This window comes from Anabrus simplex, chromosome 2 (genome assembly GCF_040414725.1).
Source record: "Anabrus simplex isolate iqAnaSimp1 chromosome 2, ASM4041472v1, whole genome shotgun sequence".
In the NCBI taxonomy this organism is placed as follows: Eukaryota; Metazoa; Arthropoda; class Insecta; order Orthoptera; family Tettigoniidae; genus Anabrus; species Anabrus simplex.
The window spans coordinates 716,386,772-716,458,860 of NC_090266.1; the positions used below are offsets into that span (position 1 = coordinate 716,386,772).

The 72,089-nt window shown below is 39.0% G+C and overlaps 1 protein-coding gene across 1 annotated transcript; it reads left to right on the forward strand.

The window, feature by feature from the left end:
• The first annotated feature begins 3,347 nt into the window (after positions 1-3,347).
• On the forward strand, positions 3,348-40,984 carry LOC136864401 (peroxiredoxin 2). The gene is made up of 4 exons (XM_067141345.2): positions 3,348-3,443; positions 11,204-11,348; positions 29,817-30,187; positions 39,324-40,984. The coding sequence occupies exons 2-4, from the start codon at positions 11,215-11,217 to the stop codon at positions 39,407-39,409; spliced, it is 591 nt and encodes a 196-aa protein (XP_066997446.2). The 5' UTR covers positions 3,348-3,443; positions 11,204-11,214; the 3' UTR covers positions 39,410-40,984.
• The last annotated feature ends 31,105 nt before the right edge of the window (positions 40,985-72,089 follow it).

A 72,089-nucleotide genomic window follows, 5' to 3' on the forward strand; every position in this document is an offset into this window, starting at 1 on the left:
AATTAAGGAAAATACATATCCATATGAGTGTGGCTGGTTGTGTTCTAAGTTACCCCATTTGGAATGCCGTAATGCGTTGTCAAGCACTGAACAAAATATGAGTGACTTAATAAATGTACACATTTTGTTGAAGCAATGTGATGATGCAAATTTGCTTTACCCTAATATATTAGCACGAGTATTGCTAATAGGGAAGTTTTGAATAGTTTTGAGGCTAATTTTATAGATTTTATTTCTGTTAGTAGGTTTCACGTTCAGAGGAAAATTGTCCAGCTTTTAAATGTTAATTCATTGCATCATGTGTGTAAGGAATGTGCCGATATTTTTATTGGCAAGTGTCTTAATGTGATGATAAAATGTTTTTAAATGAGATAAAAGACAAATCTAACCGTAAAAGTTCAGGCAAGAATTCTAAAACTAAAAACGTAATGCATAAATGAAAGATAAAGTCCTTTCACAGCAGTCCATTTCGCATCTTGTTTATATGTCTAATATCAGTTTTTGAATAATAACCTTTTAAATAATTCTTCATTCATTTATCCAGAATTGCTTTAACAACCCCGAAGTTAATACCGTAGAATGGGGTGAATAGGAATGATTTTTTGAGATATTTTCATATGCCATCTCACTGATATAATTATATTAAACATTTTACACTGGAAGAGTTGCTACTGCTTTTGATCTTCATAATGAAGTATTTTTATAACAATTCTGCAGCACAGATTCAAATCTATTTAGATAAATATCAGCGTTCCTATTCACCCCGCTATCGGGGCATACTGCTTATAGAAGTGCCATCATCCTTAGAATGAATGTCTGTTCCCGGCATACTCTTACCCGGGACAACGTTAAGTTTTCACCGTTGAACAGGTGTTTTTGGCTGGTCATTGTAGCGCAGTTCATGAAGAACAGACAGGATTGAGCGTATATGTATACCTGTGTAAAATTCTATTCTACCTCTATAATAGGTGAAAAGGAACAACATACACGTGCCATAAGGTATGCTTAAGGAACAAAGATTGTTTAATGACTAATAGGTGTAGAAAATCGAAAATAACTAGCACTAATTTACAAACACTAAGATACAAATTTGAAGATGAGCAAAACTGTTTGAACGACTGGTAAGGAAAGTCTTCCAGTGTTAACATTACCATAAGTTGAAGTCAACAGAATGGAATTTTAACAGCCCTCTTCGTTCCGTTGTGGGGGGATTCACAACACCAATTATAGCTCCCAAATTCAGCGTGCAAATGTCATCCATGTCAGGCCATTTGAACAGCTTACCACTATCAATTTTCGTTGGGAGGTGTTTAGTGACCTTTGCATTTACTTCATCTGCAGAAACAATGTCAACAACTCTTCCAATAAACAAAGTCCGTTTGGAGGATGTTTGTTTAGCTATCACTTGAAGTGAAAAATCTGCAACAACCCAATCACTAGACTGAATGTCTTGTTTCCTGTAAACACCAGCGAGCTTTTCTCCATTTACGCAAACTTCATCAACATATTTGGTTCGTTTGTCATACCTGGATGGTTCCCTTCTGTTGGTATCAGTAATTAATGGTCCCTTGCATACCTTTCTTTCACTCCTTTTGGCACTGCACGTATCAATATCTTCTCCACTGCTTACAGAAGTGCCATCATCCTTAGAATGAATGTCTGTTCCCGGCATACTCTTACCCGGGACAACGTTAAGTTTTCACCGTTGAACAGGTGTTTTTGGCTGGTCATTGTAGCGCAGTTCATGAAGAACAGACAGGATTGAATCATCAACTACCTGACAGTCGGCATGGGTGTTATCATTGCCAGAGCTCGCAGTGTGGTCTGGCTCTTTAACTGCCAGCATTAGTGCTTGGAAGGCGTTCTAGCACTTTCTAACGATTCAGAGGAATAATGCCACATTTCTCAAAGCCAGATTGACTATTCTTCTCCTAGTTTTACTTTATAACACCCAAGAGTTTGTATAGAAGACGAGGGAATACTGCCTTTGCTGAGCGCCCTTCCTTTTTCTTCCATTCTAAAAGAATTTTCCGCCAGGATACCTTCAGTGGGTGGAAGAAGGCGACGTCAAGTGACTGTGTGAGATGAGTAGAATTTTTTGGAAGGAAAACAAACTCAATCTCATATTTCTCACACATCCTAATACTAATATAAATTAATATTCCCCATTAAACAGGTCGTTAAAGAAAATAACAGCATATTTAATTAAAGCGCACAATTGTTCCCATTCACCCCATAAGTTATAAAATTTTGAATTTCCTGATAATACACACAGCAAACAGTTAATAAGCAAATTTCAGAGAAAAAATAAATATGGGCTGTTATCTGGATACATGATATTGTATAATGAATACTAAATCAATTACCTAATATCAAAAATTTTAAAGTACCAGAAGAAGCTTTTCCATAAAGAAAAACAAGTGATAATTCCTCAGGAACAAATTTAGCAGACAAATCTAAGATCAATATAGGAATTATCGGGAAAACGAGTGAATGTTAACAGCAACATAAGTGCAGCAAAAAAATCGAAAAGATAAAATTTGTAATTGTTATATTTACTCTTTTATGCGTAAAAATAACAAATAGTAGGAAATCATTCCTATTCACCCCTGCATTCCTATTGACCCCGTTCTACGGTACCTCAATAACACTTTCCTTTCTAGACGTAATTTATTTATCCATTTTCGTATATGCATTTCCATTGATATTTGAATTTAGCGCTACTTTTCAGGTCAAGTCACTAGAAGCGCCACCGTCGAATTATCTCCCATTTTAACAAAGCTAAATCCGTAAGTGTCGCGTATTGTCTCTACTGTATTTGCAAATAGGTAATGAAAGGGAATAAACTGATCCCTTCTGTTATCGTGACCTCCATCCTCTGGAAAAATTCTGCGGGCGCCCATGGCCAGCACTATGAATTAAGTCACAACTTGTTTACTAAACGTCAGCACTAAACTCCGATGATTCACAATAAACTCGGTAAAGTGGATTCAGTTAAATTAAGAAATCCACAGTGACAAAAAGAATAAGTGGAATATTTTCATTCAAATTATTACAATTATCAACACTGTATCCATATTTTAAATGAATAAGCATCTGTTTTATTAATTAATTCAAAATATACGCAGATACTGATATTGGGCAGAGTTGAGAAGGAAAACGGAAACATTTAATAATGTAGTTTTGCTGCTGGGTGTATTTCTTTTAAAATATAATTCAACAAGGTTCACCATTCAAGCAGCACCAGTCATCTCGAAGTTGAATGCCTTGTTGCCAACCTGAAAATTGCTGCTATACTTTAACTTCTATGTGTTACTCTTTGGTTGTCGTGATTTATATAGTGTATCGTTAAGAGCTCGTTGGAACCATTTCTGTTGAGACTGTCGAGTAGCGGAGTTAGCTTGATATTGCAGTACATTTGCCAGCCGGTGTTTTGTCTCTCAGTAGGTATTTTTCTATTTTGTCAGTCTTGATTTGTTAATTTATGTATATAAAATAGTTGCATTCTTACTTTCGAAGAAAGCAAATTATTAATTCGGTATTGCGTGAAACTGTTTTATTTCTTTGTACCGGTAGTTCGTTACGTGATTTTTTTGACGTAACGAGTGTGAAGGTTAGTTTCATGTTGAGTGGTGTCTTTTCTTTTTTAGACGTACAGTATAACGATAAGTTTCCGGATAATAATTTCCTTACAGCAGCTGTAATATTCGTATTTGTCTCCGTCTTGTGCTTTGTATTCTCGGAAGCGGCAATTCGTTGAAAGGTACCATTACGTATTCTCTTCGAACACCGGTGAGATTCTTTACTATGGTGTGCTGTTATGTAATCGGTCGTTACGATCTCCCGTAATTTGTACTTCTTTGTTGAGTTGAACGGTAAGGACGCTATTCGACCTGCGAAATTTTTGAAAACTGGTTTATAATCTCGATTGCTACATCGCCCGTGTTGGAAATCTGTAACCAGTGAGAAATTCTCCTGGTCAGCAAATAGTTTTTTTTCCCAGTACAAAGAATGTTGGCGGCAACAAAAGGTTTTAGTGGCAAAACGCTATTGAGAACGTTACGTAACTTCGTGGAAAGGGAGCTTGTGCCATTGTCTTATTCGGCGATATGAGGTTTAAATTTAATGTTCACTTATTGCAATGACACTGGAGAATCTTTCCCACTTAGGGTAGGGAAATCTTTTTAAGGGCTGGGTTTTACGATGCCTCTTTAAAACCAGTTGCATAATATATGGAACAGGCTCACAGAAATTGCAGAATTAACTTCTCCGGTAGTTCTGGGAATTTGGACCTGGGTTCTAATCTGAGATAGTCGGCTGATATTCAAATCCCTTTCGGATTTTTCCGCCGTCCGGTTAACTGGGATTACTCCGAATCCTATGTTCACACGTCACTAATTAACTCAAATTAAAGTTGGTACTGTTGGCCACGCGTTAGTAACGCGCTGCGGCTTTGGAGCCAAGCTCGGCATTTGGGAGGCGAATGTGTTCGTTCCCCACCGTCGGCTGTCCTGAGAATGGTTTTGTGTGGTTTGAAGTTTTCACTTCCAGGCAAATGCAGATTCCTTCCACCTTACACAATTTCATTCATTTCATCCTCATTAACTCCTCAACTACAGTTTGTATCAGTTTGCCAGAAAACTATTTCATATTAGCTCATCCCTGACTCCAAATCAGGAAAGTGGGGGGGACTTGACTAAGTGGCAGGAATGCATGTTAAATATAAACCCCGTGCACTGCAAGATTTAAAATATAAGAAAATGGGAATTATGCGAATGATACGTTGAATTCCTTTCAGAGGAGAGATTTGTTCATTGCGATGTCCAGGAACACACCAGCCTGTCCCCAGAAGTACATTTACTTCTATTACCTTATAAAGAGCAGCACACAACATTCTCCATTGCTTAAGTAGCTAATAGCCAGCAGCTATTGGCCAACGTATAATGGGATGTGATGTCATTCCCAGCAATGATAATTTCATTCGGTTCCCAACCCCTGCCCAGCAAAAGTACATGAAACATGTAAAGGAGCATACTGTCCGCACGCAAGAGGAGAAAGATCATTTAGCAGCTGTAACTTATTTTTGCATAACCAAGCCAATCTGTCGTGAAAACAGTGGCCCCAAGGGGCCACACTCCCTTCAGCAGGTTTTCTCTATAACCACAGTGTATACTGTCTGCACGGCATTAAGGGAATTTTGTAGCCTGTGACCTGTCTGGGCACATCCAGGTTAATCTGTCATGAGAACAATGGCCCCTTTGTAGCCACACTTCCCTTCGAGAGGCTTTTATTTATGGCTGCGGGGCATACAATCTATAGTGAGGTCAGTGACCACCCTTCTCGAAGGGGCCACAGTACACTACCTTTGAGAGGACTTTTTTTTTAATGGCTGCAGCACATACTGTCCGCACGGCAAGGGAAAAGGTCATTTAGAGCTTATCTTAGTTCCTAAGTACACAGGTTGGCAGCCTTGTGCTCTGCCCTATCACGTCGTCCACAAGGAAGAAACAAATGAGTCATTCCGAGCGTAGATGTTTGAGATACCAGTAGTGACCCGTGGCACAAGTGTTGGGAGTGTGTAGTATATAGGTTAACGGCATGCGTTAAGTTGGAACGGCAAGCGGTCTCCAGTAAACGGCCTTTCATGGCAATACTTTTCCTGTGGTTGGCCCCCCTAGTGATAATGAGGCCTGCCTGTTGATTTCTTCCCTTCTTGGCAATTAAATATATTTGTAGATTTCAATTGTTCCAAGGAAGATGGTGTAACTTCCTGTAAAATGTATTTAGTTATTTTACACGAATATTCAAAAGTCAAAATGGAAATAAGAATGAAGTTTATAGTAGTAATCTAAAAGGCTGTATAAAAATCCAGTGCATAATCATTCAATTTATAATAAAATTTCACTTCAATGTATAATAATATCTAAATTTGTAGTTGGAAAACAATGTCCAATGAACTTAGCTATATTTTAAATTAAAATGCAGTATTTATCTTACCTCTGTTCACCATCTGCTTGTTGAATCACAAATTTCTTTGTTGCTTTCCATGTTGTTTCATGTAGTTCTCTTCTATCTTAATGGTGTCGAACACAAGCAGACCAGCTCTTGGAACTGATTGTTCCAGCTCTTCAAGCAGAAGTTGGCACACAATAGCACTCACAAATTTGAGTACTATTTCTCTGTTAGTCAGTTTTTTCCTCAGAATGTGGAAGTTAAACCCAGATTTTATCAAGAGCTGTTGTTTTTTTCATGAGGAAAGCCCCACACACTTTAAGTTCCTTTACGATTGGGGGCTTGCCTTTTGTAAATTTGTATGCCTCTTGTTTCGCCAAGTCTTGGCAATAATAATTTTTATTAAGAAATAAGTTTTTCTTTGTTTTAGGACCTTCCTGTATGATTTTCCGAATGGTTTCCCTGTCAAGTTTCAAAATTTTAGGAGTCTCGGAAATATGAAACTTGCCCAAGTTGTTCTTCACTATGTTCTCATACGCATTGCATACCATCCATTGACAGCTTACTTCAGATGTCAGTTGTCTGTCTTTTCTTTGCAGAATAACTACTACTCGGTTAAGTATCTCTTGCGGGTACGGAACCGCTGCTACTCACTGTTACCCGGTCGAGTAGCAGTGTTACTGGTGCTTGGCTGAGTGCATGCACTGGTAGATTGAATACTGTATTTTCTGTTGCGTTCATTTCCAAGGCCTCCACATTATTGCATGAAGCTAACTGAAGATATTAATGAGGTAAATATGATTTCCAAACAGCAAACAAGCATGAATTGTCTGAGCTGAAGGGAAGTTATTTATTTTTTATTTTTTTGCTAGGGGCTTTACGTCGCACCGACACAGATAGGTCTTATGGCGACGATGGGATAGGAAAGGCCTAGGAGTTGGAAGGAAGCGGCCGTGGCCTTAATTAAGGTACAGCCCCAGCATTTGCCTGGTGTGAAAATGGGAAACCACGGAAAACCATTTTCAGGGCTGCCGATAGTGGGATTCGAACCTACTATCTCCCGGATGCAAGCTCACAGCCGCACGGCCAACTCGCCCGGTATTGGCTTTTTTTTTTTTATGGGGTCCAGCATCTAGGTCATCAGCCCAAAAAGACATCTGTTGTAGTAAGAGGTGTATTGTTAACATAGCTGTGAGGATTTGTGTTGGGAACTGGAAACTTGTTTTACAGCCCACTACAGTCAAATCACCCTCTGCCAGGCAAGGGAGGAGCCTGGAGTTCAATCGCATGCTGCCACCATGACTAGTCGTTGGGGAACGTTGGCTGTCTCAACTTTAGTGTTGGTACTTGGCGCTGGAGTTCTTACAGGTGCTCTGCACTCTTCAGTATATTTACTAATGAGCAAAGAACAAGTTAAGGTCCTTCAATACTTTTTCTTTTAATTATCACCTGTTCCATCAATGAAGAGGAACTTGTGAACATTATACTTGTCCATGTAATACTATTTCTGCAGCCGGCTACACATGTAACTGCATACCTTAGCGACTTGCTTGGTCAAGGGTATTGTGCTTATACACAAGCTTGTTTACAGGTACATGGCAAGTCCTGCAAGGGTTGCTGCCCTTCCTGTATGCCGTGTGTCTGTAAACAAGAGTGCGGTTGCAGTTACATATTGCCCACACAAAACCCTCAGTGTCTATGAAAGGATCGGATTTCTGTAAACCTTGACTAGCAGGGGGTGCAAAAGAGAGTTTAGGTATCCAACATGTGTGGCTATCATGACTTTGTAACATACTTCACAAATGTGTTTATTTTACCATTGTGTGTGCTTATTTGTATCGTCAAACTGGGTCGTTTTACTTCTTTCCACATGTACAGTTTTCAGTATTTATGATTAGCTTACTGTTAGTTCGTAGTCGTTAGTTGAAGATAGGCTTGTGTGTTTTTCACCTGTGGATGTACTGTCACCTTCACATTGAGGGAAGTGGAAGACCTCATTTCCACAGCTGTTGATGCGACAGCCAAGGGATGGGAGAAAAATGGTTGGCCATGCCCAACAAACAGTCGCTCAAGCATGGGAATGAGATTGTAGACACTACAGAAGATGATCTAATATTGCTTGGTTATTCCACGAGCTCCAGTTCCAGTGAGACGAACAGCAGGGCAGTGATATGGATGTGGAAGGAATCTTACCCCTCCCCACTGGTCAGTATCTGCAGTGAGATGGGCAAGAAACTGTTGGTTTTAGTTTTTCTTAGCAATGTGTTGGTCATTGTCATTGAGATATGAACTGGTTATTTAGGTTGTTTTATCATTGTTTTGTGGTTCCCTGCATTGAATTATGTTTGCATCAAATATTCCTGTCTTCATTTTGTGATGTACATCAAATGTGTAACTTGTTGATCATAGGTAGCTTTTGAGGAAAGAGAATGTGAAATAATTGAAATTATAACGTGAGTTTTTATTTGCTCTTTCAACTTAAAAGTATTTCTTTCCTGTTATTGTGTGCTCAGGAAGTATTAAAATATAAATATAATAAATCTTATTTTATGTAGTTCAGCGCTATACCACTCAACTATCAGGGTCTTACTCTGGGGGGGAAAATTGCTATAGTATCCCTTGCGTCGGTATTGATTAGTGACAAGAACATGAGATCAGCGCATTTTTCGTTTGTCAGTAGGCAAAACTTCAACATTAGGTGGCCATATACACACATTCTTTCCTCTAAAATCACGGTGTGTTGAAATGGCACAGTTAGCACGCGTGAAAGAATGGCACGTGGATAAAGCAGTCTTCCCCATACAGTAAATTACTCACTGGGGAATTTAGCATGTGATACCACGGGGTGTTCAGTTCCAGAGGGAAAGATCGTGAGTATAGACGAAAACTGTCATTTGGCATGTCGTCTAGACTGGCACTTTGTCATGAACAAATTTTTTGTGACTAAGTCGTTCCTGACAACTGTAGTATTTTGTGCATGTAGTTGAAACAAAAGTGTTGACTAACAATATGTTTGGGAGAGAAATATGTATCGTTGCTGTGCTGTAATCAAAACTTTCGAGGGACTTTCAATCAGTCAGTACTGTTTGAAGGAGTGTCATGCATTCAAGTAAACAATAATAGATCAAAATACCATGGGTTTGGTACATACTGGTCTTCATTAGAAGAACCACGTTTCGTAAACATCTCTCGTATTTTACGCTTTTCCTGAAAAAGGCCTTCATAGATTGAATTTTCTTGGAAACAATGTCACAATCAACGTTCGGGTCAACTTACGGAAAAAAAACCGCAACCAGAGCATCATATGCTCTATATTTCTGTTTATATATTTCATTGATTTCACTTTCCACCAAGCCGGATGAAACTAAATCTCAGTACATTGTCATAATTGCCCTGTTGAGCATGACTGACAAAAAGACAGGAGAATAAAATCTAGCATCAGTCAGGGTAAATACGAGACATTTTTTTACAATTTTGTTCATAAATTACAAACAATAGTGACAATTATGCAAATAATAAGTTGTGACTCGTGTTACAAAAAATGCTGGAAACAGCAGATCACTATATATTCATTAACTTTTGAAAAATAAATATAAATTTGGGTCTTATTTTTAACCCAAAAAAGGGGGAATTCTGAGACAACCCAGGGAAAAAGTGAGACAGTATTGTAGCAGACTGGAGAGTTGATAGGGTAATTGAGACAGATTAGGGTCAAAGGATGACTGAAAAAAAATCTGGCTATAGTAGTTTGCAACACTTACCTCAGTTTTTATTATAGGAACAAAATGGCCATGTTTCAGTAACGCCAAATTTAGGCTTGAGATACATTTTAATACTTTTTCCTGACGAAAATTTTGTAGTATATAGATTGTTGACATACCATGTAATTAAATGGTACCTGAGCTTTGTCTGAATTATTCATTTTAATGATACTAAATAAATACATAGTGCCCATTGTAATCAGAGTGGTGAAAAATGAGACATTTCACTCGGTTAAAACTGGGTTAACAGAAACTGTAAGTTCTGTTTTTTTCTTAAAAACCTCAACTGTTCCTGGGAATGCAAATGTAATGCCTCTACCTTTCCCTGTTATTATTGGAACAGGCAATTTCACCAGTAATTTTGATTTTCCACAACAGATAAATCATTGTTGTTAATCTTGAACACAGTTTTGTTATTGTCCACACAATTGGGACACATAATTTGCACGCTTCCACCTTCCAGAACTTTCTGAACAGTAGCAACATATTTATATTGAAAAGAATGCTGCTTTCCACATCTTTCCAAAAGTAATAGTACAAAGCACCCGGATTTACTTCATCTGCCATGATCATTTCCACAGCATCTGTATTGAGTAGATCAACTGATCAACTTCATCAAGACTGTTGCTGCTACCTTGCCAGTCTTCATCTTTGCTTGAAGCCGAGTCAGAAGAATCAACTTTTGCTCTTAGTCCTAGATGGAGGTTTTACTACTGGAACTGTTTCCTTTTGAATATCAGTACCCTTTCTATTCTGCTTTTCCCTCACAAGCTGAGAATACTCCTCAGATGGTATCACCTTTGCTGTTGGGTCCATTCTTTTTCGCTTGTTCATGGTTTTATCAGTGTGTGTGATTTTTGAAAGTAGGATAAGTATTTAGGTACAGAAAAAGTGTACAAACTCTTATTTTCCCCCTAGAAGTATATGATCTCATATTTACCCCCTTTTTTTAAAAAAAATTCTTCTCAAATCAAAAACTTAAAATTGTTTTCAAGCTGAAAAAAGGTGGTTCTCCCTTACACTACCACATAAAACAAACACTCTCCTGGATTTTTGGATTGAGCCAGAGTAACAAAATACAAAGTGCACCTCATGAAATTTTTTGGTTAGAAAAAACACCACTTAGGAAAAACTTGTCTGCTGGTAGATATATAGCTTGGACACTTTTCAATTTTATTATAATGGATATGACTAATATATAACATGTTGTGCAAAGTGTTAAGATCATTAATCAGAGCAGAAAAATTTGCGAGTCTCATTTTTTTTCTTTTTTTGTCTGTCTCATAATTACACTGACATGTTATGACGTTAGTCTCTCAGACTACGTGATCGCGTAGTGCACAAGTCTGCCAACTTAGTAACTAGGTACAAACCAATTGGTCTGCATAGTTAATGCGGCTAGTAAAATTCTACCTGTCATTTAAACTCCTTTATTATGTTATTAGGTTTGTGTACCCGAGAGTAAAATTAAAATGCATCTGTATTTTCAGAATCTCTCATTATGTCGGTGCTTGCCATTCAGAAGCCTGCCCCAGATTTCAAGGGGACTGCTGTGATCAATGGCCAGTTTAAAGATATTTCCCTTTCTCAGTATAAAGGGAAATATGTCGTTCTGTTCTTCTATCCTTTGGATTTGTGAGTATGCATTTTATCTAAAAAGTTAGTTGTTTTCATTGTTATAATATTCCTTTTTACCATTCTTACTTGCAAGACACACCTTTTAAGGAAGATCTGAAAGCCTAGAGACTGTAGATATTTTAATCTTATAACCAGTTTCTGACCTGGCAAGGTACGGTTCCACAGAGGAAATAAAGATGGATGTTTTACAGGGCACCTATTTCTCCTTAGTCACCAGTACAGGTATTGCTGAAGAAACTAGTTTTCTTAGTTGCTGGAATTGGTATGTATTTGTGTCCTAAATTCATGTCACATAGACTTTCAGGTCTTTTGCAAGAGGTGTTCTGAAAACTTTGTCTATTTGTTATATGTGAAAAGCATGGTGAATTAAGCTACCAAATGTCCTGCTTTAGTTTATAGAGCTTGCTGTGTCTTTGTTGCTTGCCTCTAAAACGAAATTTATGCCTAGCAAGGTGGTTCACTTTGTGATTTTGTTGTGTATTGCTTTTGTCTATTAGAGTGCATTGTTATATTTTACTGGATGTGATGATAAATCTATTAAAGCATTAATGCTGAGGTTTACAACACTTGAATGTGTTCTGTAAATGGATTGGAACACTCTTGTACGGGGTCTGTAAATAAAGTAGTGGCAACGTAGTCCAGACACTCGCAGGAGATAGGTAAATAGGATATGGGAGTGGTCAGGTGGTGGTGGTGTCAGTATGTAGTGTGCATTTAACAGGCATCCAGTTGGGAGTGTTGTTGCTTTATGGCATTGAAGGGTTTTATTTTACCACTCCAAAGCATGTTTTCAGAAGGTTATCAGCGTTTATGTATTAAAATCGATGTTGCTCTTGGCTAAAATGCATCGGAATGTTATCGAGGTTTGCGTGACGGCGAGAATGCATTGACCGTATAGGAAGGTTTCACGATGGGTCAAGGCGTTTCGTGCAGGTCAGAATGAGACTGCAGATTTGCACCACACAGGTTGGCCGTCCATTCCTCAAAATCAGATCGACATTGTGAGTGGTCTTGTTTCCATAAACCATCGATGGTCTGTCCATGAATTATCGGTCTGTCATCAAATGGTGTGGCACATACTGACGAAATGTCTTAACATTAGGAAGATTGTGTCCCATTCGTTTCCACGTAAACTTGCTGATGTACAGAAAATGCTCCGGTATGCACTGACTGGCAACCACCTGGACAGATACTGCAACGGAGGACTCATTTATACAGCATATTGTCATTGATGAGAAGTGGGCATGAGCCTACGTGTTTGAATTAAAGCGTCAATCGAATCTGTGGAGTCGCCCAGTTTTGCCATATCCACAGAAATTTCGACAAGAACCCAGTCTGGTGTAGCCTATGCTGATAGTATACGACTAAGAGGGTGTTATTCTTATGCTGGCTGTGCCTGAGGGACAAACAGTCAACGGTGACTAGTATTGCAGATTTCAGAGCAACATCTGCGTCCGGATGTGTGGCGCAAACTTCAATGATTGAGAGACGATCGCCCTATCGTGTTGCATAACACACATCATGTTGAAAAGTGTCAAGCTTCTATTGCAACGGTGGCATTGGGAGCTCTTGGATCACCCTCCATACTCACCAGACAAGAGTCCTTGTGACCTCCACCACTTTCCAAAGTTGAAGCAACCCTTCAGAGGTCACGGATTTTCTGACGTGAAGACTGTACGCCGCGCAGTAGGACGCTCCGCTGCTGTCATCGAGAAACTCCTTGCCAACGGTCCTAAATGGCTTCACGACATTTGGTAAAAGGTAATAGACTTTCCAGGTAACTAAATTGAAGGATTGTTATTAAATTGTACTTGTTAGTTCATTAAATATTGCATTCTGTCAATATTACCACTTTATTTACAGCCCTCTTAGTATAATTCACTTATTAGTTTTCAAAGTAGGAACAGTTTCTGAAAGCAAATTTAACAAATTAATACATTAATTAATTAGTACACTGTAAGGTAAAAAATATTTTAAATATATATATATATATATTATATATATATAATTACTACTTTAAAAATAATATTAACGACTAAAATTTATTTTCCTATAAATATTCTTAACACCTTTACACAGACCTCCATACATCGTATAGACCTCTTTTTCACATGCTGCTGACCTAAATGCGTAGTATAGACCCCTGTAGGTCCAATTTCATTTTGTTATAGCTTGTAAAGTTTTAAATGTGTAGAGATTGAAATGGTAGGCTATATCTTTGAAGGTGATGACTCCTGCATTTCTTGTGTGTATGAATCTGCCCAAATCAAGTTTTTCTTTCTAAAGAGTTTGAAATAGTCTGATTTCATTCCACTTGAGACTAGACTTGCATACATCTGTTTAGAATGCAGCAGATTTTTATTGTATGACATTTCCTTATGTAGATTGATAGTATGATTCACTGATATGCATGTTATCTGGTGAGGATTCCTATACTTCTTTCAACGCCTTGAAACTTCTTAGGACTCGTTATAACTTGACTATCTGTCGCTTTGAAATATGTTGTGTGGCACAGAAGCGTGACACAGTGAAGTTTGAATGAAAGAGACGTGATTTAAGTTTTAATAAATCAGACAATAATAGCACTACACAAGACTGAACTGACTGAAGTGACAGTGGACACATAACATAAGAAATGGGAGCTCAATAGTACACACGATCAAATGACTGGTGACTAAACATGCCAAAGTACATGCTCTCTTTATCGTGAACTAATCGTCCCATTAACCTGGGAGTTTTGCTAAATGAATGTTTGAACTGTTGTTTCCATTCTTCCGCTAACGTTTCCAAGGCGACTATTGCCCTAGTTTTCATTACATTGTTAAACAACCCATGCAAATACGATAACGTTGCTTTCATTCCATATAAAATGTGGAAGGTCTCTTTTCCATTAGTACACTGTAAGGTAAATAACAAATTCAATGAATGTAAAGTACATTCTTCTGAGTCTGCTGTAAATGTTTGAAGATGATCTGAGCTAAACTGTTGTAAAAGTGGATTTAGAAGCCCCTGAATTTCCTCGGTGCTCGCACCTGAATTTGCCTACCTACCGATCTCCTGAATCATCATTTGTACCTGAAGATGGCTCCAAAATTGATATAAGGGGACTACTTGATTTGTGTAGGAAGAAGGTACAGAAGGTAGTTGTGTTTGTAGCATTTTGAAATCTGTTATTAAAATAAAAGGACTTTGCATTATGACTATTCCCTGCTGTAAATAAGCAAATTTTGCAATTTAAAAAAAAAAGGATTTTCTAGGTAAACCATCCTTTATAAATGGCTAAGTTAAAAACATTGTTTGCTTAAGTGACAGTAGACATTATGCACATTAAAAAAATTGCATAACATTCACTCTGTACTGTATGGTAGTAAAGGTAAATTGAATGTTAATCAAACATAATGGTAGATAAGAGAGGCTGTCGGAGACAGTTTCACCAACCTAGGAAGTCTAGAGGCAAAGATAACAGAAATTAATTAAAAGGAACCAAAAAGTTGTTACTTTCATTAGTCATGGTTATTTTTAGCAATGCACATTGTTTCTTTTGCCACATTGTTCAAAATTGACTATTTTATATCAGACGTCATCACGTACTTGCTCCGCTCGGGACGGGTGTTGGTCACGTGACGAGAGCAGCGGACAGGTGGGTTGCATACCGTGACCTACTGTACTTGCCGCTCGAAAATGTTACCATATGAACAACAGCTTTTATAATAATAATTTGCAGCCTGAATCATGAGACGAACAGGGCACAGATTATGAAGTACAACAGGACAAGAAAATTATTCATTGACAAAGGAAATGTACAGCAGTGTGCAATATTTCCTGAATAAAGACGTTTTCATGATTAACTAAAGCTTTGGGACACGTACATATACCGAAAGAAAATACAATTTATGTGATTTGTACATATTCTTTGCACTCATTAACATGAATTTCAATATTTGTATGGCATTTGACTGACAACGGGACCTTTGGGCTCGTTTGGATAGTAGTGTGTCAATGTTTGTTGGGTACTATCGTTTGCATACTGGCAAGTCTCAAAACACATTTAAAGTTTTCATCGGTGAGCCTACTTCTGTATCTATTTACAAATGTTCATTAATGAAAAGGTACGTTCACATAAGTTGATCCGAATATACTTACAATATGAGCATTAAATGTGTACTGGTACACTCTATGAAATCTCTCCCGTGGAAAACTAACATAAAATTCAAACTGTTTTGTGTTTGCAAACCTATCTTTCATTTGAGTATCTCATTGTAAGTCAGAGTTCTAGCTGCAGTTCTGGTCTAACAGTTTGCCCATCCACTGAGAAGGGAATACCGAACATCTGCAGATCCTTTTCTAACGCCTGGATATCGTGAAACCTACTCTCATAGCAATATTAAAACCTCTTTATATTCTTCTAATGTTTTTTAAAAATGTGATTCTGTATTTTATTACATATTTTGCTGTGTTATTTTCTTGAACTATTAAATACTCTTCTTCCCAAGAAGGTTTGAAACTTGTTGGCGTCAATGGCCTACGCTGAGTTGAAATCTCTTCAATAGTAAATGCAACATTAACAGACTAAGAGTTGAACGTCGTGTGGTGTGGGGGTGAAGACAGCACACTAGTGTTGCCTCCTATGAGTTCACGCATATCATGTCGCAATATAACCTGTCCAGAAAGATGTGCTGTATCTTTGCGCCACTGACCTGCAGTACGGACTACATCATGCACTTCCCCTACTTGGCTCGCTAAGCTGCTCTTCCCTCGAGCAGGGAGCAAACTGGCTCCGAAGGCATTTCACTCTCGATTGACGATGCCTGTTTTATATCATTCCATTAAAAATGGCTGTCTGGGGGGGGGGGGAAGAGGAAAATGACTCAAGGGGTAAAGGCACATTTTCAAATTGTTGGGCCTTGTACTGAATTAGAGAGATGTTATTTGAAAACTGAAACATTCGCTGTATTAAACATCACTGGTATATGGCATGTTAAGTGGACAAGGGTTTCATTCTGACTTGATCTAAAATTAATTCAGTGCTTAGTGTATTAATTTGAGGAGAGCTTTATTATTAGTGATTGAGGAATGGCTGCGAGTGTTTGTTAGACTGGAAACATTGTGAGGGAGAGGTCCTTTTACAAAAAACAAACTATTTGGCTCAGTACTTTGAAGTTGAGACATAGATATATTAAAGATTTTGGTGATTTAAGGAAAATGCTTGACAGGTTTTGGTATTCCACAAATTTCCTGGAGAACACGACTCGAAACCATTGATGTGTATAGAATTATTATTATTATTATTATTATTATTATTATTATTATTATTATTATTATTGCAATAAATGCAAAAGAATGTTCTTCAAATTTATAATTCGCCTATTTCACATAATCCAGTTGCCATTTCTGCAAATTACCCGAGCTGTTGGATGCAAAACTGGCAGTCTCAAACTTTTTCATGTTAATACTATTGTAAATAGTAGTGATGGGCAGTGCTCTTACTCAAGGCTTGTCACAGATCTTGAGTTTCTCAAGACTGATTTTCCTGTGCTGCAATCTGTGAGACATCTCAGTAACTGCAAGGGCAAGCATGTTGGTATATCTTCAGCAGTTATTGCGTGAAATAACTATCTCATGTGGAAACGTGTATGCCGATAAATTGTCAAAAGCCGGCTGACTGAGTTCTGAATAGTTATTCATCTTACATGAACCATGAACAACATTTAGAAGTGATGATTAAATATTACAAAATGTGCAATATACACTAGCAGTACCTCAGTATAAAAACTAAGCATCAAAAACACAAATTCTGTACCATGTAATTGTGTAAATGTTTCAGTAAAACATTCAAGATCATCCTTTTTGTTATTACTACGCTGATGTTTATACCCTATTTGGCTAGGTTATTTTGCGGTGTCAATGAACCCAAAAGTCACGTACTCTATATAAAGAACAGAGGCCAAACTGTCATGCTGAACCACAGTTGGTATAAAACACCAATCCCGAATATCATTAATGCTGTACCACCATGCCCGGCCTCTATTCATGACTTAATTTATTAGTAAGGCATCTATGATCCAAGAGTTCGAAGATTTAAATCACTGCTTTACGGGTAAATTTGAATAAGAGTATTTAGACCAATTTAGTTATCTTGGGGAATATTGTGTACAAAAGCATTATTTATTAGTTTACTATTATGGACTGTATTACAGGCTCTTTGCCTAATACTCAATCGTCATACCATGAAAAGAGCGGAGTGTGCAACAGTAAATGTTGTTAAAATCAGGTGTTTGGTTATATATTGTATTATTCAATAGAGTAGAATATATCACGTGTATTTACTAAATCATATTTTCCCTTAAATGTCATACCAAATTGGTAACTAGGTAGAAAGTAGTTCAATAAGGTACTGAACGCATACTCGCTTCATAACTCAAACGAATTAAGTCTATGGACTGGCTGTCATATTATCACACTTGGTTAATGATAAATATATAGCATTTAAACATAGCGTAACATGATGAGACAGCTGTATAATGCCTTACGTATATAACAGAATAGATAGAAGAGAGAAAGTAATCAGTTATGCAAACTGATCGAAATAAACCAGAGCTGAATTGTCTTTTGTGATTCTGGTGAATTTCGACAAACATTAACCCATTATCAACATACCAGTAACTGTAAATTTCAATTAAGTTCTATTGAAATGAATGCCGAACAGTTTGCCCAGTTCCTACAGGTACAGAAAAACATGATCACCTCTCTTGTTACCCAACTCCAGCAGCATACATTTGAACCACAAAGATTTGTTTAGAAATTACAAGCAAAGTTTTGAGAACTATTTTGAAATGAATGTTATCAAATAACGCGTAATCTGCCAGATTACTCCTGAACTCGATGGGTAGTAGTAACTTTTCTATGGTCTCCGCCCTTGCCGCCCCAAGGCAATCAACCGAACTGACCTAAGATGAGCTCGTAGCACTCTCGTAGATATGCATCTGTCCCTGAAGAAAAATGTTCGTGTGGCCCAGCATCAGTTTCTGTCCATATACCAAATCGACCAGCGATCTGTTTCTTAATTTGTAGCCACATTAAGAAGTGCATTGGTGGATTCTGAATTTATATCACCATGCGATTGCAAGGCATCGGTTGCAAACATTTTCCTCGGAGCTCAATTTATGTGTGGAATCAAGGAAAATGGCATACGGGCAGTTGCTACAGTCTAGTACATGTGAATTTAAGGAAGTTGTGGCTGAAGTGGTTTTGCTTAAAACATCAAAAATACTCACAGCTACTATCTCAGAAGATATCTTCCACTAACTCAACAATTGAAATCAACAAAGTTACTCATAATTTCCAGTAACCGCACTACTCCAGATCGCATGCCGTATCAAAACGATCAGAGTGAACCTAAATCAAGAAGTGCATCAAGGTCACAAACTATTCTGAACTAGGAATTAAGACTTGTCTGCAATGTGGGAAGGATAATCAGTGTGAAAGACTGACATTTCAAAATCAAACTTGAAGTGGTCAGGTTGTAAAGAGGAAGGTCATATTGTAAGTCTGCATTAGGACCCTAATAGACTAAAGAATAGATCAAGGAAAAAATTCGACCAATCAAATTCATGAGGACCCAGTTTCTAGACAGTGTGGGGTTCAGCACATAAGACATCCGACAAAATTCTAAGGCAAGCAGTGGCAACACGGACAGGTATTTTGCAAGCATAGGCATAGAGGGAAAATTGGTTAAGTTCGAGGTAGACTCTGGCTCCGCATGCTCCTACCTAGACTTCAGTTTGCAAAACTAAATTGAAATTTTCTGCTCTTACCATCTAACATTGAATTTTCTTCTTACCAACATTTTTCTTCCGGGTAGTAAAGTTAATGTCCATATCAAATTCAATGGCATTTCAACTAAAGAAGAATTGAATGTTGTACAAGACGAGTTTTCTGCTATCCTGGGAAAACTGGATTTGGAAACTTATATCAACTTGAAAGATATTGATCAACAGTCGATGTCACACTCAGCATCTCATACTAATTCCAGTATCGGTAACATTGATGTGCTGAGAGCCCAGTATCCTAATTTTTGAGGAGAAGATTGGTTGTTTTTCTGGTTTCATGGTTACACTTCAGTGACGAGGAGCAATCCAGTTTTCCACTGGGAGAGTGAGGTGCCTTATGCACTGAAGAGTCTTGTCAAGCAAGAACTTGATTCACTTCATGCTGCTGGGATTATCACCAAAGTAGAATGCTCAGATTGGGGTTCACCATTGGTTATTATTCCTAAGACAGATGGAGGAGAGCGCTTATGCGTTGATTATAAAATTGGTGTTAACCACTTGACGTACTTTGACGAATCTCTCCGTCCTGGCTCTCAATTGCACTTCGGTACAAAGACGGATTTCTCCGTCCGTGGTTAGTGTTTATTTCCGGACCCACGAACCTGCTACGCAGGCGTAGCAGGGGGAGAGGTGATACTCCCACGTGGCGCGTCCCAGGTGGCGGATAGGGGGGTCCTCACCGGCTTGCCGGCGGACTTGAGGGAAATAAAATACCTCTCGCGGACCAAACACACTACCCCCTGCGGGTGGGGGACGCACATGTAGAATACACCCGCGGTATCCCCTGCCTGTCGTAAGAGGCGACTAAAAGGGGCGACCAAGGGCTGACTGACTTAGAACCATGTAACTAATTTTGAATCTTACCATCACGCGGGGAACACCATAGGTTGCCTGTACTTGCGAGTAGTACCACTAAATTCGGTACGAAATAGGTTTGTGATTAGTAGAAGTTAAAGCCTGGCCTGGTGGATTCCAGTACCCGTGCGTCGTACCCATGTGTGCAACACCGCGGGTCTGGGAGTAGCCTGTGAGTTGTACCACTATATGAGCAGCACCGTGGGTCTGCGTTGCCTGTGATTAGTACCCACTATGTGAGGAACACCACGGGAATACCGGCGCCCGTGTTTAGTACACCTAGGTGGGGAACCTTCTCGGTTTGCGTTGACACTGAGTTGCGCCATTGTGTGAGACACACCATAGGTCTGCGTTACTTGTACGTATTGCAATACTTGTGAGTAGTACCATCTTTTGTGGAACACCGTGAGTCTTCGCTACTTCTGATTAATACCCCAACATGACACATACCATGGTTCTATTTTACTCGCGACATGTACCATTCTGTGGGGCCTTAGACGTGGATTTTGCACCCCCTTTAGACACCAAGCATCATTGTGCTTTATAAGTGGTTCCTTGGTCGGTAATAATGTAATTTTCGATCAGTATTGAGTCCGATCCACTGGTTTTTGTTTGTTTTGTGTTTCTTTGACTTCCTGTCCATCCATTCATTCTTCATTCCATATTTTATTTTAATTTTGGTCAGTGGACGCCTTTGCAATTTTTGTTCTTTCATTTCGTAACATTAGGGGCCGATGACCTTCGATGTTAGGCCCCTTAAAACAACAAGCATCATCTATTTCCGGACCCGCTCCAAGCCGGTTTCCTTTGTGAAAGGATTTGATATTAGTAAGGTAACCTCTGGACAGATGGAAGCGCTGTTTTATTCCATTGATGTACTCGATAAACACTTCTGTGCTGTTATTCCGTGGAAAGAATAACCTGTAACTTAGCAACCTCATCATAAGCGAAATCATGGCTGCCTCCAAGTTGAGTGACGAAGTGATTATAAGGGAATTTTTACAAGAGAGAGACTTTGATATAGAAATAAGCGATGAAGAATTTAGTGGAAGTGAAAGTAGTTCGTGTTACAGTGACGTGAGCGCTAGTAGGGGTGAACAAAGTACTGTTTTGCCGTCAAATTTGTCGCTGGATTTTGGGCCTACATCTGATGCCATACCAACGGCTTCTAATCATATTTTACACAATAGGGAATGGAACTGGGAGCACGTAAGTAATACTTCAGAGTGCAATTCATGCATCGCAACTGGTGAAATAGTGTTGTTCAAAGGTGCCTGGGACAATGCCTGAAAGAACTTAGTTATGAACGAATTTCTAACAGCACACTATTGGGAACATCTAACCAAAGAGACAAATGCTTATGCAAGTAAATGTCTTGTATCAGCTACCAGAGATATAAATAGGGTAATGACATATGAAGAACACTTGCTTCCTGTATCTGTGGATGAAATGAAGGCCAGATTACCTTCAAGTGGTAAAGTATGATGGCAAGTAGTAGTTCAGACCCAATCTTGTTGTTGACTACAATTGTGCAATGGGTGGTGCTGATTCCCATGACCAGAGACCCGCATCATTCCTTTCGATGAGGAAGTACGTAAAACGATACAAAAATATATACTTCTAGAGCCTAGATATGACACTTCTGATTTCAAACATCATTCATTGCCTCCTCAACCCTGACAAGAAGCTAGTAGGCTTTACCAGCTTCTAGATCAATTTGGCCTAACAGCTGTTGGCAAGTGTGACCTTGCCTAACTACCCAAAACGACGATGCCCAAGCCCTGGGTATACATCGCAGAGACTTCAGGGGAAACACTGGGAACACTTTCCAACCAAAATACCCCCAACAACGAAGAATGTTACCCCGTCATGGAGATCCCAAGTTTGTGACATGGGGTCTGATTAAGGAATCATCATTTGAATGCCACCGGTGTAAGATGACGCTGCACGTAGATGGCTGTTTTATGGTGTACCAGATGCATAAAGACTTTAAAAAGTACATCTTACAGTAGTTTGGATATTTCCTCTCATTAGGTTGTTGGAAAGCATGCTTTTTCAGTGTCACTGATATGTAAAGTAATGAAAATAAATGGTACACCAAGGCATAAATAAGTTCAATTAAATGGTATGTGATTGGGTTAATGAACGTCTTGCCAATTGCCATTATCCAATTCACAAAATTGACGACATTCTAAACAGTCCGCATAAATCCAGATTTTTCTGTCTTGATATTTTTAAAGCATATCTCCATATAAAGGTCGATGAGCAGTCGAGCAATATTCAGACCATTACAACTCGCCAGATGAACTCTCATTTGCCATCAATACAGACCATCTGAGTTCATGATCATGGATCAAATTCTTAGATGTTCCCAAGACCAAATTTTATTTTATTTTTATTTTATTGTAGTACATGGTACCACGAGAGGAATGCGCAGCAAATTTGGATGCCTCTCAGCTACGTAAATTTGACTTGCACCTCAATCAACACAAGAGGAAGAGGAAGTCGAATTTTTGGGGTATGTTGTAGAATATAACAGCATCCTAAAATCCCCAGGAAAGGTTGCTGCCATCACAAACATGCCTTGACTGAATTCAGTTGATGACCTTCGCTGATTTTAAGGGTGGTGACATACTATGAAAGATAAATTTCCCATGCGTCAACCAAGACTGCATCTCTTCAAAGACTTCTGAAAAGTAATGTCTAGTTCAAGTGGTCATCCGAATGCGAAGCAGCCTTTATACGACTGAAAAATGAATATCCAGTGACCCGGTACTGATGCCATTTAACCCAGATTTACCAGTGCAACTAGCATGTGATGCCAGCCCTTGCTGAGTTGCAGGGTTGCTATCCCACGTTGTTAGTGGCATTGAACGTCTTGTAGCCTTCACATCAAGATCCCTAATGTCCGCTGAAACAGGGTATTCTCAACTGGACAGAGAAGCGTTGGCTATTGCTTCTTTGCTGTTGAACATTTTCTACCCGTATTTGTTCGCTCGACCTTTCACTCTGGACACAATCAGCCACTGGTGCAAATTTTCCACCAGCATGCTAAGATTCCTATGATGACATCCACTAGACTATAGCGCTATGCACCGGTCAAGTTGGCAGTGTGGTTAGGGGTGTGCAGCTGTGAGCTTGCATCTGGAAGATAGTCGGTTCGAACCCCACTGTTGGTAGCCCTGAAGCTGGTTTTCTGTGGTTTCCCATTTTCACACCAGGTAAATGCTGGGGCTGTAACTTTAAGGCCACAGCCACTTCCCACTCCTGGCCCTTTCCTATCCCATCGTCTCTATAAGACCTATCAGTGTCAGTGCGACGCAAAGCCACTTGTAAAACAAATCATAAAAATAGCATCATGCAGCATTTGTCTGGGTTTAATTACACAGAGGTTGATGCAAGTGTGATAAACTGATATAACTTGAAAACAATATTCTCTCACCCATGGGTAAATAATGCAAGAATTGAACTTGTATTATTTATTATTATTATTATTATTATTATTATTATTATTATTATTATTATTACTTGTGATGTACATCTACTTATTAGTATCATTAGTTTACGATCTCATTATTTGCAAGGTTGTCATGAAACATTTGCTGTGTATAGATAAGAGTTAATGTAAGACCCTGCAATTCATATGACATAATTTATTATTACTTGTATATATGATTTGTAATTCACTGCAGAATTGTGAAACACACTGTAACGCCCAGAATGGCACTTGGTAGATGAGAACTCTGTAGAATATTCTGTACATTATATCTGGGCATTAAGCACTCAAAAATTTATGCAAAATATCTGTCTAGAAGCCTGGACAGGCACATGTATAGAGGTGCTCTTTATGGTAGAGACGAGTTATTGTTTAGTAGGATTTGTGGTTTAACAGGAATTGTACTTGTGACCTCATGTTGAATCGACATGCTGTCAGCAGTAAACTGTTTCAACGGTGTTTGGTTGCAATCTCCATGTGGTGTGTGCCTAGTGATAGGCAGTTGTTAAAATGGTTTGTTGATGTATTTTGTTTGTGACGGCAGTGATTAACACATTCCGTATAGTTCGGGTCACCATGTGCCCCGAAACATGTTACTCTTATCCGTCGGTGCGAACTTCCCACAATTGCGAAGTAACTACGTCCTAGTTACGAATTTCCGTTAACTAATGGCAACGTAGTGTTCCAAATGAAGTAAAGGATCGAGGCATACTGCTAGTTTTGATTGGCCCACCGGTGACCCAGTTATTTCCGGGGTCATTTCTGTTTCACGCAATTGTTGAATCGGAACACTGTCGCACAGGTAAATACGCTGGAATGTCTCCTCAACAATAACTCACACAACAAGTGCACTTGCATTGTTTAGGATTTCATACTAGGGAGTAAACAGTCAAATTCGTCAGGTCACCGGTGACCCGAACCGATAATAACTAAAGGCAGCATCGGGTCACCGGTGGGCCGATACGACGTAACATTAAGTCATCAAAATTCACTGCCGCAGGGAACGTGTTAAGGTTATGTGTAGCAGGGGGAGAGGTGATACTCCCACGTGGAGTGTCCCAGGTGGCGGATAGGGGGGTCCTAACCGGCTTGCCGGCGGACTTGAGGGAAATAAAATACCTCTCGCGGACCAAACACACTACCCCCTGCGGGTGGGGGGCGCACATGTAGAATAAACCCGCGGTATCCCCTGCCTGTCGTAAGGGGGCGACCAAGGGATGATTGAATTAGAACCATGAAACTACTCTTGATTCGTACCATCATGCGGGGAACACCATGGGTTGCATGTACCTGCGAGTAGTATCACTAAATTGGTATGAAATAGGTTTGTGATTAGTTGCAGTTAAAAGCCTGGCCTGGTGGATTCCAGTACCTGTGCGTTGTACCCATGTAAGCAACACCGCGGGTCTGGGCGTAGCCTGTGAGTTGTACCGCTATATGAGCGGCACCGTGGGTCAGCGTTGCCTGTTATTGGTACCCACTATGTGAGAAACACCACGGGAATACCGGCGCCCGTGACTAGTACACCTAGCTGAGGAACCTTACCGGTTTGCGTTGACTATGGGTGGCACCATTGTGTGAGAAACACCATAGGTCTGCGTTCTCTGTACGAATTGCAATACTTCTGAGTAGTACCATCTTGTGCGGACCACCGTGAGTCTTTGCTACTTTTGATCAGTATCCCAAAATGACAAATACCATGGTTCTACTTTACTCGTGACATGTACCATTCTGTGGGGTCTTAGACGTGAATTTAGCACCCCTTCAGATATCAAGCATCATTGTGCTTTATAAATGGTCCCTTGGTCAGTAATACTCTACCTTCTTTTTGAGTCTGATCCACTGTTTTTGTTTTTTTGTAGGGTTCATGTCCATCCATTCATTCCTTGACATTTTTATTTTATTTTAGTCGGTGGATGAATTTGAATTTTTTGTTATTTCATTTCGTACCATTAGGGGCGATGACCTTGATGTTAGGCCCCTTTAAACAAGCATCGTCAAGGTTATGTGTGTGTTTATGTGAAGTTAAGGTGAAATAAATAAGGGTGCCAACTGACAGCATTTTGTGTGCATTTTTGTGGATACGTTAAGGCATTCAAGAAAGTATTGACCATTCAAACGTTGATTCTCTCAAGAGCTCCAATCCAACGAAAGGCTTGTAGTGATACTGCCATCAACCATGAAGTACATCAGTTATGTAAGGCATGTGTTTAGCACATTGTCACCAGATTTGACTTATGAAACGATTAGAGATGAAACCTCAAAGGAGACGGTACTGTTTAAAATCATGCAAGAACTTACGGAAGATCAGTCTGGTAACCTGGAATACACTGTCGACAGGGATATCTTATTCCGAGGAACATGTGTTGTTGTACCAGCCACTCTGCATTCGGCTGTATTGTTCGAGCTCCACCGTATCCACCTTGGAATGACCAAAATGAAGCAACTGGCTCGACGCTGTGTGTATTGGAAATCTATTCACACCAACATGGAGAGACTGGTTTGAGCTTGTGGATCTGTGAAGGGAAGTCCACCGAAGGCACCTTTGCACCCATGGATGTAACCAGAAAGCAACTGGCAGCAAGTGACAGACTATGCCAGCACATATCAAAACCACTACTTCTTGGTTATGATTGATGCCAAATCAAACTGGGATGAAATTCTGACATGCACAACACCACTAAACATCTTAGAGCATAGAAATGATACAAGAAGTGTCCTCAAGAAATAGTTTTCTGGATGTAATTGTCTCAGATAATGCTACAAAGGAAAGTTTTGCAATGTGAGTAAACGCTTTTAAACTTTTTCAAAATAATTTCCACCACACTCTATACACTTCTCCCTACGTTGAAACCAGTCACTGAACCAACTCTACCACTTTTCTTTGGTTACATTTTCACATTCTTGATACCATGCTGCCAGAAGCTCCTCGTCGGATGCAAAACGCCGCCCTTTCAGCTTCATCTTCACTTCTGGGAAGAATGCAAAATCACATGGTGAAAGATCAGGACTTTATGGAGCGTGATCAAGCAGTCAACCCTGATCTGGCAAGAAAATCCATTGTTACATTAGCATGATGTGCTGGAGCATGTTCGTGATGCAAGAGGCGTGACCTTGGACGGAGCTGCTTGAGAGCCTGGATGACCTGAGACAGACTAGTCTCACTGTACCACTTTGCAGTAACTGACCTTTGTGTTTCTAACTCAACCCGAGTCAGGATGCCCCGTTTAGTGAAGAATACTGTAATCATCCTTTTCTTCACTGACCTTGACTTTTGCACAGTTACAGGAGTACCCTCATCTTCAAACAGCCTCACCTTGTTCTGGGATTTTGTTGGGACATCGTAATAATACAGCCAAGTTTTGTCACCTGTAATGATGCTATTGACGTTACGCGAAGTCCCATTTTCAAACTGTTTTAGCATTTTTTGGCACCATTTCACTCGATGTGCCCTTTGTTCCTCTAAAAGTGCATGGGGTACCCAAAGGGAGCTCATATGAAAGAGGCAAACCACAAATTCACTAACATCAGGCAGGATCTCCAAATCATCAGTGGGATCAACAAAGGAAGTTTAATGAACAGCCTAGAAAACATCCACATTACTCTCGATAAATTAGAGAACAGGGAACGGAATCTAAACGAAACGAACGAGCAAAAAAAAACTCTTATACAAGCATATCAGTAAATACGTGGAATGGGTAAACAATAAACAAGACGAACAAGTGAAATATTCGAACACGACGTCGCCGAAGCACAAACAGTACTCCCTCGCCCCTCACAAGACGTACTAGATGATGGCACAACTCTACTTCCCCTTTCTCTGGAGGATTGCACGAACAATCAGACTGTATCACACTGCTACTACACTAGGTCGTGCACAAAGACAGATCCCCAAGGCGGCGCGGAGTATACATTTTCCCATATAGGTGAGTCAAGGCCATGCAATTTCTAATACGTTCATCTTCCTGCGATCTATTTAAAATTCAGAGCTTTTTATTTCTATTATGTCATATTTTAATATATTACGATGTCCTGGTTGCAGATCGTGAGGCAAGCTACCCCAATCAGAAGACCACCATTTTAACAAAGAAGCTACCATAAGGTTTTTAGCAAGTCAAACGGTCAACACAGCCAAACAGCAACAATTAAGGAAGATATTCAATACAAATTATAAACAACAAATACCTGAAGACTGGTATACACTGTACAAAGACTTTTATTAAAGTACAAGTGTTTCTTAAAAAAGTGCCTCACCATGGACGTTTTAAGATATTTTTCAGATATGTTCATTAGTTAACAAGGTTTAACATCATTGTAGAAGCGAATTTTAATTCAGTATACTTCTCACAAATGCCTGAAGATGGTTACAAACACTTGACTTTTTATTCATGCCACCTAGTGTTATTGAAATTTAGTGAAACTTTTGTAATAAATATTTTTAGTATATAAGATTTTTAAACACAAATGTAGATGCAAATTACAATTTAAGTATTCACACAAACTGCCTTACCCCCCCCCCCCCCTTTCCTTCCATTAAAGCACCTAGAGCAATAGTTTTTAGGATCCAATGGGACATAGTTTTAAAGTGTAATGTGCTTACTGTACAAATGTTTTCATCTAAGATATTTATATACAGCTGAAGATGACCACTAAGTGGTCGAAACATGTGTATTTTTAATTTTGCCCAAGGCAAAAAAAATAAAGTATAAATTAGGTGGCTTTTAAAATTAATTTGATAGGTTACCTGCTGATATGTCAACTGCCTCCCTTGCTGCAACATTTTCCTCACAGCTTCAATGTTTTCCTCAGGCACTGATTCAGACGGTCTCCCAGAACAAGGATCGTCTTCCACCCCAAAATTTCCCTTCTAGAACTCTTTGTACCAGCGGAAAATTGCTGTTCGATGAGGACAGTCTCCCCAGCACAGCGAGTCATTTCCTCCAGTCACTGGTCAACAGTTAATCCCCAAGCAAAATTGTAGCGGATAACTGCGCGATATTCACTTTTAGACCACATTGACACCTTAACTTGCTTTTAATCCCACTGCTTGGTAACAGCTGGTGTGAAGGTCATGCCTTGCTGTTTTCTAGACTGGTTTTCAGTCCTCTTTTTCATACCTCTCCAACCGTTTTTGCATATTGCAAGACTTCCCTAATGCTGTGACTTCACGCGAAATTGAAAGGTCTTTTTTATTATGTATATATAAGAACATCCTAACAGACAGAAGGCATTCGATGACTGCAGAAATTTGGCAAAATATTTAGTTCTTAGTTGTGCCTCCAAATGAAATTTACAGATTGTATAACGTCTGCGCTTTTAACTTTTTTCCATTTTGTATGCTTTTATGTTTACAAGAATACGTCAAATAAAGCTTAGATATTAAGCTACATATTTTTTATTTATTACATATTTAACTACATATTTTGTCAATTTTAGCTACATGTTTATGTACATATTTCTCATTTTTATACTACATATAATCCAGGCTTAGTGATAATGATGTATACTACAGTAGGCCTAGAGGTCTGTTTCTGTACTTAGCATACTCATTCATGTACTTACTGTTCCATGCAAATGCCAGAATGCGTATTCTTTATAATTGTTATACCTACTGCCTCAATAATAGCTCTTGATAAAAATGAATGGCCTAGTCACTTGCTGACATGTACTTGTTAGGGAGAAGGCCCACGGTTGGTTACTCGCATACCTGGCACAGACAACATTCAGCTCTGCCTACCTGTAGGCCTGAGACGCGCTGCTCGCCACACAATGTGGGGACAATGTTCTGGAGACATCTTCGACATTTCTCGTGAGAAACAGGTGTTTGTGCTAGTCTAGACAAATCTAGAGACCCCTTCTCAGGCTGCCCATCACTAGAAAAATACTAGTCTTCCCATGCATTTTAAATTACATAGACAGGACACTTTGTTGCAGAACAGAAATCAGAGAATTGTCTTGGTTTATTTGCAGAGTGCTAAGAAATGTATCTCTTATAAAAATGGTTCAAGTGGAGATTAGTGGTTATGCAACTAGACTCCTCTTGTATCTAGTGGATAAACAGGAGTATAGGATCTGATAAAAGAACACTTAAGCTTGACCTTCAGCTGTCAGCAAAGCTTACTTGAGTTATAAGTTTTTTTTATGATGGACCTTTACAAATTATAGGTACTCCCACTCTAGATTATTTCTTTGGTTCACTGCCTTGTGAAATAAGTTTTTGAAAGTACATTATAAACCTTTTAATGATCATTACATGTTAGTCAGTGAACTGTAATTCTGTTCCAGCACATTCGTATGCCCAACAGAAATCATTGCCTTCTCTGATCGAGTCAGCGAGTTCCGCAAGATAAATTGTGAAGTTATTGCTGCTTCATGTGATAGCCACTTCAGTCACTTGGCTTGGATTAACACCCCTCGTAAACAAGGTGGTTTGGGGGAGATGCACATTCCAGTTTTGGCTGATAAGTCTTGCAAAATAGCAAGGTCTTATGGTGTTCTCGATGAAGATACTGGTGTACCATTCAGAGGCCTGTTTATCATTGATGGCAACCAGAATCTTCGCCAGATTACAGTTAATGACCTACCTGTTGGCCGTTCTGTAGATGAAACTCTTCGTTTGGTTCAAGCTTTCCAGTATACAGACACTCACGGAGAAGGTAAGATACTCACTTTGTATGTTCTTCCTGTAACTTGAAAGCATTTAAGTCTGCCAAACACCCTAGTTTGAAATATATTACACTATAATATACCTGTTTAAAAAAATGCACACTATTAAACAAAGAACAATGCATTTTGTTCTACAAGAATATCCTCACTCTTATCAAATCACTTTAAATCATGTGCATACATGTACAATATTGTTTACATTGTGTAATTGGTTAATTATGAATTGGTAATGTTGTGCACAAGTATGAAAAAATAATTATTAGTCCTCTGTCACTTGAGAAAATTATGGAAAATTTTGTGTACTAAGTTGATATCGTCCATTGCCTTCAGCAATACTGTGTTTGGACTGACACCAGGTCTTTAGCTACGGTTTTTGTAACTGTGTAGTGGGGTAAGGAGAAATCTATTTCGTGGAGAAGGGAGGGGAAGTAGGTGGGGTGATGGGAATGTGTTCACACTGGTGCTGTACATTGGGAGGGGGTGTGCTGCTTCTTCACCTCCTAATGTCATTTTGTGTATTAGGGAGGAAATGTAAGTTAGTGACTATGATGAAATAAAAGTAAGGAATTGAATTATAGTATCTTGTGGCATAATTTTTATTGGTAAACAATAACCTGCTGAAATGTATAGATTGGCAAAGACACTACTTACTATACACAAATATATCCTAACCCACATTCCAGACATTTAAGTCGCTTTGGTAAAGCAAAGGGGGTTGAAGTTCTTAGTTGTGTGTGGTCATTCTGGTTGGTTTGATTAGCTTTTTTGCAATGTTAATTTCAATAGCCTCTCTAATGTTTACGGATTTACTTCTCTTTTCAAAGTGTAAGGAAGGGGAGTTACGGATTGGAATAACTTGCCAGGGAAATGTTCAATAATTTTCCAATTTCTTTGCGATCATTTAAGAAAAGGCTAGGAAAACAACAGATAGGGAATCTGCCACCTGGGCGACTGCCCTAAATGCAGATCAGTAGTGATTGATTTTTAGATCTGTGCCGATGTTTAACATACGAACAGAGATAATGATTATTATTAGTAACAAGTGCATCGCAGTTGGGAAATATCCCAGTGGCAATGATCACTTACAGTACAGTTGTGCTAATAAAGTTAAAGCATAATTACGCAACAAAAACAAAGTGTACAACAAGCATTTCCACAGAAAGGAAATATTACAAGAAATACTGCTAGTTACATACTCTAAATCCAGCATCATATACAAATTTACACACAACTTAAGTACAGTGAAACCTCATTAGTATGTTTCTGCAGGGGACGATGAAAAAAATTGTTTAGCGGGAAATCTTGCTGTCGAATGTCCCATTTAAAAAGTATCCAATAGGGAGATGGTATCACTTAACACATTAGTACATTTTACATTTTGTGTGCGTGTAATGTTGCAGAAGATGAATGAGAGCACTGAAAAACACTGAAGAACAGATGACATTCTTTTGCCCTTGGGCTCATAGCAGCAGCTACAGTACCTATGTATTATAGCAGATCACTTTCTTCCTAAAACAATTGTATAATGATGTGTTAGTTGAAGACTTAGGTTTCTGACCAGTGGGTAATTAAACACTGTCTTTTGGTCACTTTTTCGAGCGTGAATTTTTCGCGAGGTTATACTCGCCATACGTGACTAAGCGCTTTTGACCGCCATCTTGAGCACGAAACTTCAACAGTAATCGGCATTGGTTCGGACAGACTTCCGGTGTATGATGAAAACGTGCCAACTGTCAAACTAGCAGTTTCTATTTTTGTATGAATGGTACACTGCTTTACCAGTGCCTGCATCTTTACATAGCTTTTTAATGGGATGAGTCTACAGTATATGGAAGCCTTATTACTTAACAGCACCCACAAATGATCTATTGATCTGTTATGGCTGCACTATAGACTTATTTCAACTTGAGTCGTATCACACTGATTTAAACCATCTTATCACAAGAACAGTTATTGGCATTACATTCAATTTGTGTTCAGTGGTGAAGAGGAAGTGAAGCGATTATTTGTCGCATGACAGTCTACTTACAGACTAATGGTATAATCGTGAGGAGTTCAGTAGCGCGGTACATACTGTATCTGTCTTGCGATAGCCTAGCTATGGATAAGAAAAGGGTCGTGAAACTGCTCACTAATGAAGAAAGAATTTAAATCCTTTAAGAAGTAGATAGGTACCCAGATCTTAAGCGTGTAGAGTTGGCGTGAGCGTTAAAACTAGCAACTTCTACTTTGAACACTATTGTGGGCGACAGAGACAAATATGAAAATGTGTAGAAGTAAAAAGGAAACGAGTGCGCGAAGGATAGTTTCCGAAGTTTGAAAGAATGATTTGGAATAAATAAATTCCAAACTTCTGCGAAATAGGCTACAAGCACAATCGAGCACACTGGGTTATTCAACAATCTTGCTGACAACAGACCTTTCCATAGTACAAAGAACATAGAATGAAAAATAAACCACTTTTTCCTTTGAGAAAATCAAATGATCGTAGATATGTCTGTCATAACAAACCACCAATGGCTGCACGGTTGCTGGAGTTACACTTCCGTTACACATTTTGTGGCAGTAACTTCCGTGACGCATAATTTCGGATGACTCCCAACCATAAGCCATGTCAACAGGACAGTTTTTAAAAACCTTGCGAAAACGGAATTCAGCGCTCCCAGCTGCAGTGAAATGTTACTGTGCTCTAACTTAGCACTGTCCTGTCTTGTTCTAGTGTAAAGTCTTTGCTGCCAATTAATGACGCAAAACTCAACTTTACCGAAGCTAACAGCTTGCGCCTCGAAGGTGCGATATTCTCGGTGTTCGAGAATTCAAGGTCATTTCCTCTTGTTGCGCAACTTTGTGACCGACCTGTAGCGAGGGCTCTTATCTCTGTTGGAAATCACATTCTGTACACAAGGGATGACGAACATTTTCAGGTCTGGAGAATATATTATCGTACTAAGCGGTAAAGGTGAAAAATCATACTTAAGTGAGGTATTTTTTATACGTATTTAATACGATGGGCGTCGGGACCTCAAATTTAAGACATGCTAAGCGGGAAAACTTGTTAATGAGGAACGTAGTAACAAGTTTTCACTCTATTTCCAGTGCTTAACAATATGGCTTACTATACTACTAGCCTAACATTACAACAGTCATATACAAATTCACACGTAAGCACATTGATCGGCCTTATCACTATTATCTTAGCATTGTAAATACAGCACGTTCATATAAAAATTCACATACCTTAATTCAAATGCCTTAATACTATAATATACAGTCCATTAAAATACCATCACATAAAAATGTATACACAGTTTAGACTACTGGAATCTATTCTTGCAGAATCTTACATTTTTGGGAAAAGGCCCTAAGACAGGTGCAGGTAATGCATTCCAGTCATAAATTCCCCGATTTACAAACTAATATTTACCATAGTTAAGTTTTCTGCAATCTACCTTTTACTTATTTAGATGATCTATCCTACTTACATAACAGGGAGGGCTTTTCTCATAGGCTGTTCAACTCTCCCCAAGCTGGCTTATTACCGTATTTACTTGTGTATTAGACCCCTCTGGCTTTTCGAGACAAAGAAAATGAAAAAAAAAATCTCGTATATAAGGCCCTCCAACGTAATTAGTCGGAACAATTCCACTTCGAAGCAGGTAAAAGTCTTATTGCAGCTCTGACGTCACACACATTTGTGAATAGTTTCGTCCGTTCGACCTACGCAATGAAAATGCGTCAAATCCATGCGGCACATCTGTGTTTTGTAGTTAGGAAATGTCCGCCTCCGTTGCGTCGGTCTACTGCAGCTCTGACGTCGCACAAATAGGTGAATAGGCTTAGCTTAGTGTCTGGCCCCCACATTGCAAGCATGCAATATGCTATGTCTGTTTTTTAGTTAATAATGTCCGCCAGCGAAATGGTTAGCACAATTAGTTGCTGTTCTCGGGAGTCTGACTTCGATTCCCGGTACTGTACTGCTAGAGATTACGAATGGCAGTAAGGTCGATATGCGGGAAAAGCGGTACATGTAACTCCCCTCTCCACTAGGGGTGTGTCTAAAAAGAGCTGAACCACCTCGGAAAGGAAAATGCATATTTGCTTTCCCAAATTGGCAATGCAGATCAGACACCAGTCTACTTTGAAATGCCAGTGGACAGGACTGTGAATGTTAAGGGTGCGGAAAGTGTTACCATTAGAACAGGTGGTAATGAAAAATAACTGTGTACGGTAACGTTGTGTATTCCCGCAGACAGAACCAAATTGCCGCTGTACATTGTTCTCAAGCAAAAGACGCTTCCTAAAAAATCTACCCGCTGGTGTTAGTCAGATCTCAGAACTCCGGCTGGATGGACAGTTCACTTGTGGAAGACTGGGTAAAGTGTCTGGCTAAATTGCCCTGGTGCATTATTGGGACAAAGGAACTTGCTTGTTCTCTACAGTTAGTGCGGCCACACAACAGACGCTGTGAAGAAACATATCAAGGATGGGAAAACAGACCTAGCTGTCAGTCCGTGCGGGGTGTCTATGCTACAGCCGCTGGATGTCTGCGTGAACTGTCCATTTAAAGTGGCTTTGAAACTGTTACGGTGTATTGTGGATGTGCAGAGGTGAAAGAAGGTGCTGGGATGAACAGGTCTCAACTTACGAAATTAAAGTTAATTTAAAATTTTCAAGGTTATATTTTCTTTTCAAGACCAAGAAATAACATGTATAACAGGAACTCATTTGGATATCCACAAGTTAAGAAAGTACAATTACAGTTTATTAATGGATTTTGGGCTTCGAGCCCCAGATTCACAATTCTTGAGCAATTAGCCTGACTTTACCCAAAAACAAAGTTTGACAAAGGGGCAGAAAACCCCAATCATGCCCAGGAGCACTTGCTCCCTATTACTCAGTAAAGCCTGCTCGAGGCACACAGAAACCAACATTGAGAAAGAGCAACCCGCTCTCCAAGTTAAAGCCTATCAAAGGCCACACCAAACTCCACCTTCAAGCTGACCTCCAAGCACATGAAAACAGGGGTAAAAATACCCAACCTACTGAGGCCTACTCAATAAAGAAACAGGACAATTACATGGCCTCCAAAATACCGACTTGAGAGGAGGCGTACCTGCACTCCTAATACATTTCTTTAAAAATCTATTTGGCACTAGGCCGCTTATGCAAGGGCTAATCCCATACTACGGAGGTGACACGATTGAAAAGTTTTGACATTACGAGTAGAAGGGAAACTGTTATTAAAACGTAGTCACCTCAAAACCAAAATGAATCGGAGCTCGAGAGGGTTAGGCACTCTCTATCCCAATTTGTAGTTAAGAAAACAGAATTTATACCAAGTGTCTTTTATATTTTAAGTATAGGTTACATGAGGAAAGTTTCGAACCCGCCCCGAGGGTTAAACTGCTGAGCTAGCAAGCAAATAAGTTATTAAACGGCCATTACCTGATGGTTGAACTGCTGCCCGAAGAAAGAGGCGCTTCCCGCCCCCTGCTACATAATCGCACAAAGAAAGAAGTTACTGAAGTGGCACCGAGACCAGAAAAACAGCAGTTTATATACCCTCGCGGAAAATTCGAGAAGTTTCATGAATGAGAACCCACACCCCCCTCACTTTATTGGCTAGGGTTAAGCAACATATCCAAGTTGAAGAAGATACACCTGATTGGTCAAAAATTAAAGAAATTCGGGATTGGCTAAATTCAAAACTGGCGGAACGAAAGGATTAACATTGCCAACTCAAACAATGACTGAAAGAAATTTAACAAAGAGCAAACTTATACATACTAAATTTCTTCAAAAAAAAGTTCCTTCACTTCGCACTAGGGTGCACAATTGTAGTTCTTATGTAGTGCCATCTAGAAGAGAATGTTCACACTTCTTACTACAGAGAAAACAAAAATAAATCGAAAAAGACACAGTTCAGAACTCTTCAAAATTTATAGTAATGACATCTTCTGAGAAATCTTAGCATTAATGTGGAAGTTAAAGTTCAAGCTTCCTCCAGTAGAGGAGTTTCAACTGGCGCAATGTTTGAATTAGCGGCGCGGAGGTGTACCGCCCGGTACAGAGACAATTCTATACAGAATAGATGGCAGCTGATAATCACACAGACGCCACCTGGTCGCATTCAGCGCCCGGAAGTTCAGCTGCTGTGTTCGTGGATTTTGACGGCATGGAATCGTATCCCTGGAGAACTCTTTCAGAAGAGCTTCAGGAAATGTAGCAATTCTAATGCAATGGGTGGCAGCGATGACGGCATTTTTTGAGAAAGTGATGGTGATGAAAGTTCCGAAGTTGGCACTGATGATGATGATGGATCTTGTTGGAAATCATTCCGGAAATGTTTAGGTACTTTTATTTGTATTTTCTAATCATTTGATGTTTTAGTAAAGATAGTATATAATTTTTACTTCACTTTGTAAAAGTTTTGTTCTTTCAAAATAAGGGTGCGGGTCTTATTCAGTGGTGGGTAGTATTTGAGATTATATGGTAGCTGCCGTTCTCGGGGGCCTGAGTTTGATTCTCGGTACTGTACTGCCGAGTTTTAAGAAAGGCAGGAATGTTGGTGTGTGGTAAAACTGGTGCATACAGCTCCCCTCCATTGGGGCATGCCTAAAAAAAAAAAAAAAAAAAAAAGCTGCACCACCTCGGGATGAGGAAATGGATTTACTTCAGTTAAGCAATGTTCATGGTTGTTGCTATTAATATAGAGATCATTAATACAGTGATCGTTTAATATGTTGTACCTCGGCTCAAATATACGTAATTTTTGGAGAGAGGCAGGTTTAAAATGTGATGAAACCTATCCATTCATAACGATTGTTTTACTCGACAACGTACCTAGCAAATGAGAATATTGATTTTTGGAGACTCCAAACGAAACATACCCTGCATAAATAAAGAAATGACGATCAACGAACGTACAAAATTAAACATTATGATAAGTCATTACTGTCACACCTGTAGATATCCATAAATGTGGCAAGCTTTCCTGTTTTTATTCTCTCCATTGTGGAACTTCTCGCACTATCTGGGCACTTGATAACATACCTAACCTAAACAATGTGGTCTCTTTCTCAATTACAGCTGTTTAGGTAAATCCTGATGGGATAAATATAGAGAACAAGCATGAAATTACCTTTAAAAAAACAAAGGTCTGGCTATTAACAGCTGCAGTTAATCGAGAGAATGTTTAAGTCATTGTGCATTACATTCTCGGGTAAAACATACGCTAGTTATCAGCTGGTGCAAAGGGAATAAGTGGGCTGCTTTCTACAGCACAGCTTTATTTGGAAGGGATGGCTTCTGCTACACATACATCAACTGGGAATACGACACCATCTCCAGAAACCATTTGTGGATAGATTCTCACTTTTCCGACTATAGTTGGAACAAAACTATTTTGAAATGTTTTGAAAAGTCGGGATCTTGAATGATCTTGATGGCAGTGCATGACTAATGCAAAACCAACTACAACCTATCATTGTAGTTGGTCTTGACTGGCGAGATGGCAGTAAAGGTGTAGTCATTTGGAATGACGACATGCCGGTAGCAGGGAAGTTGGTGGCACAAGACTATAATTCAAATGAAAGCTTAATACGATAATAGGATTCCCTTACCTCTTTTCTCTTCGGGGTCGAATATCATGTGAGAAGTATCTTCGCAGAGAGTTTTTACAGCTGAATGCCCTTAAACCTCGTCAGAGGAGTTAATGAGATGAAACGAATGACATAAGAGTAACTAACACGGACTATATTTACTTTATATGTAGGCTTCAGTCATGTGTTCACCATTTGTCGTTTTAAATTTAGTAGTACTGCCTTCCAACAGAAATAGCTGGTAACATGTAGAATACATTCATAAGTTTAACGAACAGTATAGAATGATTACATATACAATTTATTGCTCTTTATGGCCTAGAAGTCATGTGTTCACTGCACAAACTTAAGTTGTTGCATATTGCACCCCCCCCCCCCCTCCCTACTTCATTGTAAAAGTGAAAGAAAAAGGGGTCTAATATGGTTTGCATTGTGCAATGACAGAGTGCTAAACCCATAAATTCATCTTTTCTTGCAGTGCTCACGTCGCTAAGCTCATAAAAGTAGGTGCAGTGACCGATCAGTTCAAATGTTGTGCCTGAAGTTCAAGGAAGGTCTTAAAGGAGACAGTGAACTTTTCCTTGTATTTATTTTAGGATTTTGTTTCGTAGCATTAATGATGTATATATCTTCTGTGCTTCCGACCACAACAAAAATCACTGCTCCGTGAAAGAGGAGGTGCCTTGGCAATGATGAAATTGAACAGCTTTCTTATTGATAGTGAGATAGACTTTCTGGACAGTGAATATGTTAGAGATGTGATAAAGGTGACAGTGAAGATCAGGACAATTACATAGCTGAGGAAGATTATGGTAAAAAGTCTACCTCCACCAGTGAACCATAAATATTCTTGGATTGCAGGCCTGTTTATTCCTATACTTCACACTTTCTGTTCACGCTATTCAGGTGTTGTAGGTACAGGATTATTCTCCGAATTAGTTTGTTCAGCTAAAGGTTGTGGAGGCTGCCAATGAATATTACAAGGTCGTCGTAACAGTTTACACAATATCTATTAATAATAGACTCCAGGCTTGGAATGATGCGAAAGTGAATGAAAATTTCTCTTGCACTTACAATGATAAACTGAAATAACGTATGTCAACCATATGATGTAGGATTTGTGTGTTATACTTTGCTTTGAACAATACGACAGCAGTGTCCATTTATAGACTTTGGACATACTCGCCATTGTAAATTTATGCTTAATTTCAGTTAGTCTTAAATTGTCATTTAATAACCAGTAAAGCTATTTTAAATTCCATTTTCTTGGGGGAAAACCCCAGCACAGTGGGGGGGGGGGGATACGTATACATAAGATGCAATTAATATTTGCATGCAAGGAATACACTGTTTTAGTTATTGGAAGTCTTGTTTCATTTTTTCTCTTGGGCAGAGAAATGAAATTGTTGTGTGGAGTTTAAAACACTTAAGTTTATTCCAGTGTGGTTTAAGTATTTAATATAGTTGCAGTTATTTTGTAAATAGCATTTTATATATTATTCAATTTGGTTCGTTATGTTTTCAGTGTGCCCAGCAAACTGGACTCCTGGAAAGAAGACCATGAAGCCAGATCCTCTTCAGAGCAAGGAGTACTTCAAAACAGTGGACTAATGTTATTTTGGACCTTTGTATCTCTTCTTCCTCCCATGTGCTGATGTTTTCACCAAAAGTGTGACGGCAGTCAGAAGTGTTGTCCTAAAAGATTCATTGCATTTAGTTCTTACATGACTTAAACCATGTATTTATGTGTTTAGTTTTATAATTCACATTTCATTATGTTGGCATTGTTAGCTTGGCTGAACCTGGTTAAGTACTCTTCAATCTCTTCATGGCCAAGTTCGTTATTCTGCTGATTTACTTAGTTGCCTTTTTAATCCAACAAGAAGCTCTATTAATCTTTGTATGGAATTTACAATCCTCTCTTCAAAGATGTTACATAATACAAAACCACAAATAGCAGTTCCTATTGCTGATCACTGTACCTGGAAAACAATTTATAAACAGTGCATGAAGCTCACTTTCACTGCAAATAATCAGCACATTAAATATTGCTGATTCGACTGAAAAATACTATTTTTTTCTATGTGGGGCTGTGTGTATTTGCACAGAAATTGTTTACCAATCAGGTCATACTATATATATTGGGTGAACAGATAAGTTTCCCATGCATGTGCCATGAGGTACACACCTGGGTGGCAAAATTAGTATAAGCTTTTGATTTCCCAGAGAGAGACTGAAGAGATTTTCTATGTAATGCTCATTGTTCTTGAGAACCTCTGTGGACACTGTCAGTCTTGTCTGGAATGCTCCTAGTATCCTACAGTTTAATTCATACATTACATATGACTTCCTGCTCCATCGGGGAACTTTTCTTGAAATAATCTGGCAGCACGAGCAGGTTCTGTTCACACATAAAACTCTTAAATAAGCATGCATGGAACAGAATACTTTTGGCTCATTTTAACCATACCTTTCTTAGCACGGTACTGTAGAACAGATTTCAGCAGCTGTACAGCTCGAACTGAGAACACTGTTACCATTAAGCTTGGGATTTACGGTTTGTTGGAAGTAGGTTTCTCAGATATCATAATAGCACTGTAGGACTTGCTGCCCACATGGGAAACTCTTTTCTGTTCACCTGGTACCAGATAGTTTTTGTAATTCATATTTGGCTACTTACCTATCAGTTTTGTAGTTTTTATTAAAAGAATCTGTTTAAACAAGGTATGTACAGTATACTGATGTTAATGAAAAAAATGTTTTTGTTGGAATTGTTATGGCAGTCAGTGAATAAGCTTTCATGTCACTAAAATATGCACAGTAATATGAAACTGTGTACGAAGTTCCTTTTTGTGGTGAAGTAAGAATTCTAGTAATATTGAGATTATTTTTCACTATCTGAATTTCAAACTTTCTGTGGGAATGTTATTTGTTCCAATTATGTTAAGAATATTTTCATTGTAACATATCTGTGATAGCATTTCAAGATACTTGTGTCCATTCCTGTGTGGTTATGAATCCATTTGAAATTGCAATTTTGGCTTCCAAGAAAACATCCTGCAATTCATGATGTAAATTTAGTTTTTAATTTTTTTGTTTAGACTTTGTGTGAAATTATAAATGTTGGTTCCATTTTAAAATTGGATATGCAGTGTTGATTACTTGAAATACAGGCATGTGTACTAATTGAATGTTCTTTGTTTCTTCAGCCTCCTTTCATATCTACAGTCTGCTTCTGCAAGTTTCTTAGAAAATAATAAAAATCTAATATCTTTTAGTTTGGTGAGATTTTTATAATACTGTTCTGAATTAGGCAATTCTTGTGTACTCCTGATTCCTTAGATTCTATCAAATCATACGTATATATGTACAGTACTGTTTACATTGCATAAACTTGTCAATAAGAGAATTACGTGGTAATATGAACAGGTATTAACAATCATTTTCTAAGAACTCAACCATCACCATATTAACATAATGAAACGTGTACTTTTTGGGTTGCTGAAGCTTAGTTCATTGTCTTCAAACACTACTTCACGACTGTGGTCAAGAAGAGGCTAGTGGAAGGTTTTGGATAAAGCCCGTTGTTCCGCTGAGAGGGGAGGGGCAAGTGGAACGTTATGGATCTTTCTTATTGGATAGAGGAGAGCAGGTCGGTTCCTTCTCCATATTATAATCCGCATACTGTACCGTGGAGAGGATTGGGAAATAGGGACGGAGTGATGCGAGTGTTGTGGAACATTACTTCCTCTACTGGAGATGGGGGAGGTTATTAACCTTCATGTTAAAATATATTTTATGTATTATGAATAAATGCAAGTTAATGATTCTGGATTAAATAAAGCGCAGAATTGAAATGGGAGAGTATCTATTAGACTTTATTTTTATGATAAACCATACTCTAAAGGGCGTGAAGTGCTAATTTAAAGAGTAATAGTTGAGTTGTTATGTAAGTAGAGTGAAGAGGGGCAGGGGGGGATTCTTTAAGTGTGTATGGTCATTTAGGTTGGTTTCCTTAGCTTTTTTTTTGCAGTGTAAATTTCGATTGCTTAATATTCAAAGGTTTACTTCTATTTTTGTTGTGTAAAATGTTTAGAACTCTGAAATGGTGTGAACTGTTGTATATGTGCTCTCTGAAGGCTGAATGCTGTCTCCAATGTGTTTAGCTACTGTTTTGGGTCCTTTAAAGTGTGATAACCTTTACAATGATGCATCTTAGACCAAGCGAGTGGCTTGTGGTTTGGGTTACGTCGAGTATTATCTATAAGCGTACATTCAGGAGATGGCGGGTTCGAAGTCCACTGTCGGCAGCTCTGAAGGTTTTTTCCGTGGTTTCCCATTTTCACTCCAAACATATGCTGGGGCTGTACGTTAATTGAGGCTAGTCTCTAGTTCCCACTCCTAGCCATTTCCTGTTGGTCATCACCAATAAGATAAGGCCTATCTTTGTTGGTGCAACATAAGCAAATGTTAAAAAAATACATAAAGTTCCGTATAATCCTGAATACTACCCGCCACTGAATGACCCACACCCTAGATTTGAGATGGCAAAATACGGGGGGAAAAAATAAAATCTTACACATTTCATTTTCTTCAAATATACCCCATATAAATTCTAACTCTTACAATTAATAAAATCATCACAAGAAATCGTACATAAAATCAGTCCAATACCCAGATCATTCACAATAACGAGGACATGGACAGAGCTGCCGACAGTGGACTTCGAACCCGCCATCTCCTGAATGTAAGCTTATAGCTAATACTCGACGTAACCCAAACCACAAGCCACTCGCTTGGTCTAAGTCAGAAAGTTCTGAGAAAAACACTATCAAAGTTTTAGAATCTCTGCCAATCGTACACACATATTGGCTATTATCTTGAAGTTATATTACTAGTATTCTTTCCTAGGGTTAGTAGGTATGTACTTTAACTCATATTGTTTATATAGTACATATGTTTAATCACAAGACACTTCTTAAGTAGTTAGTCCATGAACATATTTCAAAATTAAGTTTGAGTTAGTGTGTTTTCTGTATCTCTTAACTGCATATTTTATCTAAAAAAGTTTAAATCATAACAAAATACACTTCTGCAATAGGACATTCACGAAAAATCTATATTTACTTTTTTCAGTGCATGAAAAAACTGAAATTGATTTTTAAACATTAAAGAGAAATATGTTGGTGAATAAATAGATCATACAAATTTAGTTCATTTTCTCCACTGACACACATTCTTCTAAGTCATGAAAGTCATCGGAAGGAACACCATCTACAACGTCCCTCAACTACTCTGGTTTTTCTGGAGTCATAAACTTGAGCAGGCACGAAATGTCACTCTCTTTAACCAACTTCTGTCCATGAGGCAACCCTTTAAGTTTAAATGCTTGTTATGTTCTATAAGAGTTCTTTTCTTTGAGAAAACATTAAACGGCTATTATTATAAGCCACTAAGTTTCACATGATTAACAGCTGAATGTCGCCTGCAAGGAAACATCATGGTTGCCCATGACGAAGAGCTTTGATACCACACGCCATGTTCTCTAGACTAACAAATTTAAACACCTTATTAAAATAATTGCCTCTAGTTCTATCTAGGATCGTCAGGACAAACTTCTTTTATGGATATTAAAACAGACATCAGGGATTAAGAATTCATAATGGGTGGACTACCTGCACCCTTCTTGAGCTTCTTCGGTGTTAACTAGATGTCCAGTATTCCCACGGCTGCCCCTGAAAATATACTTACCGAAGATATGAGGTCTCTGTTCCCGGTGCGATCAGTCCCCGTCGTCGCATAGGGATAGTTCACTAAGGATAGTCTACTACTATATAAATCATGACAGACTGATTCTTATAAAATTCGTGTATAAAATTTTATTAACCAAAATTAAGAAAATGAACATAATCAATTAAATATTAATTAATGTAAATTTTCGACTGATATCATGGTGTTACATTATTACAATGTCCAAGAGTGTAATTTTTCAAAATAAAATGAGTTACCATGTCATTGATTAATTTTTGGAATAATTAATTATATAATTATCAAATTTATATATATAATTACCAGATTTATTCCTAAAAATCATTAAATACCTGTGTAAATGTACACACCAATAAGGTGTTCATGTAAAATGTAATAGTAGGTGGATCATAATAACAATTTTATCAAAATTGTTACAGTGGCTAACTAAAATTTCGTCAGAAGTACTAATAATCATCCATCAAACTCAATAAAAGACAATAATAGAATATTTTACAAGTTATGTAAATGTTACTATTTTAATGAATTAAATGATTATATTTATAAATTGCATAATTAATTGCTTTGAAAGATTGATGACATGCCTCCTCAAATCAGGTTTACATATTATGGAAAGCCTTAGTGATGACATATTAAAATAATAATGATCCTAACAAAGTTAGCACTGGTGTCCCATAATTTGTTACCATTGTGTATATGCAATGTATAACTCGGAACACTCACTTTGCAGTAATTTATACCATTGGTGATTACTCTTTACTATCATTAACAGAACTTTTTGATTTTCTTTGTTTAAAATATTATTTTCCCTGACCTGTTACAATTCAAAAGAAATACTTCCTCACTGTGTAAAGAAAAGGACATCAACTGCCTAAAACATGTTTCTCCAGATTAATAATGATAAAATTATCAAATAGTTATTGAACGTTCCAAATATACTTTGTTTCATAACATGCTCCTTTATAGAATACATAAATGTTAATTTAAATCTTACAGTTCAGTAACATTAAATTTTTGGGTGTTGTTGTTGCTTTAGAATCTAAAATGTTTCTTTATATTGTGCGCGAGTCTTACCCTACCTTATTCTACATTAGACTGAAGAGAATATACTCTCCCACTTAAGAAAACAACTCCTAAATTATCCTATTTACACCAAACGAAAGACACAGCCAAAGTTAATAGCCTAACACGTAAACTAGCATTAATTATATACAAAATGTACATTGAAGGTCAATATCCGTCATAGATTCTTCCAAGAAAATATTATATCGCAAACTAACACCATTATTTCATATAATTGTTGGCTTATTTCAGTGTCCAAATAATATTAATTCGCTGAAATAACCATTAACCACGACCATAGCCAATTATTCTCGTGGCTTACTCAAGATAACACACAATGACAGTATGAAATATAGTTCATGTCGTTATAAGGAACGTAACACAGACAAAAAAAATTAATAACACGTAGTGTCCTGCAAAAAGCAGTTCCTGAAGGTGAGCTGTACCAAGCACTCATAATACATTAATTGGGTGTCCACTACGCGGCAACACAACATTTCAGTGGCAACCAAACGTGTTCCATAAATTGTAAGTCTATAATCGATGTTGTCACAATTAACCCGTAAAACACGTCATTAGGTCCCTTCAAATACTAATTTTTGACTGGCTCATCATATTTACTTTTCAATATTAAATCACTTTGGCTTCATAATGCCAGCATTCACTACATGTCAGCTGCCTCGCTGATTTCTTTTATTTCCAGTCAACCTGCTAATATATCGTCGTTGCCGGGACAAAACCTCCTATGTGATAATATTTTTGGAGATATACTGACCCGCAGCACGTACATTATGAAGAGCGAGAATGCCTTGACCACATTCATACAATATTGCACCTTAGAAGACAGAACCTTACCGGCCAAAGTTCTGAGCTAAAATGTTTCACATAGAGGTTTCTTCCCGGCAGCGACGTGTGTGTGTAATCATTTTTCCTTTGAGAAGAACGTCGTGTATCACATTGTTCTGTTACACATAGACCTTACAAAATTTCGGAATGTTATCGTCGCTCAACATCGCAGTTATTTACTCAAGAACAAATTAAATTTATGAATATATATATTAATCACCCAATTATTTATTACGGTACTCGCTATAAAAAAATAAGAGAAATCACGATCACCATCTTTACTGAAATTATGATAGTGGCTCCCATAGATTATAATTATAGCATTAGTTACATCACCTTCATACCTAAGTATACTGGTCCGTACACAAAATAATATTAATAATAATGATAAAAATTCACAAACGACTATCTTTTGAATATCTCAAACTAGACATGCTTACAACACCACACTAAGCTGAAATTGTGCTTCATGCACACGTAAAGATCATTACCAATAATCTGAAATTTTCTATTTCGCTTATCCAATAGGATTTTCCACTGCTACTGCGTAGTTTCAATTCTGACTCATCAGACCGGGTGTGGATTGTTTATCTTGCAGAGATAGCGTTTTCTTCCAGAAGAGAAAAGAAGCGTGGGCTCACACTGATTCTTTGTTCATATACACTAGCCTGAGTATGCCATAATTTTAATAATACACATGACTACTTCCTTCCAATATTAAATATAATTAATTGAATTCCCCAATCAGGCTCATATGATGGGTGCTAGTCCACCCATGTCATCTGAAGTTTCACCATAGGAACTTTCATCGCTGGCATCTTTCCACAAATAGTCGTCCTCACTACAGCCCACTGAATTTGAAATTCCACATTTCTTAAAGCTTTTGGACACTAGATTGTTTGGAATGCGTGCCCATGCGGTCTTGATCCAGCTGCATATTAGTCCCGCTTCAGGCCTCTTCACTCGTTCGGTTTTTTGTGTTAACGCGTGATCATCAGACATCAATTCGGTGTACAACTGTTTCATTGCAGTTTTGAAAGGCCGGTTCACGCACACATCCAACGGCTGTAGAATGGAACGAGTCCTCCGGGAATTATCGTAAGGTCAGTTTTCCCTTTCCTCATATCTTTTACAGCTTCAGTTGTATGTCCTCGGTAACTGTCCAACACAAGCATGTTTCATTTTTGTAACAAAGCTCCTGGGTGACGTTGCCAAACGCACTTCACCCAGTCCTCAACTAATGCACTGTCCCTCCAGCCGAACTCATGTTCTAACAATAACACCGGACGGCAAGTTTCCTTTTGGAAGCGTTTCCCTTTTCAGAACCACATATGAAGGTAGTTTGGTTCCATCCGCCAATATGCACAACATTACCATGCATCGTTGGTTTTTGTTATCACCTGTTCTGATGGTTACACCTTTAGAACCCTTCGTATCCACTGTATTTTCAAACAGCATTTCAAAATAGGTGTCTGCTCAGCATTCCCAATTTGCACCAGCAAATAAGAATTTTGCTTCCCCAAATTAATAATGCGACTGAAAGGCAATTAATTTTTCTTCATACACCCCAGGGAGACGTGAAATAGACGTACGTCTCCGAATGCACAATCCCTTTCTCCGATAAAGTTTCAGATCCATTCGCGGTTTGCAGTAAAACCCTGTGTTTTGAGATCTCTAGTGCTTTCAATTGGCACATTTCACTAGAAACATCACATCCTAACTCACATTTTTCTATCACAAATTTGTGGAGTTTCTTCAATTTTCGGGGCCGATGACCTTTGATGTTAGGCCCCTTAAAACAAGCATCATCATTTCTTCAATTTCCGGAAACACTGCACTCCGTCTGCGGAACACTTTGCGATCGCCATTACTTTTTAGAAGCTTTTCCTTCTGCCAATCGCGAATACACGATTCATCAATATCATACTTTCTGCCAACGGCACGATTTCCATATTTCGGCTTCGCTTACAACTTTAATTTTCTCACGCACAGTAAACGACCACAGACGCAGTTTTGAATCCATCGCTTACTATCGACAGCACTTTCACGGGACAGATACGAAACTCAAATGTGAACGAGGTAGACTTCCGTAACCAACAGTCTCGACTCTCGCAAAATAAGATATCCCACGATATCACATATTCGCACGCCCAGCATGTCAGATAAGCTTGTGAAACAAATGACGATCAAGCATCCACAGCAGCGGCTTTTATATTTACTGCACATTTACCCATATTCTTTGATTTACCGTATTTCATTACCTTACATTTCTGCAATTACATTACTGTAACCGTACTGAAAAAAATCTATCTTGTTTTGTAGAACGCAACTAAAATACAATAAGACCTGAATGCCAGTTTACATGTGTTATATTGAGTATGGTAACCATATTCCAATCTACTTCGATACTCCATGTAAACGTAAATACTTACGAGAATGAACGGCTTGAATATGACCTGCACCCAAGATTTAGAACAAATATTTTGGGGGGGAAAAGTGCGGGTGGTATTCGGGATTATACGGTATAACCCCAGTTTTGCGTTACCTCGATTTAATGTAAAACCGCATTTAATGGAAGAAATTTCAGGGAAACGTTAAAATTCTCAAGTATTTATTTCTATTAGTTATGGGACATAAAGAACCTATGAAAAAGACTTCAAAAGTTTGCTAAGGATGATTCAAGGAAAAAGCTTGCTGAGGATGATTAAAGACAAGAAGAGGAATTTAGAGTGCGGGCACTTAAGGCTAAAGTGAGATTAGATTAGATTCAGATACAAATCGGACCACGACTGCTGTGGTACAGTAGAAGAAAACCCCATTTTAATGACTATATTATTATGCCCTTTGATAATTCCTGTATTAATCTGTGCAATATTCTTCGTTTACCATGAGAACCCGTTTACCGATTTATCCATCATCACGGGAAAATTCGGACTTGTTAGTGTTTTCATTTATAAGTATCCATACCCTGTACACCAGATTTTATACTGAATGCAATCGATTCCTCGCTACATGCACGATTGGAGTCAGTCTTGACACGAGCAAGCTCTCCCCATAACTGACTAGTGTGAACAAACATTGGGAGGATGTGTTTAGCAATAAGTGTACAGACAGCAGTTAACCCCTTGGAATTAAAGCCTGAAGTAAAAGATTCCTTACTTTTAATACTATGTACTGAAATAAAATTAAAATGTGGTACTTCTACTCGATACAGCGGTGTGCATAGCTAATTGCAGAGATTTGTTTATGTACTTTCGCATCTGGTATATATTTTCATAATGTCCTCAGTAAACCTAGGTAAGGTGACTGAAGTAAGAAAATGGAAATGTTTGCTAGAAGCCTCTGGAGTGATGCTATAACAATTTGTATGAATGAAACTGAATAGGAGTGTTCAGACTATTGGAATTAGAAAATACCGTGCTAGTGACTAAGCCACTATTTGGAAAACATCTGCAGAAGTCTTTAAACAAACAGATTGCTGTTTCATACTCATCTCAATGTGTTTCTGAAAGTTTGGTATATTCCCAGACTTAAATGGGAAAATCTTGTATAACCTTGTAAAAACATCAAACCAAAGCCATTTTGCATTAAACTTCAAAAATATACCGTCAAAAGGAAGAGTTAACCATGGGCTCACCGTTATCGGGAATGCAGAGGTGCCAACTAGTGATGGGCAACACACACTCTCGAGACTGACGTCGCAGATCTTGTGGCTACTCCAACCACTACTCTTATACCTTCATCTCCTTCACACAATATACATAACATTTGTTTGAGTGCCAGTTGCTTTTTAAATAAAAACAACAAAATTTGGTAGAGCATACCTCTTATATCAATTATCTCAAGGCGTGAGGTGATAAACTCACATATTTGGCAATATACAGGGATATGGATCAGGACAATATTAAATTACTGTTGCATTTCCACAATTGAGGATTGTACATGGAACTGGAATCACTTATAATTAAAATAAAACTGAGTTTATGACTATAATTTACGTCACAATGAACAAGCATTGACGTCTTTTAATTTAGCAAAAAAATATATCTAGTGAGATTTGCGGTAATATGAAAAAGAAAATTTAATCTAAACAAAAAAAAAACTACTGGCATGAACTTAAATTGAGATGTGATATCGCCGCTGATTACATTCATCTTCATGTTACGAATGCATAACATGTCTGATGCTTTAATTACCTGATGTCTGCATACACTGCTGTTGAACTTGAAATTCCAGGGAAAACCTATGAGCTGAAGTCGGGAGCCGTCTGCTGTTATATTCTTATATAACAAGGAGTTGGCCTACATACCATGTACGCGTGTAGGGAGCTCCAATGTAATTACGTCCACTCAATATATTATAAGAAATTGGAAAATAATATTGAAACATCTTGTGAAGTCCATCCTCACAAGAAGATGATGTTTCTTTATCAGCATAGTACTCGTCTCTGTTCGGATACAACCGCCACTTGTAGACCTCCTCGATTATTACTTCTTCAAACACAACTCTTAGCTCTGACCATCACTCTAAGACCACTTCTTCCATTTGATACATCTGACTGATACCTATGATCTGAGAGATATGATACCTCTCACCACCGTTGCATAGACTTTTATAACCTCGCGATGACGACTCACCTCCCTACTCTCTGTTCATCCCTTCCCGCTCAACATACAGTAGCTGGCGAATACTGACACTTGGTCGCAATCACGTGTCCACGCACTGATGTCATCAGTCATGTGTCGTATAAGCGTACCCAAGCGGATTACAGTGACTATGCGGCATGTGTCACCGGAAAACCTACTTGCACATAACATTCTCAGTTAAACATAGCCTCGATTGCAAAATACTCTGCCAACACATCTGCCTAGAGTTACAAGCCACAGAATGACTATATCAAACCAACAAATCTCACTTACTAATATACAGCATAATTACAAACATGTTCACTTAACCTATGATTAAATACAATAATATGCGTCATACCTAATTATTACAGTCTAAATGATGAGAAACAGAATATAAAATCTAATGAATCGGGTTAATAATGATAATAATAATAATAATAAATACTGAATGTAATCTGTAACCCTGTTGTACGGTTACAGAACGCCTTTCTCATGAAAGAATCGATTAAATGAATCGATTGATTCATGAAATACACTGACTGACAGAGCAAATGCAACACCGAGAAGGAGTGGTCAGAACTTTATGCCAATTGCAGGGTAGACTGACGTCACTGAGGTATGCTCATGGTGTGAAATGCGCCGCTGTGCTGCGCTACAGCGAACGATAAATGGGACACGGCGTTGGCGAATGGCCCACTTCGTACCGTGATTTCTCAGCCGACAGTCATTGTAGAACGTGTTGTCGTGTGCCACAGGACACGTGTGTAGCTAAGAATGCCAGGCCGCCGTCAACGGAGGCATTTCCAGCAGACAGACGACTTTACGAGGGGTATGGTGATCGGGCTGAGAAGGGCAGGTTGGTCGCTTCGTCAAATCGCAGCCGATACCCATAGGGATGTGTCCACGGTGCAGCGCCGTGGCGAAGATGGTTGGCGCAGGGACATGTGGCACGTGCGAGGGGTCCAGGCGCAGCCCGAGTGACGTCAGCACGCGAGGATCGGCGCATCCGCCGCCAAGCGGTGGCAGCCCCGCACGCCACGTCAACCGCCATTCTTCAGCATGTGCAAGACACCCTGGCTGTTCCAATATCGACCAGAACAATTTCCCGTCGATTGGTTGAAGGAGGCCTGCACTCCCGGCGTCCGCTCAGAAGACTACCATTGACTCCACAGCATAGACGTGCACGCCTGGCATGGTGCCGGGCTAGAGCGACTTGGATGAGGGAATGGCGGAACGTCGTGTTCTCCGATGAGTCACGCTTCTGTTCTGTCAGTGATAGTCACCGCAGACGAGTGTGCCGTCGGCGTGGAGAAAGGTCAAATCTGGCAGTAACTGTGGAGCGCCCTACCGCTAGACAACGCGGCATCATGGTTTGGGGCGCTATTGCGTATGATTCCACGTCACCTCTAGTGCGTATTCAAGGCACGTTAAATGCCCACCGCTACGTGCAGCATGTGCTGCGGCCGGTGGCACTCCCGTACCTTCAGGGGCTGCCCAATGCTCTGTTTCAGCAGGATAATGCCCGCCCACACACTGCTCGCATCTCCCAACAGGCTCTACGAGGTGTACAGATGCTTCCATGGCCAGCGTACACTCCGGATCTCTCACCAATCGAACACGTGTGGGATCTCATTGGACGCCGTTTGCAAACTCTGCCCCAGCCTCGTACGGACGACCAACTGTGGCAAATGGTTGACAGAGAATGGAGAACCATCCCTCAGGACACCATCCGCACTCTTATTGACTCTGTACCTCGACGTGTTTCTGCGTGCATCGCCGCTCGCGGTGGTCCTATATCCTACTGAGTCGATGCCGTGCGCATTGTGTAACCTGCATATCGGTTTGAAATAAACATCAATTATTCATCCATGCCATCTCTGTTTTTTCCCCAACTTTCATCCCTTTCGAACCACTCCTCCTTGGTGTTGCATTGTCACTGCCAGTCAGTGTATATACATAATCACCTGAAATCGAGTACACCATAGATACATGTTTAAAAATGCCCTTTACAAATTGGGTACATGTTATCATCCATCTGGATGTTGTACTCTTGTTGTTGTTGTTGTTGGGTAGTTATGTTTTAACATTAATATCAATTGTAGTGTTAAGCTAGTAGTAATTTCAACCTATAGTATTGAAAGCCATAGTATTAAGTAATGGGAATACGTAATTTGTGTGTGAATTTGTATGTAATGATGCTGGATTTCGAAAGTTAAACTTCTTGTCATATTTTCTGTCGTTGTTGTTATAGTTGTAGGGTAACGATGGTTTAACTTTACTTTATCATCACTTGTAATGTTAAGCTAGTAGAAAGCTAAACCTATCATATTGTAAACGGTACTGTTAAGCACTGGAAATACTGAATTTGTGTATGATGATGCTGGATTTAGAATGTTAAATTAGTAGTACTTCTTGTGATATTTCCTTTCCATGGAATTGCTTCTTGTTGTTGCTATTGTTGGGTAATTATGCTATTCGACAGGTTAGCTTCTTGTGATGCAGACCGGGCCAGATGTGTACTGTGACGATTCCTTTTTTGCTATTTGTTTTACGTCGCACCGACACAGATATGTCTTATGGCGACGATGGGACAGGAAAGGCCTAGGAATGGGAAGGAAGCGTCCGTGGCCTTAGTTAAGGTACAGCCCCAGCATTTGCCTGGGGTGAAAATGGGAAACCACGGAAAACCATCTTCAGGGCTGCCGACAGTGGGGTTCGAACCCACTATCTCCCGAATACTGGATACTGGCCGCACTTAAGCGACTGTAGCTATCGAGCTCGGTGTGACGATTCCTCTTCATTGATATAATGCGTTAGTAAGTGCCGTATCATCCCAGAAGTATTTCTGCCGACGTATTTTACTTCTTTTGAACAACCAACACAGCGGACTGTGCTATGTGACATCTCTTCAAAATAACAGACATCCACGACTTACGTTGCGTTTCGGACATCGTCTTCAAGTTGTCGCGTACGACTAGACACAATTTCACATTGCACCGCCATATATATCGAAGTACCTAATTTTGACGCGAATATTCTATAACATTGTAAGGAATTATTTCCTTCGTCACCAAAATATCGGTAAACATAAGCAATGGTCATATTATTGAATGTGGGGTCTGATAACGATGCACACCTACCTATCGAAAGAATTGGAGCAAACTCAAGCATTTTAGAGTACACATTCCACTCATGCGTAATGGTGGTTGCATATTCAGCAGGGCGCATCTTGCCTCGTCTCGAGTTCGAATAACGCAAGCCTCTAGTATCCAGGTACGTGTACCTACAGCAGCCGTCAGGTTCTGTACCTGAACCACTCATTCGTGTACCTATCAGTGCAAACAATGCCAGAATACTGCGTCAAAATAGACCTCTGTAGAAATGAACACCCTAGTCACTTGTTAACAAGTATTTATGAAATAGAGAAGGTCCGTGGTTGGCTATTCACATACTCGGCACAAACAACATTCAGCTGAGACTACCTGTAGGCCTACGACACGCTGCTTGCTGCACAATGCAGGGACAATGCTCTCGAGATCTCTCGAAATTTCTCGCGAGAAATAATGCCTCCACTAGTCTCGAGAAATCTCGACCTCGTCTCACACTGCCCATCACTAGTGCCAACTATTACGGATTGTCCATAGTAATTACGGATTTCACTTCGCGATTACTCTCGAAGGGGAAATAATTGCAGAAAAGCAACATTATTACGAAAAAAAGGAAAGAAGTAAAAAATGTTCAATCCCTTAAGAGCATTACTGGTCAACCCTCCTCATTTCAATATTTGTAAGTTGGCAACTCAGCATACTTGGCAGTTATTTGTTAGTCACTTCCTTTTGTTCACCGCGAGCGTGCTGAAATCACGGCCAGTTACATAGATATTCGCTGCTCTTAGCTAGAGTGACGCATCAAGTCGGCTGCGAAGTAGGCTCTACTCCTTGCTCTGCTGGTCTTCAGTGTGCGCATTTGGCTCTCTCTGTGCGTAGATGTGAGTGGTATATTTAGTGCATTTCAATTCTAATTATCCTAGTCGTTGATTCGAAAAGAAGTGATTGGTTTCGTAGCATGAAGCGGAGCAATTGTCAAATTTCTCTTCTGTAAAAAGACACCAGTGTTACAGAAATATCGAGACGGTTACACAAAAGAATGGCCATGATTACTTGCTTCACGTGTTAGTGAAAACCACGTGTTCTGCAGTGTGTGTTCGTGTGATTTCTCTGTGGCTCATTGTGGACGAGGTGATTGCGGTGACAAATGCTGAATTGCTGTTTACATCGCTTCTTTTGGAGCATAATATTCAATCATTTTCAGACCACGCTGGAAATTTATTTCGATCAATGCTCCTAGACTAAAATATCTCAGAAATATGGTTGTACAAGAACTAAAACCTCTGCTTTAGTTCAATACACAGCATCTGAGGCAAAGAAGGAAATAAGTGAACTTTTGCAATTAACGTATTTGGCTACTGATGGTAGTATGGATTCAAATGCAGTTAAACTTTATCCTATAGTTGCATCTTTATTTAATGCTCAGAGAGGCCAAATATCAACTTTTCTATTGTCATTGTTAGAGAGTACTGACAATACAGGTAAGAGAATTTTCTCTGTCATTAATAGTGAATTGTCTTCTTTAACCATTCCATGGGTAAACTGCATATCTTTTTCATCTGACAATGCATACACATGGATAGAGGCAAATAAAGTTGTTGCCAAATTTGTGAAGGACAGGCATTCTTCTGTTTGTGCCGGGTTGACCGAGCTCGATAGCTGCAGTCGCTTAAGTGTGGCCAGTATCCAGTAATCGGGAGATAGTGGGTTCGAGCCCCACTGTCGCTGGGGCTGTACCTTATTTAAGGCCCGCTTCCTTCCACTTCATCGGCCTTTCCTGTCCCATCGTCGCCATAAGATATATCTGTGTCAGTGCGACGTAAAGCAAATAGCAAAAAAAAAGTCCTGGGTTGTTCGTCATTTCATACACATCTGTGCACAAAAGCAGCAGCCCAATTATCAGTCGATGTAGGGAACTTTTTTTTCAGTTATTACTATCTTGATAAGAGTTCTAAAGGGTGAAACACGAAAGTATATCAGGCTGTTTATGGCACAGAGGGTCACAACATTTTGAAATATGTCGGTACTCGTTGGCTCTGGCTTCTTCAGTCTATTAATACAGTTCTTGAACAGTGGAAGCTTTGACACTCATGTTTTGTAGCTTTGACACTCATGTTTTGTAGTGAGCCCCATCATGAAAATGAGAGCACCAAGCAGTTTGAAACTGAAATATTTCATACGAGACCCACACAAAAAAACTGTTTTGCTACTTTCTTCAGAGTACACTTCCTGTCCGTAAATCAGTGAATTAATTTCTCTAACAAGATGCTCCAGCCATAAATCTTTTTTGGAGGAATCTTACTAATCTTTTAACTGACCTATTGGTCATATTTGTACAGCCATGTTCTATTTAGTCAGAATCTACCTCCCTTTTGAGTGTTGAATTTAAGAGGAGGAAATACCAGAAAGCCAATGAGAACTTGAGTATTTTGTTCGAAGATTCCAAAGTTTTGTCAAGGAAAGTGAACATGACAAACTTGAAGAGGAGTTTGCAGTTTACCATAGTGATGGGCAACGCTCTCGCGAGAATCTCGAGACCGATCCTCCTGTAGTGCAAGCGTGCGACGTACCAGTAACTAGTGACGGGCAGTCTGAGACTAGGTCTCGAGATTTCTCGAGACTAGCGCAGGCAGTATTTCTCGCGAGAAATTTAGAGAGATCTCGAGAGCGTTGTCCCCGCATTGTGCGACGAGCAGAGTGTCGTAGGCCTACTGTACAGGTAGTCGGAGCTGAATGTTGTTTGTGCCGAGTATGCCTTCTCCATTTCGTAAATACGTGTCAACAAGCGACTATAGCGTTCATTTTTACCGAGTTCTATTTTGACGCAGTATAACATAATTATAAAGGATACGCATTCTGGCATTGTACGCAGTGATAAGTACACAAATGAATAGACTAACGGCTACTGTAGGTACACCTACATGGATATTAGATGCGTAGCTACAAAAATGTTTTTAATGCTCTTGTGGTATCAAAAGCACTGTATGGTGTTGAAATATGGGGTATAGAAGTTGACAAAAAAGAACTAGATGTCATAAGTAACAAATTCTGTAAAATAATAATGGGTCTACCAGAATGTTCAGCAAATAGTGGAGTGAGAACTATATGTGGAGATACCAGTATCCAAGCAGACATAAGTAAGGAAATAGTAAAATATTGGTTAAGATTAAAAAGGGGAGAGGGGAGGGAAATATTAAACCTAGCTTACCAGCACCAGATGAGACACTAGGATGAGGATTATTGGTTATCGAAAGTAAAATGTATGCTAGACAAAATAGGAATGGGGCTATATTGGGATATGGAGATGAATGGTAAAGAAAACAGCTTCATTAAAAAATTATCGATTAGAGTGAAGGACATAGAGAGACAGATGATTAGGGCAGAATGTGAAACTAAAAGAACATCAGTAGAATTTTGTGGAATTATCCAAAACATGTCAATAAGAAAAAAAAAAGAGTCCCAAATAGGGAACTAAGAGGTGTGTTGTGGTGGCTTTTGGGTTTATATAAAAATAAGGGACTAAGAGAGAATCATAACGTAAATCATTGTTTATTTTGTGACGACATAATGGGAGAAGCCCATTTACTGAGAACATGTAAGGGAACGGATGCACTGAAAACCAAATACCTTGGAGATGAATATAAATTAAAAGTAGAAAGAGAGAAAGAATTTTATACAATAACCAAATTGTTAAATAAAGAATGGATCACTCCAGGAAAACTAGCTAAATTTTTCTGTATTCTAAGAAACATGTGGAAGAAAGAAATTAAAATGAGATTAGCAATAACTGAAAGTAATACCAGTGTTAGTAAATGATAGTAAATGTAATGTAGATGAGCGTGAGGATAGACAAGTAATTTGTAACTATAAGTATTATTAGAGGAATGAGAGGTAGCATGGAAAGAGAAAAATGTAATAAGCAAAACATGATGACAATGTAAGTTTCAAGCGCAGCAGAGAGGTAATATGATGACTGTACAACAAGAGATCTCGGAAATAGTAGATATGTATGAGTTAATAAGAACGATATTTTGTAGCCATATAAGTATATAATACAACTTTATAGAACATTATAGAGTTTAAGTCGCTAAGAAGTAAGGGCGACAATAGTTATAAGTTTAGCATTATGTTTCTCTTATAGTTGTTCAGTGTTCCTTCATACATTAGGTATTGTATATTTCTAATTAGTAGATTTAGTTCATTAATATGTTAGCAGTAATGTGTTCCTTACAATGAGGTTTTTGCTGTTTGTTAGCCTGTTTTATTTTGCTTTGGGATTGTTAGTTAGTTCGTTTTGGCTGCTGTAGTACAGTAGAGTTTGGAGAGGAGGAGCTAGGCCTAACCTATCTCAAGCCTAGTGTTGACTCAGTACTTCTGCACGTGTAGATTAGAGTAAGGTGTGAACAGTATTAAACCAGAGGAAACAGGTTATCAATCAGTCAGCGAAATATGAGCCGAGTTATGGATTCCGTCTCGGCAGTGGAATACAGGCGAGACAGCCTACATGTTGAGCTAGGTCATCCGCACACATGTGGGCTGTCACACGAAGGAGTGGTGAGGAAACAATATTGACAACTTAAGGGGTCTACGAGGTTTCGATTTCGGAGCCTCATGAGACGGGTCTGGTCGTGACATCCCTGGGAAGGGTGGTAGGAGTTCCTCACCAGGGGGGATGTCGCGACCAGACAGATTTAGGTTAGATGTAGTATATATTTAATGTAAATTTGTCATTTTGATTCTAACTTTTCTATAATGTTATAACGTAATACATAAAAATTCGTTCAATTAGTAAGATAAGGTAGGGAAGATACATGTTGTCCTAGACTATATAATATTGTTAATGTCTAGGACAAAATAATTCATATTCAGTATAGTAACAGCCAATAATTGTAAGAGGGTATTGTAAGCCATGTATCATAATTCAAGGAATTGCAATAAACGAATGCTCTCTCCCCAGCTCCAGGCGATCCGGAATTGGGGGACGGGAGTATTCTATTCTATTCTACTAGATACGTGCATTATTCGAACTCGAGACGAGGCAAGATGTGCCTTGCTGCGCATGCAACCACATTACGAATGAGTGGAATGTGTAATCTAAAGTGCTTCAGTTTGTTCCAATTCTTTCGGCAAATAGGTGTACATCCCTATCAAACCCCACATTCAATAACATATGACCTCTGCTTGTGTTTACCAATATTTTGGTGACGAAGGAAATAATTCCGTACAATGTTATAGAGTATTCGCGTCATAATTAGGTACTTCGATATATGACGGTGCCATGTGAAATTGTCTATAGTTGTACGCGACAACTTGAAGACTACGTCCGAAACGCAACGTAAGTCGTGGATGTCGGTTATTTTGAAGAGATGCCACATATAACAGCCCGCAGTGTTGTTTATTCAAAAGAAGTAAAATACCGGTACATCGGCAGAAATACTTCTGGGATGATCCGACAAAAACACATAAATGAAGAGGAATAGTCACAGAACACCTCCGGCCCGGTCTGAATCACAAGAAGCTTCCCTGTCAACAACGATTGTGAGGCATCCAGGCAAGTTTACATCCAGGGTGCGAAATCGCGGGGGGGAAGGGAGGGATTCCCCCCCACCGACGATTTTATCTCAAAGGCCCCCCCCTACTAAAATTGCTCGGGGGGGATTCTTTCATTATAAGATAATGAGGAAAATGTAGAACACATATAATTTATTACTGAAATTAATGATTTTACTGTCATATTTTCATAAAAACGTCAGCAATAATTCAAATGACTGACAGATCTTGAGCAATGAAACAATGCAGCAGTGTCAATCCGGACCTGCAGCCTATTGTTCATGTTTCACTCCGACAAGTCCATCTGAAACCCGGGCAAAAGTATAAATTACTTGAAGCTCTACTCCCTTGTCATTGCTCTAAGTAGCTCGGCTTACACCACTCCTGTACTTCTTGCAGACTGTGTGTTTCCGATGGGTAGCCAATAGGACAATATTCCCTTAAGCAGTGTACAAACCGACAAATTTGTTCAGTCAACACATAGCCCTGGTAGAGGAAGTTTCCACTAAGAAAGCAGTAAATCAGGACAAATCGCGCCTCGTCTGGCCATTCTTAAGAAAGCGACAGTCTCTGATAAACTTCTCAGCTGATTGGAATAACGTTCTAATAATTATCATTTCCATTATAACAACAAAAATCAAACAGAAAGATCTAACATTTAGATTTTTCTGGGGGAGGGGGTAATTAAATTACAGGTAAATTTTATACCCCCTCCCCCGCCGGATACTGCCTGAAATAAACACTAGTAGCTAAGCCCTATGTCGTTCTCCCCCCACCACCACCACTTCTTTCTGATTTTGCACCCTGTTTACATCCTAATAACAGTTATTAACAAGTTATACGGGTTATTCAGCTAAGAAGTCCACCTAAAATAACTCTTGAACAGTTTAAGATACTGGCATTCTGTCTTCACTTCTGTAAATGGTATTAAGGAGTTCATAGTTCAACAAGCAGAGCTTTCCTAGGCTTTTGACAAAATTTATCGTCACACAAGTTTCCATATTATAACTGCTGATGATAACTACCAAGCTTACACTCGTAGTTACTGGGACGTCGCATCGCAAAGCTCGCAGCACACGAGAATCGGTCTCGAGAGCGTTGCTCATCATCCCTGCTGAAAGAATTGGAGCAAAGTCGGGCATTTTAGATTACACAATCCACTCATATGTAATTGGGGGTTGCATGTGTAGCAAAGCACATCTTCCCTGTCTCAAGTTCGAATAATGCACGCCTCTAGTATCCAGGTAGGTGTACCTACAGTAGCCGTCAGTTTCTGTACTTAGCCTATTCATTCGTATACTTACCACTGCGTACAATGCCAGAATGCGTATCCTTTATAATTATGTTATACTGCGTCAAAATAGAACTCGGTAAAAATGAACGCCATAGTAGCTTGTTGACACGTATTTACGAAATGGAGAAGGCATACTCGGGCCAAACAACACTCAGCTCCGACTACGTGTACAGTAGACCTACGACACTCTGCTCGCCGCACAATGCGGGGACAACGCTCTGGAGATCTCGCGAAATTTCTCGCGAGAAATAGTGCCTGCGCTAGTCTCGAGAAATCTCGAGACCTAGTCTCAGACTGCCCATCACTAGTTTACCAGTGTGATACTTCCCTGAATATATTGTACATGGACCTAACATTGATGTGAACTGGGGCAACATTGCAGAGCTTCAAAATGAAAGTGGACAAATTAAGTATAAAACCTTAAGTAATATTGTATTTGCAGTACTAAGTGTACCTCCCAGTAAATCTCCCACAGAAAGAGTTTTCAGTGTTGTTAGGAAAAGTCAGACAGAATTCAGACCTAGATTAAGTACACCTATACTGGAATTGCTTATGGTTCTGAAGATGAAACTGTCATCTTGGGGGGAGGGGGTGGGGGGGAGTATGTTTTAAGAAAACCTACGCTGAAAAGCAGCTGCTGGGTGTGAAACAAGCTACAAAGAATTTTTTATTGCAGAACCAATCAATCAATCAATACTGATCTGCATTTAGGGCAGTCGCCCAGGTGGCAGATTCCCTATCTGTTGCTTTCCTAGCCTTTTCCGAAATGATTTCAAAGAAATTGGAAACTTAATGAACATCTCCCTTGGTAAGTTATTCCAATCCCTAACTCCCCTTCCTATAAATGAATATTTGCCCCAGTTTGTCCTCTTGAATTCCAACTTTATCTTCATATTGTGATCTTTCCTACTTTTATAGACGCCATTCAAACCTATTCGTCTACTAATGTCATTCCACGCCATCTCTCCGCTGACAGCTCGGAACATACCACTTAGTCGAGCAGCTCTCCTTCTTTCTCTCAATTCTTCCCAACCCAAACATTGCAACATTTTTGTAACGCTACTCTTTTGTCGGAAATCACACAGAACAAATCGAGCTGCTTTTCTTTGGATTTTTTCCAGTTCTTGAATCAGGTAATCCTGGTGAGGGTCCCATACACTGGAACCATACTCTAGTTGGGGTCTTACCAGAGACTTATATGCACTCTCCTTTACATCCTTACTACAACCCCTAAACACCCTCATAACCATGTGCAGAGATCGGTACCCTTTATTTACAATCCCATTTATGTGATTACCCCAGTGAAGATCTTTCCTTATATTAACACCTAGATACTTACAATGATCCCCAAAAGGAACTTTCACCCCATCAACGCAGTAATTAAAACTGAGAGGACTTTTCCTATTTGTAAAACTCACAACCTGACTTTTAGCCCCATTTATCAACATACCATTGCCTGCTGTCCATCTCACAATATTTTCGAGGTCACGTTGCAGTTGCTCACAATCTTGTAACTTATTTATCACTCTATAGAGAATAACATCATCCGCAAAAAGCCTTAGCTCCGATTCCACTCCTTTACTCATATCATTTATATACATAAGAAAACATAAAGGTCCGATAACACTGCCCTGAGGAACTCCCCTCTCAACTATTACAGGGTCAGACAAAGCTTCACCTACTCTAACTCTCTGAGATCTATTTTCTAGAAATATAGCAACCCATTCAGTCACTCTTTTGTCTAGTCCAATTGCACTCATTTTTGCCAGTAGTCTCCCATGATCCACCCTATCAAATGCTTTAGACATGTCAATCGCGATACAGTCCATTTGACCTCCAGAATCCAAGATATCTGCTATATCTTGCTGGAATCCTACAAGTTGAGCTTCAGTGGAATAACCTTTCCTAAAACCGAATTGCCTTCTATCGAACCAGTTATTAATTTCACAAACATGTCTAATATAATCAGAAAGAATGCCTTCCCAAAGCTTACATACAATGCATGTCAAACTTACTGGCCTGTAATTTTCAGCTTTATGTCTATCACCCTTTCCTTTATACACAGGGGCTACTATAGCAACTCTCCATTCATCTGGTATAGCTCCTTCGGCCAAACAATAATCAAATAAGTACTTCAGATATGGTACTATATCCCAACCCATTGTCTTTAGTATATCCCCAGAAATCTGATCAATTCCAGCCGCTTTTCTAGTTTTCAACTTTTGTATCTTATTGTAAATGTCATTGTTATCATACGTAAATTTTATTACTTCTTTGGCCTTAGTCTCTTCCTCTATCTCGACATTATCCTTGTAACCAACAATCTTTACATACTGCTGACTGAATACTTCTGCCTTTTGAAGATCCTCACATACACACTCCCCTTGTTCATTAATTATTCCTGGAATGTCCTTCTTGGAACCTGTTTCTGCCTTAAAATACCTATACATACCCTTCCATTTTTCACTAAAATTTGTATGACTGCCAATTATGCTTGCCATCATGTTATCCTTAGCTGCCTTCTTTGCTAGATTCAATTTTCTAGTAAGTTCCTTCAATTTCTCCTTACTTCCACAGCCATTTCTAACTCTATTTCTTTCCAGTCTGCACCTCCTTCTTAGTCTCTTTATTTCTCTATTATAATAAGGTGGGTCTTTACCATTCCTTACCACCCTTAAAGGTACAAACCTGTTTTCGCATTCCTCAACAATTTCTTTAAACCCATCCCAGAGTCTATTTACATTTTTATTTACAGTTTTCCACCGATCATAGTTACTTTTTAGAAACTGCCTCATACCTGCTTTATCAGCCATATGGTACTGCCTAACAGTCCTACTTTTAAGACCTTCCTTTCTATCACATTTATTTTTAACTACCACAAAAACAGCTTCATGATCACTAATACCATCTATTACTTCAGTTTCCCTATAGAGCTCATCTGGTTTTATCAGCACCACATCCAAAATATTTTTCCCTCTGGTTGGTTCCATCACTTTCTGAATCAGCTGTCCTTCCCATATTAACTTATTTGCCATTTGTTGGTCATGCTTCCTGTCGTTCGCATTTCCTTCCCAATTGACATCTGGCAAATTCTTCCATGTCGTTTCCCACATAGCTGACTATCCTATCAAATAATTCCGAATCCGCATCAGTGCTACCCTTTCCCGATCTGTACACTCCAAATATATCAAGTTGCCTATTATCTTTAGAAATGAGCCTTACACCTAGAATTTCATGTGTCTCATCTTTAACTTTTTCGTAGCTTACAAATTCTTCTTTCACCAGAATGAAAACTCCCCCTCCCACCTTTCCTATCCTATCTCTACGATACACACTCCAGTGCCGTGAGAAAATTTCTGCATCCATTATATCATTTCTCAGCCATGATTCAACTCCTATTACAATATCTGGTAAATATATATCTATTAAATTACTTAATTCTATTCCTTTCTTTACAATACTTCTACAGTTCAACACTAACAATTTTATGTCATCCCTACTTGATTTCCAGTTCCCTGTTCCCTTATCACCGCTCCCTAGGCCATCCCGTTTCCCTGAATGTACCTCCCTATTACCCTTCCAAACAAATTTCCTAACTTATACGTACCACTGCGGTTTAAATGAAGGCCATCCGAGCGCAGATCCCTTTCTCCTACCCACCCATTAGGATCTAGAAATTTCACTCCCAGTTTCCCACATACCCACTCCATAGTCTCATTTAAATCCCCAATCACCCTCCAGTCAGTATCCCTCCTACACAGTATTCCACTAATAACAATCTCCGCTTTCTTAAACTTCACCCGTGCTGCATTTACCAGATCCCACACATCTCCAACTATGTTGGTACTTATATCAGCTTGCCTTACGTTGTTGGTACCAACGTGAAACACTACCACCTTCTCCTTCCCCTCCTCCCTCTCTTCTACTTTCCTCAACATCTGCCTCAACCTAATTCCTGGATAACATTCTACCCTGGTTCCCTTTCCTCCACACACTTTCCCCACGTGTCTAACGATGGAATCCCCCATGACCAGAGCCTCAACCCTACCCACCTCATTTGATCCCCTCCCCTCCTGGTCAGCCCTATCTTTCCTGATAGCTGCAGAAGCTACTTCCTCCTCCCTTTTCTCCTTCCCATGACCCTGTTCCACCTGTCTTTTCCTATTCTCTACTCTACATTTCCCTTTCCTACCTTTTCCCTTCCTCCTACTTCCACGCATCTCAGCAACAGTTCCCTGTCCCTCATCTTCCCTCTGTTGTTCTACCTGGAGTGACTCGTACCGATTTCGCACAGACACCTGTCCTGAATTCTGATCCTGAATAGACCCCTTGGCCTGCAATCTCCTTCCCCTTTGAACATTAGACCACCTGTCTTCTACAACTCCTCCCTCTCCTTCCCCTCCCTCTTGTACACCTACTGTAACCTGTACATTGTTTGAGGGAGTCCTATCTTCCTTCCCGTCTTCTGTGAGAATCCTAATTATCTCCCTCAAACTTTCCAACTCCTCCCTCATACCCCTCAATGCCTCACCACACCCACAATAAGTACACTCGCGCTCCTTAGCCATTCTTTACGGGGGGAAAATTTTAAATTAAAAAAATAAAATAACTTATTTGCAAAAAAAATAAATGAACGGAGGGATATATTGTCTGGGATAGTACACAACAATAAGGTAATTAATATACGACTACACTACAATACTATTTAGTCGTGCTCTATTATTTTTTTTTCCTACAACCCCTAACAGGATAAAAGCTGCTGTTAATTACTGAATATCGAAAGTAATACACAAGAACTACACAATTCCAAACTGCAATTAAGCCTATCCTAATTTCAACAATATTTTAGTAAGAGTTTCTACGGATACCTCTACCACACCAGTACTACACAAATATTTTACAATAATAAAATAAGCACACTAAATTCTAATAGGATATTACTCGTATACTACTGTACAGTACACTACAGTAATTTTTAAACTACTTTCAGACGTATCCTAATTACGATACCGGTACCGTACCGTATGTCACTATTAAGCACAACAGAAATGAAATTTGCAAGAACTACTGTACTCAAAGATTACCTACGAAGCTAAATGGTTAGACAAATTATTATTAGTATTACGGTCTAATAGATATACACGAAAGATAACACACGAATATAGCACGCAAGATACGGCACTATCTAAATGTACTGTATCTATACTACAATGTATCTACACTACACTACACTGCGTTTGGTTAAAAGCTTAAGTATCAAAAGGATTGCCGTACACGAAGAAAAAACACGAATATAACTGGCAAGATACTATCTAATATATTATACCTTATCTTCACTACAATTCTACTGAAATGTGGTTATGTGATTATTACAGCTGGTGGATTACTATTATTTTCCCTACTCCACGGGACGGAGAAAAAAAATGTCCTTAATTAGGCCTACTGAAAAATACGAGGTTGTCTACAATAATTTCTCAAATATTTCTATCAAAACTACTACTACTACTACTACTCCAGGGACTTGAACTGCAATTACTGGGATATATGAACTTTATTATTATTAGCAAACCGCTCATAAATACTGAAAGATCGAGGGAGCGAAATATAAATTACGGATACTAACTACCTACTCAGAAGTACAAATGAATGGAATACAAGGTCAGCTGATTTTTATTTATATTTACTTGACTACACTACACCCTTTGTTTACGACTGTAGCCAACAATGCAATATTTGAATATGAGGAGCGACAATAATCAATAACAATACGACTGTTAACTATTACCGTGTAATCTCTTTAACTTCTTTTTAAATGGAAGTTTACAGGCGTATCGTGTCTTTTAATGTAGTAAATTATTACCTTCGCGATAGTTTGAACGTATATCTATACGAAATACTGGAAAAGTTGCTGCAGAAGTTACGGTACTATTCCTTATGATAATCTGCCTTTGTAAGTACAACCAACGAATCTACAGATATTTACAAATATTTTTAAAGTTAATATTGTTACCTAAAGTATTACCTAAACCTAAATTCGAAACAAGGTGCACCTAGCTAGCCTACTTAACCTAGAAAACGTAATTTACTGAAGACCAACTGAATTACTTGTTACAAAATTTAAATAATTATTACTACTCCCAATTTCTACCAACAAGCACTAAACACCACTATATAAACAGCACTAAATGAATCAGATATACACAAAATTAAGCTATTTCACTAGGTTTTCACTACTTTATCACTACAATAATGCAAGAGCTCTCTCAACAGCCAACCGTTCTCAAGCGCATCCAACAATGAACACACCAGGTAATGAACAAATTGTATTATGTAGTATGATATACTTTAGAATACATTGCTGTAGGAAAGTGCAAACGGGATGCTTTGAATTTGACTCGTAAATGTTTTGAGGGGGGGGGGGGATGCAAGTGTTAGAAATTGGAAACCCCCTTCAAAGGTTGGCACTAGTGATGGGCAGTCTGAGACTAGGTCTCGAGACTAGCGCGGGCACTATTCCTCGCGAGAAATTTCGAGAGATCTCGAGAGCGTTGTCCCCGCCTTGTGCGGCGAGCAGCGTGTCGTAGGCCTACAGGTAGTCGGAGCTGAATGTTATTTGTGCCGAGTATGGGAATAGTCAACCACGGGCTCCATTTCGTAAATATGTGTCAACAAGCGACTAGGGCGTTCATTTCTACGGAGGTCTATTTTGACGCAGTATAACATAATTATAAAGGATACGCATTCTGGCGTTGTATGCACTGGTAGGTACACGAATGAGTGGCTTAAGTACCGAACCTGACGGCTACTGTAGGTACACGTACCTGGATACTAGAGGCGTGCATTATTCGAACTCGAGACGAGGCAAGATGCGCCCCGCTGCATATGTAACCACCATTACGCATGAGTGGAATGTGTAATCTAAAATGCTTGAGTTTGCTCAAATTCTGTCGACAGGTAGGTAGGTGTACATGGTTATCGGACCCACATTCAACATCATATTATGACCACTGCTTGTGTTTACCGATATTTTGGTGACGAAGGAAGTAATTCCTTACAATGTTATAGGGTATTCGCGTCATATGTAAAATTAACATAATCATGGTACCCGACAACAATAACAAGAGTACAACAAGCAATTCCATGGAAAGGAAATATTACAAGTATTACTAATTTAACATTCTAAATCTAGCATCATCATACACAAATTCAGTATTTCCAGTGCTTAACACTACGGCTTACAATATTATAGGTTGTGATTTCTACTGGCTTAACATTCCAAGTGATAATAAAGTGAAGTTGAACCATCATTACCCTAAAACTATAACGACAACAACAACGAAAGAAAATATGACAAGAAATACTACGAGTTTAACTTTCTAAATCAAGCATCATTATACACAAATTCACACACAACTTAAGTATTTCCATTACTTAACACTATGGCTTACAATACTATCGTTTGAACTTACTACTAGCTTAACACTACAAGTGATATTACAGTTAGAATAAAACTACCCAACAACAACAAGCAATTCCATGGAGAGGAAATATTAGGAGAAATACTACTAGTTTAACATTCTAAATCCAGGAGAAAATCACAAATTCAGTGTCCGTCGTTTACAGCTTTTACTTTTCACTTTACACTAGTACTAATCAAATTAAACGATTTGATGCCGGAAGAGAATCTATCAAAGACTGCTGCAGGTAATTTATTCCAATCCCTTATGATCTTGTTTACGAAGGAAAACTTGCTCACATCAGTATGCTGGTTATTATTACACTACTGTAAGTGACCATTACCACCGGGATATTTCCCATTTGCGATATATTTGTTGTTAATAATAATAATAATAATAATAATAATAATAATAATAATAATAATAATAATAATAATAATAATAATAGTAATAATAATTAGGTACCGGTACTTAGGTGTATGACAGTGCAATGTGTAATTGTCTAGTTGTACGTGACAAGTTGAAGACGATGTCCGAAATGCAACGTAAGTCGTGGATGTCTGTTATTTTGAAGAGATGCCACATAGCACAGCGCGCTGTGTTGTTTATTCAAAAGAAGTAAAATACGTCGAGAGAAATACTTCTGGGATGATCCGACACTTAAAACACATATCATAAATGAAGAGGAATAGTCACAGAACATCTCCAGCCCGGTCTGAATCACAAGAAGCTACCCTGCCGACAACGATTGCGAGGCATCCAGGTAGGTTTATATCCTAATATCCGTTATTAACAAATTATACGGGTTATTCAGCTAAGAAGTCCACCTAAAATAACTCGTGAACAGTTTAAGATACTGCTCTCCTCATACGGGGAGGGGGCGTGCCATCAGCTCAACTAGGAGCTCTTAGGCCGTCGGTGGAGGAGAAGAGAATAGAAAATAGAAATAAAAGTGGTTGTATGTCTTGTACATACAAGAAAAGGAGAAAAGATAATGAAGTGGCGCAAAGGTATCGCGACAACAAGCCGGACCCCAGGGAAGACCCACAAAACACCCCGCCCAAGCAGACCCCCACAAACATCAAAGTTATGAATGACCAGAAAATGAATGACGTATCTCGGGCGCGCAATATGGAAAGAAAAGTGCTACATAGAATGAAAAAGGATTTTACATGTATTGTGCTTGTACAGTTTGCGGGTTCGATATGAAGTTGTAGGAGTGAGCCAAAGCTAGTTATGGTGCAATATAAGTCACTTGCTTAGATAGCAGGGGCAGTTTAACACAAAGAGTAATCTTCAACACAAAGAGTACATAGTTTAACTACAGTACAATATGTAGGGTAGATATCTCCTTGTTTTATTGCTGTCACTGTGTAAATAATATGATGGTACAGTTAGTTAATATAGGAAAGAAATTCTGGAAAAGGTGTACTTTCTACTGAAACCTCAATTTAAGGTAAACCCTCATTTAAGGTTTTAAAAAATTTGGTCCCTGTAAAAATGCTAAATAGGGGTTCTACTGTATCTTAGTTTTGTGATACTTGTGTTGTGGAACCTACCCTTTGTTCCCACAGTGGCTAGTCATTAACTCAGGATTACAACCCCCTCCACAATTTGTATTTCATCTCCATCGACAGACCATAGAAGGTACTGAGCAAGTTGGCTATGCGGTTAGGGTCGCACAGCTGAGAGCTTGCATTCGGAAGATAGTGGATTTGAGTCCCACTGTCGGCAGCTCTGAAGATCTCCCGTGGTTTCATTTTCACACCAGGCAAATGCTGGGGCTATACGCCATGGCTGCTACCTTTCCCATCCTTCTGTCGCCGAAAAGGTTTGATGTGTTAGCATGATGTAAAACAAGTAGCAGGAAAAAAAAAAGAATAGGTGTTGCTTGACGGGAAAATAATTTATTTATTTAGCTAGTATGCTGAAGTTGAAAGCACCTTTTTTTTCTCTTCCAGAATTTTTTTATCCTTTTCTAGGGATGGGAATTCTTCTCACATTATAGTCTTGAGGCCAGCAGCCAAATTCTCAAGAATCTGGTAATTCCTTAGGTCAAAGTGAATTAGCTGCACTTCAGCCCATGCACAACACCTTTTTAGAATTCCTTGCCTACAGAGTACCGTATATTTGGTCTTCCTTGTTATTATAGCATAATTGAGTATTTGTGAAAGAAAATGAAATATACTGAAACCCAGTTTAGGAACTCTTTGAAAACAGACTAAATATTGCTGGGCGCACCTTTTGGAGTAACACAAGTGGACGTGTGCTGAACACACTATGGCAAATCAAAGAAGTTGTTTGAACTAGGGATATGCAATAATCTCTCAAGGTGATGTCATGGATCTCTAAATTCTAGAGACCAGGCGAGTTGGCCATGCAGTTAGAGTCACGCAGCTGTAAGCTTGCATCCAGGAGATAGTGGGTTCGAATCCCACTGTTGGCAGCCCTGAAGATGGTTTTCCGTGGTTTCCCATTTTCACACCAGGTAAATTCTGGGGCTGTACCTTAAATAAGGCCACGGCTGCCTCCTAACTCCTTGGCCTTTGCTATCCCATCATCGCCATAAGACCTATCTGTGTTGGTGCGACGTAAAGCCACTAGCAAAAAAAAAGAAGAAAAAAAGAAAAACATTCTAGAGACATTCTCCTGTGCTGTGATCTGTGAGACATCCCAGTAACTAAATGCATAGACTGTGCCCAAAGCTTACTTGTTTGTATATCATCCACTGTTATTGTGTGAAGTAACATCCTCCAAAACATTTTGAAGTCTAGTGCACAGCATAATATGCAAATAAACTAGCAAAGGGCAGCTAGTGCAGAAGCTTGCAACCAATCCCCTGTGGGTAGGGGAAGCAGACTAAGAATATACTCGCAATATCCCCTGCCTGTCGTAAGGGGCGACCTGTGTGCGAAAATTGATTGTGGCTTTTGTACTATATATTGTATCCGCTGTGGATGAGAGGGTCTGAATACATTCACAGGTAATCCCTTCCTGTCTTAGGAGACTAAAAGGGTCATGCAGCCATTCGTCTCTTCTTTTATTTATTATTGAGGGTTAGTTGTAGGGCCTAGACTGAACCAAAATTTGATGCGAGTGTTGCTTGGGGAAGGACCTGTTACGTGTGCAATTATGCTCGAAGGCCCAGACTATCGCCAGCACGTTGGGTGGGAGCGCAATGTACTCAGCAGTACTGACAATGCAGGTCCCTGCACAGCCAAATGCCAGGACTTTTAAAAAAATCTATACTTATCGCTCTGTATTACAGACTATGAATCTCATTGTTGAATCTGTATTGACGGTTGAACTTCTTACAAAATTATACAAAATTATTTTAATCCTTCTAGTCAATACTTCCTTCGAATAACCCATTTGGAGGGTACGATGAATCAACTTTGGTTACTTTTCATTGTGTTCAATTTCCTTTGCTTCAAAATTTCCTTCATCCCTTGAGATTGTCTTTCCTTCTCTTATTGAGTCCACTTTTTTCTAGTTGTTGGTTTCTTCCACTCCTGAAACGCTGCCTTTTGAATGGCTTCTTTAAAAATTGTTATGTTTTTGATTGTATCTGTTTAATTCCAGTATTTTTTATGTCTTTCTCAATTTCAATGAACCATGTGGGTTTAGATTTGTAACTATTCAGAAGGTTGAAGAAGCACTTGGTTAGTCTGTTGTCATCCATTCTGTAAATGTGTCCAAAAAATTGTAGTCTTCTTTTCCTCATTACGTCAGTTTTTCAATTTTCAAATATAGCTCTCTGTTTGGTCTTAACCAGTATTCTGCATTAACATTTCATTTAGCGCCCAGTATTTTTCTCAAAACTCTTCTTTCAACCTTCTCTAGTTTTTCAAGATCTCCAGTTCTTGTTAGTTTAAGTGTTTCTGCTGCATATAAATTTTCAGGTCTGACTACTGTTTGGTAGTGTCTCAATTTTGTGTTCCAGGATAAGGATTTTTTGTTATATACATTGTTTATCATGTGAAACATCCATTCCATTTTGTGCATTCTAGTTTCTATAGCTGTTTTTTTCTTTTATGTCATTCGTTATCCACTCTCCTTAGTCTGTCTGTCTGTTAGGTCATCAGCCCAGAGGCTGGTTGGATCCTCAAATAGCACCACCAAAGGCTATGCAGTTATATGAAAACCGCAAAAGCCAATGGCAGTACCAAAATGAGGCATAATAGGCAAGACGAGGAGTGAAGTAGTTTGCCATTGCTTTGCTCACTGGGCCAGGCAGTGCTATTGCAGCACGACTGACCCTATGAGCAACACCTTTCATACCATTCAGATGCACTGTTTGTACTCTGAATGCCATTACTCAGCACCACCCATACCCCAGCAGCTTCCATATTGTCACAGCCATTGATGAGACCGGGACTTCAGTGGAAGCTACACTTTGCTCTGGCCTGTGCCAAGAGATGGATGAAAAAGTACTGCATCCATCAAGAAATGACAGCCTCTCCTTAGTATTTAAAGCAATTTGTTTTACATATTGTGTTGTCATGAATTGTCATATTTTGCAGAGCATCACTGATGTTTGTCATGAACATTTTCCTATTTTAACTGCTTGTTGTTGTA

Bases quoted from the DNA above. Each gene is read 5' to 3' on its own strand.
- LOC136864401 (XM_067141345.2), top strand. From the start codon at position 11,215: ATGTCGGTGCTTGCCATTCAGAAGCCTGCCCCAGATTTCAAGGGGACT. The intron at 11,349-29,816 runs GTGAGTATGCAT...ATTCTGTTCCAG, and splicing joins TTCTTCTATCCTTTGGATTT to CACATTCGTATGCCCAACAG. The intron at 30,188-39,323 runs GTAAGATACTCA...TTATGTTTTCAG, and splicing joins TACAGACACTCACGGAGAAG to TGTGCCCAGCAAACTGGACT.